The sequence below is a fragment of the Saccoglossus kowalevskii genome, chromosome 5 (genome assembly GCF_978046115.1).
Source record: "Saccoglossus kowalevskii chromosome 5, keSacKowa6.1, whole genome shotgun sequence".
NCBI lineage: Eukaryota > Metazoa > Hemichordata > Enteropneusta > Harrimaniidae > Saccoglossus > Saccoglossus kowalevskii.
The window spans coordinates 29754595-29826683 of NC_140645.1; the positions used below are offsets into that span (position 1 = coordinate 29754595).

Genomic DNA, 72089 nt, shown 5'->3' on the forward strand with positions numbered 1-72089 from the left:
CACATCGTATGAATATAAATTCAAAGTCGCCATCAAGCCAATAATGTGTATCACTTATTTGTTATGAGATCAACATTACCACCCAACACATAGTAAAGTAACAATACCAGTCTTAGTAGGCTAGATACGAACTGGGTGACCAATGGTCGGACATGATGTTGTGATCGAAAAATTATCACGTGAAATCTACAAACTGATTAATATCCCATGTACTGCTTCTCCGTTTCTAAAATCTATATCACCTTCACTACTATAAACTACTTAGGTTTTCCAGTTTATACTGTACATTACATAAACAATGTTTCAAAATATAATCAGGACCAATCAGACTACTAAGAATATGTTTTTGCTGTAAATACTGAGAATGTCGATGTAATTTGCATATACTGGGGCTACCATGCTCATTAGTGCACATTAATGGTATTTTTATTTCTTTTTATTCTTCATTCCGTCTATTTGGACAGTATTACAATTAAATAATTCATCAATACAAGACACGTGAGCTATAGAGTAACTAAATTATATAAATCGCGCTGCTACAGCACCTCAACTACTCACAACCTCCCATAGAAACATATACCAAGAACATTAAAGGGCGGTAGTCGTCGTGCTGCGCATGTTCGACATTTGTGTTGATAAACATTGATTTTCCCACAATCCAATGCGCTATTCAAATGAAATTCACAAGTATGAGGATTTGACCTGGGCGCGACTTGCACTGATTACTGCCGGTAACTCCTTCGATACCTTCCAATGACATGCAAATTACCTAATTAAAGCTTGGAAACGTGTCAGTTCGTACTCGTTGATCTGCCTAAACAGTCAAAGTCGCCATCTTTGTTTATATGAGACCCATATATCAAAATTATTTTCACTTATACACCTAATACATCAAGTAACTTCAATCCAGTTCCCATGCTGATACTCTATGCATTGACCAAGTATAAACAATGTTATTAAACAATGATTTCCTACAGGTTTTATGTCAGCTATTTTGAAGAAAGCATTCGTCAATTTCACTAATACCACAGTCTGTTCTCAGATAATACACTTTTATTGAATACACCACATCTACCTTAACAAGTTTTGTACAGAGTGTATTTTATTACGCTGTGCCCAGTTTATTGAACGATTTACGACTTGGTGTAAAATAGTGGAGCATTGCTGACATTTCTAAATGGAAGTTTAGCATCTATTGGCTTTGCTTTGGCTTATTCAAATGCCTTATTATTATTGATACTGTACTTTACATTTGAAATAATGTAATTTTGCCCAGAACTGCAAAGTATAATTTCACATAACGTCCCCTTACATAATTACAAATTATTATTCATGTAATTCAGAGCGGATAATCCAACAAAGTTGATTTTAATTTAATTTTCCAGAAAAGTATATACAGTTATTCCTTTTAAAGCTGTCATAACAGGTTATATTACTGTTCGGAGATCACTACAACCTAAGCGACTTTTGAAGACGAATGTGCAAACAAATGAAACACTATTCAGAATGTACATGCAACCAACACTAATTGAATGAAATATATTTACTGTATATTATGAGGTTATTACGAGAAAACAACAAAGTATGCACAAAGACGTATCGACTGACGCGCGGTGGAGGTCGATGCGACGGCGTACTGTCTGAGCGGGAATGCCGAAATCCAACAAGTTTAGAACAGAATCGGCGAACTTCTTTGTATGGAGTCCGGTCGAACCCTGGAAGTAGACATGTTTGTTTATATTATTAGAGGATGCTTACGCGCGTAATCATTTCCTTATATGGTAGGATGAAAATACCCCGTAAAACACCGCAAAATTACGGCACGTTGTAACCCATGGCGTTAATTTGACAGATGTATAATAATGTGTCTTATATAGAGGTAAGTTGTTCATCACAGTCATAGTAATTTAACTTATCTTAATCCTTTTTCTGGTGTTAATTATCATGTCATGTCTGAGAGTCTGGTATATTCGCGACTATCGTTGGCGTTATGTGATGATGATAAGGTGTGTTACATGATGCAAAAAAAAAAACGTTAGGGGTAGCGTATATGAACTTACAGTTATAGTGTTATACGATGTAGATATTACATTATTTGATGTTAGTATATCGGTATGATAATGATGCATATATCACATGTAATATTGACATTACATGGTGCGGATACATCATATATGATTTTATGTAAAGTGGAATTATGCCATGAACATAGTAGGGCACAGAGCCTGGAGCACAACACATGATATATTTACATGATATAATGACATATCAACATCAGATAATAAAGTTTCTACTTCACGTAATAGTATACCTAGATTATGTCATAACGGAAACATGACATAATGACAAAACTTCACATGATATAACAGAAAACTATGACACCACTCTGACGTTTGTAGGGAATTGTAGCTATCATCACGAGTGATGCTGTGTATCCTGCGATTGTATTCATAAATCCTACAGTTATATTCATACGATATGTGTAATTATTACTTTGGCATATTGCCTGAATCGGCATTATCTTAGCTACATAACTGTGTTATATTTTATAAACTGTCAGACTTGAACTTGGTCGCCATTCTAAATTATTGAAAAAAAGGAAGCCAAGCAAAGGAATGGGTTCACATTTAACGACTGAATTAGAAGATTGTTCGTGGTCTTTCTAGCACACGACACGACACATATACATATGTGCACATTGTTTAGTTTAAGTGTGAACATTACATAAATTAGACAGTATGTGTCTGTATGTTATTTTATTGAATTGAAACGCTAGAAAAATATGTACACTTTACAGCCCAGACAGCTTAACAACCGCTGCATACCATGGAATGCGCTACACAATACGTCAACACGAAGGTCAATTGTGTTTGACAACTTAGGTTCATGTCCTCAATATCTTTGATATACAAATTAGAATCCTACAATTCAGACACTGTGTGAGCAAAATGTTGAATACCACCACCACCACAGTGTGCTTGAGTTGTACGTATTAATTTTGCTTTTCACTACATTTCGTGACAACCGTCTTTCGCTGCTAGTATTTTTTTTTTTTTTCATTCACAATTTGTAGCGATAAAAGTCGATAAATCCAACATATCGGTATCTCATACATACAAAATTATGCGCAGGTTTTACTCGTAACTATAAATTGCTACCGTTTCAACGTGGAATTAACCACTTTAATTAATACGAGAATTAAATCTGAACTTTATTGTTATTAAGGTATAGCTAATAACTCAGTCCACACAATTATTTTAATTTAATTCAGTCAAGTTCATGTATATGTAAAACAAGTCACAAGATTTTATTATCTAAATTATTGACATGACAAAGGCATAGCTTAAACAGATGACATAATAAGATGACATTAACGAACTCATAAACATACGGTTAACAGTATGCCAGTCTGTTCGTTTTTGGTACACATGTAAGAAACACATAATACACATACACATAAATATTTGAAAAAAATGTCATAATGATATAAACATTTTCTGAACGTCTTTATTTTGAAAATAAGTGCTACTATACCTAGTGCACTAACAATTGTACAACAAACACTATGGAATGTGATATTTAATACAGGTCACAAAGGTCATCAATGCATGGAGTAGAGACTGGCAACCATTGTCAACGTCATCAATACCTTTGATATGTAAATTGTTGCAACAAATTAGTCCGCGTGAGCGAAATCTCCTATATCGCCCCATTGTGTGTAAACGATTGTTTTGAATTTGCATACAGGGGTAATTCCCTTTCCCTCCCCACACTTATTTATATTTAGACGCATTGTTAGCATGGGATCTACTTTCAATGGTTGTACTTTGACATCAATTCATAACAAGCGTCTTTAGCTGCAGGTAATTATGGTTGTTATAGATCTCAAGGTTGTTGTTTTCTACCCTTCAAATACAGTATGAATTCAAAATGGCGGCATACATTTGGCACTTCGATGATTGAATGTGTTAATGTCATTTCTGTTCTGAAACACACATTATGTACACGTGTCATTTCCTATTTAAACCCATTGTGTTATTTGTTGATTTGACTGCATTGATTTACTGTGATTACATATAAAATATCAAAACTATATAAGACAGTGATGATGTGATTAATCTGAAGTGGTGTTTGTGAAGAGATAACATTTGACTATACGTCATAATTCAGCTCCCTAATATAATAACCTTCTTGCAGTTTATAAATCACCTCGCAGTCTAGGCTCAGTGAATAAAATTGTTTTCGAATACAACTACAGCTACCAGTTATGATACGATCTATCATCTTATGTAAGAAACAACAGCCATTTTTAAACACCCTTATTATTGAAACCTTTCTCTGTATTTTGTTGAGCGTAATTAAGCATTTATTATATGTTATCGAGACATGACGCTGGAAACTCGACAACTCAACAAAAATGGTCCCCACTAAAGTCCCTTGATATTAACTGGCAGCCATGGTACTTGTTGTGACACCTTTTATATGTAAATTAGATTTATACAACTCAGATCCCTTGTGAGTAAAATCATCAATACCACCAAGTTAATATAATGCATTTTGGCGTAGAATATACTTAAAAACTGATTGAGTCGCGATTCGAGGAATTGGGGTTCTGTGTTTATACTATTACATGAATGTGAATGTATGTTAAACTTTTCACATGTCTTTATTTGCAGTCGTTTTCAACTCGAGTCATTGCTTTTATAAACAATTTGCATAGTGTTGTTTAAAAATCGGCGGACTTGCACATTGTTGGAAAACGGTGAAATATGTGAGAATAGAATTGAGACTATAATATACTTATAATAGTCAAACACGAGTCGACAAAAACTACAATTACTGTCGTTTATTCGGTAACATATGAGTATATAAATAAACTAGAACATTTCATTATAACTAATATTACAATAGTTGTACAACTGGCTCATGACTAATATATGTCCAGATAATGTAGCAAATATATAAACTTATTCGAATGCTAAAATAGAAATAGACTCTTTTAAAAGCAATACAGTTGGTATATTACGGGTTCATGTGAATATCCTGAGACTAGGCATTTTCAGAAGTGTCCTGTAAATTAAATAATGGGTTGGTCATTCATCGAAGTTATATTCACAGTGTATAAAGAATTAGTATGATACTACTTGATACAATATTTATATATATATTTATACCTTATTTGGACTTGGTAATGGAGTCTCGTATTCAGATTCTTTTTCTCTGGTAGCAGGGCGGAGTGATGTATAACCGTCATCTGTATCGACATCCTGTCAATATATTAGTAAATATATGACAGTATAAAGATGCCACTAATTGAATGCAAAAGCCTGTAGTACAATGTAATATTATACTCAATAGCCAATCAGATTCGTGCATATATTTACATATTACAGCGGACAAATACATCATACAGACGTTTATGATTGATCTATTCCCGGCGAATCACTCTTAGTGTGTAAGCTGTTCAACTCTTGATGGTAGTGGCAATAAACTAAATTACCTTTGTCCCTGGTATTTCGTATGTGTGGTCTTTTTCCTTTGTTATGACTGAGAGTCCTGTATACTCGCGATCATCTTCGACTTCCTGTTGAGAAAAATATGTTAATTATATTTGTCAGTAATAATGCTTCGAAGAAGAATGATTTTCAACGTTCGATATTGAAAACAAAAATCTATGTCACTCACTGATCGTCTTTTTTCATGGCTCCATCGACGTTTATGTAAAATATAACTAATCACAATAGCAGTTATAGTAGTTACCAGTAAAGTCGTGAGTATACTTACGATAATACCTACACTAGATGAGCCACAATCATAATCTGAAATATCAAATAGAAAGGGTAGCATGCGTTTTAACACTCATGTTGACTATTTCCAAGGAATTCCGATTCAGTCAAAGATGACGTCACAAGAGTGAGGAATACCAGATAATTAATTCTTATTATGTCAGTAAGATATGTTTGTTTTCTATCGAATTATTTTATGCCAGATAGGTACAATGAGAACAAATAAAGAGACACACAAATACAATAGGATATTTAAACTGGTATATGTATCTTTTTGTTGTATAACATTTTGTGCATTTTTAAAACATTTCCAACTTGTTTACAAGGACGGCAAATCTGACCGTGTAAAAGCCTAAATATACTTATGCAACAAATCCCACACATGTGCTAGTAAGACATTTATAGAAAGCACATCACCACAGTGTGACGTCACATATAGGTGATACAGTAGCTATGCATATTATTTTCTGCAACCAACACAGATTACAAATAATAGGAATAGTAATTTATTTCCTAAAGTAAGTTGTATGTAACCACGTAAAATTGTTCGTAATAATTCATATGACGTCATACGTACCGAAAAATTACGACAAGTTCACAATATCCGTCATTTATTGCGATGGCAGCGTAAATAATAAAACCCATATTTCTTTGCGCCTCATACGATCATTATTTAGAACGTATTTTTGTGTGGTAATAGTGAGGTTATCATATGAATTGTGATATAATATGGTGATATAAAATGTCGTGCTATGCTCATCCAGATAATAGTATTATACATAATCACAAAACAGTTATTTGTAATAATAAGGATCTTTTGGTATTATTTGGTCTTGTGTTCCAAACTCATTACACCAAAAACTGTTAATAGTTTAGTAAATAAATACTTTCATTATTAAAAAAAATTACTGAATGTTAGATTATGTGGTACAATTCGGTAAACTGAAATAACGGACGTATAATTTAGCTCAATTTTAATAAAATGTATTACCTTTACTGATACTCTTTCTTAACGCATTGAATTCTCGACTTTCACAAATCCCGTCTTCAGTGCAATATGTAATTCTGTAATCTCTATTTGTATTATTAACTTTGTATTCAAGTATATTTCTATCGATACATTTCACTATAACATCCCATGTGACATCCACGTGACGTGTTTCTATTTTCACACATGTATATGTCTCGTTCTCGTGACGTGTCCAGCTCAGTGTTGTAGTACCATGATTTAGTTCCACGATTGGCTCATCTAAAAATAGTAACAGTTGCTAATGTAACAATATCACTTTGATGTATATATAAGGCTTCTACATGAAATGCTATTACGTAACAGTCATATTATTATTTCTGTGGTCATGTTTAAGGCGTGGTTATTCAAACTATTTGCGTCATATTACTTCGGTCAGACAAAACAAATAACAGAAAATTAGGTAATTGCTTAAATACGAGTTGCACAACTCACGAAAAAAAAGTAATTAATGTATTAAACAATTCCTATTGTGGTAAGGCTGGTAGATAGTTATTTTTGATCAAAGGAAAAATAGAAATATACCAGTCTATCATTGTATGCACTGTTATGGTAATTTACATTATAGTCATTATAGTTATGTGATATTTAAGCAAGTTGATAAAATGAACACGTATTTGAAATCGAGTAAGAAACGTTTAGAAAAAAAAAATTAAATTAATATATTCTATCGAAAATTAGCCGTACCTGTGAAATGTTCAGGAAATGATATTTTTTTAAATCATGAATATCATATATATATATATGTCCGTAACCAAAAAACAAAGCAAAAAAAAACATAACTCGACCACACCATGAATTTTTGCTGCCGATTCGTGTATCACATATGAAGAAATGTTAGTTGGAGGGTCTGTTTCATTGTATTCCATGCGAATTTGTCGGTCATTTTCAAACGCCGATTTCCACACTTCAATGTTAGCATTACTTTATTCCAATAAAACTTACCCAATGTTCTGATCATGATACTATTACTGTATGGTCCTATACCAATTGCGTTGGCAGCGTATGCTCTACATTCATATGGTGCTGACGGCTCTAATTTTAGTATTTCTATTGTATTCCCTGTCTCTGAGTTAATAGTGTTCAATTCAATGAAAGATTTGTTTCTCCGGGTACGATATTGTATAAAATATGTTATATCTGCATCTCCGCCGTCATATCCGGGAATTATAGTGACCAACAGACTGTCATAGAATCGTGTAATTGGTACAATGGACTTTGGCGCATCTGGAACACCTATATGTGAATTGCGTTGTATATTTGTCAATTCAATTTATAAACAAACGTTAGATAATACATGCTGCTTGTTGTGTGGTTTAACATTAACACACATTTTATTAATCATTCACCTGCTGATTTCTGTTTATATATGCATAGAGTGGCGAGTATTCTTGGTCAAAATGAAAAATGACAATACTTACTTTTATCATTGAACGTGACAATAAATGTTGTGTTGCCAATATCGTTTTCTGCAAAACATAAATAACTACCATAGTCACTTAGCTTTGTATCCTGTATTGTCAATATGCTTTCATGTAAGGATCCACGTGGCACTGTTTCGATACTGACTCTGTTGTCAATATTTATTGGTTGATTATTCGGACCATACCATATTACCGATGAAAGTGGGTTGCTTTCAATCTCACATCGCAGTCCTGCTACAGTTCCTTGACTGGCAACCGATCGCTGATTGTTTGATACATTCACAACAAATGGTTTATCTGAAAAATAGTATACAACTATTGTTATAAGTTTCACTCAATTTTAATGACATCATGTGAACAGCTGAATAATATAAAGTATAGTAAACGTATTATCAATCTCCGTTAATACAACCAATCATCAGTAAGTAGCACTTAATAATAACGCACAAACCAAATTACTCGTAATTTTATAAAATTGTGATTTTGTTTCAGCTCCAATTACAGTGCAATTATTCAAAGCCAAAGCTAGTTATATAATTATTAGTCGCAAGAAGTACACTTAGCTCAATCTATTTTCCTCTTGATTAGCATAACGTACATTATCATTGTTTTTGATAACTGTTAAGTGTGGCTACCATATACACATTCTAGTATATAATCACGTGTAATATAATACTTAAGGCGGTTAGTTTGATTATCGACACATTATAGCGTTATATAAATGCTCTGAATTCTAAAATGCTAGTAAAATGACGCCTTTAAATAACAAAATTAAATGACCTGATATAAAAAGAAAAACATTTATCTATTTTTTTCCAATTTATTCAATATATTTAAAAAAATATTTTTTTTATTTGTAGTTACTGCAATGCAATGATTGTCACGATCAAAATATTGTTCCATGATTGCAAATAAAAAAAACCCACAATATTGTAAATGTAAGAACAATGACCATAATCACAGATTATGAGTAACTTTTTCTCTCGATAAATGTTATAAATTTGTAAATTACTTACAATATACAGTAAGGTCAATGACAGTAGAGGTCACGTGACCTTTGAAGTCAGTATGACTTGATTGGCATTGATATGATTTACTGTTATGTTCTGCTTGTATAGATATTGTCATCTGTTGTTCACTTATTTTACCATTATAATCTCCATCTCTTGTAACATCAGATGTAATAGATTCATATGTATTAGCAGTCCATACATTGTTATCTTTTAACCATGATATCTGAGATGCTGGATTACTGGTTGATGTAGTACAAGTCAGTATTTTAATTTCACCTTCCTTCACAGGATTGGTTATGCCAGATAATGTCACACTCTCTGCTGGAACTGTAAAAGAAAATATAAACGTAATGATTGGGTGCATTTAAGAAAATAAAAGATCATACACGAACAGGAAGTTGACATGTTAATGGTGTAGTTTGTACAACATAAGTAGCTTTACATCTATACATTACTTGATTATCATTTCTATTTAGATTTCATATATAAGATATACTTACAGTAGACATTGAATGTTCCAAGTTGACACGTTAATGGTGTAGTTTGTACAACATTAGTAGCTTTAAATTTATCCATAACATGATTATCATTTCTATTTAGATTCCATATATAAAATATACTTACAGTAGACATTGAATGGTCCAAGTTGACATGTTAATGGTGTAGTTTGTACAACATTAGTAGCATTACATGTATACATTACTTGATTATCATTTATATTTAGATTCTATATATAAGATATATGTAGTAGACAATGAATGGTTCAAGTTGACATGTTAATGTTGTAGTTTGTACAACATTAGTATTTTCACATGTATATATTACATGTATATATTACTTGATTATCATTTCTAGACAGATTCTGCATATAAAATATACTTACAGTAGACATTGAATGGTCCAAGTCGACACGTTAATGGTGTAGTTTGAACAATATTCGTTGCTTCACACATGTATGTTGCTCCATTATCATTTCTATTCAGATTCCATGTGTAATCCAGTGTAACTGTGTTACTATTTGTATATTGTGATAAACCTTGAAGCTGATTGTTATCACGATACCAGTGTAGGACTGCCAATGGATTACCGTCAGTTGATTGACATCTTATTCCCAATTCATCATTCAATAGATTAGATGTTATAGTCTGGTATGAACATACTGGATTACCTGGGGCATCTAAATATTAATATAAATTTGGGGACAGTTAACACTATTCTTCAATATTATTCATTTTCAATAGCAGTTAATGAGTGAAACATTAGCGTTTTAATAAGTACAGTTTGAGTGTAACTTATCATTTCTATTCAGCTTCCATAAAATATATGGCAAGACTTAACATATCATTAAATCCTCATATTTACTCACATCTTATATCGATTGTTATATCTTGCTCTTCACTTCCTTTAATATTAGACACGTGGCATGTAAATATTTTACCATTGTCATCTTTGTCACTAGGATCGATTGTTAATCTACTGTTGTCACTATTTAATTGATATTTATTTAATGCTGGTAGTTGCTGGTTATCTCTTTGCCAGGTATAACTTGGTGTAGGACTGCCACCAGACGTACATTGCAATCTGATTCTGTCACCTGCATTTGATGGATTATTACCATCAGTGATACTTATAGTAGGCTTAATTGGTGGAGTTGCCGCTGTGTGGAATAATGAAACATATTATGCATGATTTGTAACTGAGGATATAGTATAATATCAAAATATGCTTGTGTATATATCACTTAAGATACATGCTGTTAAAGCAATGGACAATGTTTTTCAGAATAGAAAAGAATTTAGAATCTTACAGCTGTACAACTAAATAATACTGGTTAGGCAGGCAGGATTTGTTATATTACTTGTTCCGCTGTCATTGTAGATCGTCCATCGTCATGTGTCAGCAATTGCATTTTCGATTGCTTCTTGAAGACTACCAGCAAGTAGGTTTGAGAAGATATGTTGTTTCTCTTCAAATACTGAATGGCTGGCGGGGCCATATTTAAGCCGAGAATAGCCTGAAAACAATTGTCAGTTGATTTTAACGAGATTATATGCAATATGGCTGATTAGCAGCCAATTTATTTGACGAGATTAAAAATGTTCACCTTTTTTGCAGAGTTTCACTTATATCCCAAATTCAAGCTTTTCAATTAGGTCGAAACTTAATTTACAAATAATTTTGCTCTAGCATATCAACAATGTTTGAGACAAAATACAATACAAGATGGTTGTCTGACAGCAGTAGGCCATATCGGAATTCCAAATAACAGTGTATTGTGGGACAGTTTGTGATCAAATCAAACACAACTCCGCCAATGTTTGTCTGCTGCCACAATCTGACAAATATTTTTTAGCAATACAAACTGATATGTTCAACTTCTTCTTTAAAACTACCAGCTATTGTTTGGGATACCTAAAATGTAGTCACCTCGGGCGGTTATCTGTCAAACTCATTCTATTACGATCATTAACAATTAGTTAATGAATAGTCGTGGATCTGTCTAATTCCCCTGAGTTCTGTTTCGTCACAGCTCAGAGTTTGTATAAATATATTTTATGATTTAATAAACAATAATAAAACACTGTTGTTTTCATTATTCATACATAAATATATGGATATTAAAAGAAATAATAATCTTCAAAATAAAAAAAAATCACAAGAAAAAAAATATGACTGGCTTCTAAAAAACCAAAAAAATGAAAAGCACGATTTAAAAAAAGAAATAGTAAACAAAGTAACAAAGTAAGCTTAATTTTACATATTGTTTAGAATTGCATATGTAGGGGTTCATATAATATTGGCATTGCCAGTCATTTTTGTAAGTGTAATAACATTTATGAATGAGAAAGACTTTATTCTCCATCAGCAAATAATTTATAACCCAGAGATTTATAATAATGTACTAGAAACACTGACCCATTTAGATTACAGTGACATGGAGACAATTCACGGTATATACCTCTTTGAGAACACTAATTAATCAAATTAACTTTTGAAAAATAATTAATCAACCAAATATATCATTATTGTTTGGTGGGTCGTTCGTGATATAATAAGCACAAATGAAATGTTAACATTTTATTTTGAAAATGAACAGCAAAAATAAATCACAAACTAATTTCAGGAAAGCCCTGTCGAAATATATGTCGGTCAATTGGCTGGGAACCAATTCGTTAACAGCCATTCTGGAACTAGGCGTAACTATTATTCAGGTCACTGAAAAAATACATGTGAATAAACTTCAAAAAGTGCAATTATGACATTAGGCCAACGAAGTTATCGGAAATTGTCTGATGCAAAAAAGAGTTATCGGGCGAGAATATTCAGTAACACAATAAAAACATACTCAGAAAACATTCTTTGCAAAAGAACATTCCATTTTGAATATCAAAGAAAGGTTAGAAAAAATAGACGCTTATTTAAAATTAATTCTAATTTAGTCTTTAAAAAAAGATATTAAGATGGACATAATGTGATCTAATTTATTGAAGTTTTTCAACATTAAATTAATCGCTCTTGTGGATTAGCACAGAGCATATATGTACAACATTTCAATGAACTGTGCCGAGTATGCATATTATGCAAATTCGGAAATCTTTACCATTGTCTATAGGTCTCATTGAAATGCAATAATAGTTGTTTAGTTATAGGGAGAAAATTAATATACAAATTAGATAATTAATATGTAAGTGTTTAAACGAAAAACTAATTATATATGTATATTATCTCGGGCGCTCAATTAATTTTCAAATTGGTTGAAAAGCAGAAAATTGAATTAGGTAATACTATTTGATATATTTAAATGCAAAACTAACTAGGTTGTTTACCTAAACCATAAATGCAACAAGATTCATTGAAATTTAAGATGAGTACTATTTGAGATATCAATGGAAAAGCTAAAAACCAATTATTATGCAATTAGATAATTAATATGAAAAGATTTTAACCCATTTGAAACATAGGTCATAGTTGACCCATACAATAGCCTATAAAAAACCATATACATGTGTATGACATTTCCAAGTTGTGTTCGTCGATTCTGTTCAAAATTAGTATGCCTGTTGGCATACTGAGTCCCATCCATTGAGTTCATTCAGATTTTAGTACAGAGGCAATATATAATTTCATAAAGTTGAAACTTGATTCCAAATAGGTAGAAATTATTATTTTCTCGCATACCAAAAACATTTTATTTGTGTTACAATCAAATGCAAAATGGTCAACTGTTTGATTATGAGAACTGACTTCTTAAATATTGTGTGCAACATACTTTCTTTGGCAATTCATATGATTAGAAAGCTTGTATTTTTTTTCATTATACAAGTACCTTGAAAGTAATTTCTGTAATACATATTGCATGTTTTACGGCTTTATTATTGACTCTTTCAGGTTTTCTGGTCAGTCATTGTGCAATGTGTCTAGTACCTAGTAATCACTGTATATTGTGGAATGTGTTGGGACAGAGCTCATAACTCTGCCCCGATGTACTACTGATGACAATGTTTATTTAACTTTAACATATGCTAAGCATGCTCCATTGGTAATTTTCTTGAATTAATATTATAATTACATAATATATTTTTCTGTTAATGATACTCAGATATATAATGTATATTTTCACGAGCAAATAATACAAACCTGTTACTGTCAATGAGATAGATTTCGCATCAATACCATCACCAGCAGCGTATACTTCACACCAATATGTGCCAGCATCACTCAACTGTGTGTCATTTATAACTAAACTAGATTGGTCTTGAATGTCATGTCTGGGAAATGCAGGCCGTGGAAAAACTTGTCCACCTCCAGCTTGTATAACTATAGTACCTGTAGCTACACTACTCCCTTTATACCATGTAATCTCTATACCACTACTAGTTGTAGTGAATGTACATTCCAGAACTGTCGTTGTAGTCTCAATCGTAGTTAGTGCAGCTGGAAGAGTAACAGTCAAGGCAACAGAACCTGAACACATGAATCACTAATAATTAGAACATAGTTAAACTACACATGGCTTACACTGTATATGTAAGGCTGGACTAATCATAGTATAGGGCGTGGATATCATTTGATATTAGTCACCTAATTACAAAATGACATAGAAGTTACTCACAATTACTTATTACTGAAACAATTAAGAGTAATTCAAAGGCAGATGCAATGTAGAGTGTACACCATGTACAACAACATGGTTACAAGTATGGAAATTATCCATGCTGGTAATTTAAGTTGAATAATATGGAACGTAATGATGAAATAACATTAATCAATATATAACAAATGAAATGTCTGCATTTACAAGCTGCTTGTTAATTAAGTGTCCATGTACCAGTTCTACACTTAACTCATGACCTGGACTGCCAGACAATTTAACATGTGTGGGTATATAATGTCTGTCTTGGTAAAATGTAAAGCATATACCAAAATTTCGAATTATAATGCATTGTGGGATAGTTATGTCAGAAAGCAGACATATTTCAAGATAGACAGATGTGTTTGATTCTGCCATCTGTCTCAGAATATACTATGATTTGGAATTGTCATATTGTCTATGATTGCAAGTCAGTTATCTTTTATTTTATTGCTAAAACACAATCATTGGTGAACCAGGTTTAACAAAAATTGGAGATAAAGTAAAAAAAGTGCAAACAATTGACAGTTGACCATATCCGATCGATAAGTAACACGAATCTACTGGTGTTTATTCGCGCCTGGCTCCATAATCCCGGGAATTGCACCAGTGCATGAGAATGAGAAATTTAGCTTACATGGTCTGCTCAGTTGTTTACTTAGTACGCAGCTATCATCATTGCAAGATGTGCATCAATTTAGGATCCTATATTTTCATTTGACATGCTTTAACATCTGAGAAAAGACTCAATCCCAGAAAAAAAACACTTACTATCAGTCGCAGAGTTTAGAACATATCACTTACACCATTAATACCATGCAAACAAACCTGGAGACTTAACAAATAGCCATGATTGACAGACATTCTGAATAATCATAACGACTGTTTGAAACGTGCAATCTTTTTAGTCGAAAGTTATGCTTAAATGTCAGCAAAATAACATGAACATTGCATCCTTTATACATTCACGGTTGTGTGCATTGAAAATACTTTTTCCCATGCATTCTGGTTCGCAGTGAGTGATTTCTTAGAGTACCACGAATCAATATATTACGAGTGTCATTTGTGTAACTAAACCTGGTTACCATCTTTCATTTTAAACACCCATAGCCGTGATTTATAAATGATATTGAAGAAGTATGTTGTGACATTTATATTAAGTGTGGTTTGGGTTTATGGGTTAAAATACATGTTTGGACGTAGTATTGGGTAAAAATAATATTTTGCCTGTTTGCGGTACCAATTTACCAATTCAAAAAACTTCATATATATAAAAAATAATTTTAAATCAATCAGCTGGATGATAAACAGAATACAGGCATTCACTAGAATGAAAATTAGTCTAATCAAAAAATGAATCAAACCAATCTGACAGTGATCAATCTACATATAGAATATCAAAACAATCGGGCTGATTTTCAAAAAGACGTTAGAAATCTTCTACCAAAATGAAAATCAAAGAAAGTGTGGAGAGTATTTGAGGCGTGTAAAAAACAATTCAGAGTTAAGATTAGTTTTTCAAACAAGAAGCTTGGCAACTAATATTTGTCTGCTATTTGAGATGCATATGAAAATAATGTAAAACACAGTATTGACATTTATAATACTTACAGAGCACCTCTACTATAAGTTCAATTTGAATCAGATTTCAGGCTTGGCTTATAATAATTTTAAAATCAATATGCAATGTCTTAGAGCATTATGATTTATTGTGATAAGTTTATTAGTACTTGATATATTGAATGAAAAGCGACCTAATGGTCGAATTAGCTTGACGGCCCCACCAGAACATTGTTGTAACCAAGTTAAGTAATGCACAAATATAAAACAATGCAGTTAATAAGAATTACCGATATCGTCACAAAAACAAACAAGTCTTAACGAGGCCAATCCAAGGTACCTACATACAACATATCAAAGCAAACTGGCTGACAGTTTTCAAGAAAAAGTCAAAAATATAATGTTATTACCCAAAATGACATAAATATTTGGTAAAAATACATAATAAATGATATTCTCCCGAAATCCAAAAAAATACATTGGCCCATTCAAAGTAATTTTCGTGAAGAAGTCGAAAATAACATGTGTTATTAAAAATGACAAACTTATTCGCTAAAATAGAAATTTCCATTGATACGCCGGAAATGAACACATCTGTAAACTGTTTAAAAAATCAATATCAGCGAAAGTGGTATGACGAGACGCGCTTACATTATAGTGAAGGTTTTTCTCCAGAATGGAAAGTATTGGTTCACAATGTGTGGCGGTGTGTTTGGCATAAACCGATTCAATCTATTTGTACATCGATGCACAGGTATGTGTTCTGAAAAATCACAAACCAAAAACATAGTCGCTAAACATTGACTATGTACGTTTTAGTGTTCTAAAATATGAAACATAATTCAATGCGACACAGATTAACTAAACTGATTGTATTTGTAACAGTAACCGGAAAATGCAATTTTGCCGACGAGGGCGCTGTAAACCACGCTAGGAAATTAAGGTTTAATGATTCAAAGAGTCAAATGGTATATTACATTATTTATAATGGCGAATTTCCTTACAATTGTGCATGTTCATGATCGGCTCGATGTATGTACACGATTTACATATTTATAGCACGTATTTATAACAAATGAATGTTTACTGAAGTACTGAATGTTAAAATTGGAATTATGCACATTTATATTGCAACTAGCACAGACTTATTATTACATTGTCAAACAATAATAAGTGAAACCAATCAATAATTATGTGTGGACTACTTATCATTAAAATCAGTGCAACATAAACTTGCCTGTTTGAAGTCATAGTTTACATACCCACATGAAGGCAATGAAATATGTACTTACTTGTAAAAACAGATAGTAGAACAAGACTTGTAGTAAACATTGTGATCTGACTTTGATGCTTATGCTGCTATTGCAATTTCCGGGTTCATGAACTTTGACATTCTTTCGCTGGCAGTTTAAATGAAAACATTAAAGTTGCCTACTACAGATATTTATTTGCACAATGTGACTGTCGTCTGCACAGATAGATTTATTTCTGTTCAATTATCACCTTATTGTTGTTGGGGGTGTTTGCGCGCTTCAGTGCCCTCAAGAGCTACGCTATCGAGAGTCTTGTACTCCTGTTAGGGTTACCCAAAGCGGAAAAGTTGACAGGTAGAAGCAAGACGTCCTCAAGGTTAGGGGTTGGGCTATGGGCTGATAACCCATTCGATAAAAAGTTATTATTGTTATCAGATGCGAACGGCAGGTTAGCTCACAGCGGAGAAGGTCATTGCTGAACGCAAAACACAAACTTCATGGGATAATTGGACACGATCTGAATGAATAAAAAGGAGATTGAAAGATCAATACAATGATGTAAACAGCCAGGTAAAAAGACATATTAGAACTGGCCAAAGGGACTCGACTGACAAAATAGCATCTGGCGCAGAAACAGCAGCTAATGAAAACAGTATACAGGCTCAAAAATATACTGTGTAAAAACCACCAAAACAAAGTTAGAAATTGAAGAGGAATTTAACACTATTACCAATCGTAAAGTCTTGAGCCGAGTCTCCATAGCCAGAATAAAGAACAGAGTTGATGAAAGTCTCAGAAAAGAACAGGTTGGATTTCGGGAGAGAGGGCAACAGAACAAATATACATTCTACGTTATACTATTGATCGAGTCACTATGCGTTAATTTCATTGACTTCGAAAAAGCATTCAATTCGAATTTGTGTACCTAGGTGCATCCTTAACAAAATCAGGAGGACTAATGGGAGACATGAAAAATAGAATTTCAGATGAGAAACATTCATAATAAAATATAGAACAGCAACAAAATCAAGAACAACAAACCTCAAATTATAGTATGGATTCCACTATGAAATGTATTATTTATATTGTTATCATATATGATTCGGAAATGTGTTGTTCTAAATATTCATTGATAATAATTAAAAATTAAGCATTGTATGTGTCCCTAGTATAAATGAGTTGAGAATTGTTCACTTTATTTTATTTTTGCACGTAATTCATCATGAAGCTTGTATTGGCTGTTGTATTGTATAGACAGTAAACTTTTGATAGTATATTTGTATCACCTGAGAAGTCATGTATCGTAATTTTACATATATAAAGCGAGATTCAAAATATATTTTCTGATATCAATTTACGAAAACTTTAATGTAACATATAGAATTGATAACATTAACATGGTGGTTTTTTATGTGTGTTTATTTCCTAGGTGTATAACTGAGTGAACTTTGACCTCTCCACCCACAACTCGTTACACAGCATAAAATACAAATTCCCAGTCACACGAAATGCATAAGAAATAACAGTAACGTACAAACTACACGTAACGTACAAACGCACGTAATAAAATTTCTATGCAAAAAATTCCTTACGCAAAATCTCAAGAAATCAACAATTTAAAGTACATATTCGATCGGACAAATTGATAAACAGTGACACTACACACAGGCAATAAATAATGTCATGTAAGTTACCTTCATAAATTTAACATAAATACACTGAAGAAGACCCGTCATGGATTTGCGATAAAGACAATGTAGGAACATTTTGACGGTTATTTCCATAGTTAAAACAACCAAATTGGTAACTATATTCTTTGTCTCATCAGATTTCCAATATAAAACACAGTGTATTGAGGCAAACAGCGTACAATTATCAACATTTAATACGACATGTGATATTTCTGCGGCCGTATTGATATGCAGAGTCTAATTTTCAACAATTATTTTCATATACCATGTGTAATTGCTCCGGTTAACTGTGGCATATATTGAAAACCTGCATTGTCTCAGCTACATAATTTCAAGCTCAAGCTTCTAATCACTGACTGAGTTCTCGTCGTTTTTTTAATACATATTCACGACACATATACATTAGCGTAGTTTTTATTTAATGAATGTTATCATTGAATGGAAACACTAGTCTACACCTTACAATCTAGACAGCTCAACAAACGTTGAATACCACGGAATGCGCTTTACAATACAGGTCAACACAGGGGTCAATTGTGTTTGAAGTAAAGACTGGCAACTTAGGTTCATGTCACCAATACCTTTGACATGCAGATTGGATTTCCATATTTCATACACTATGTGAGAACAATGAATACTCCCACCACGTGTTTGCGTTACCTGTACTTTTTTGCAGTTTAACCCTGGAACCCGTCTTACGCTGCTGATACCTAGGATTGTTATAAATATTTGACTCGTTTTTTATTACAACTTGCGCTAAATGTCTATGAATTCAATCGGTATCTCATGCATACAAAATTATATGACGGTTTCACTTGTTCGTATTTATTTGTACTTTTTCAAACATGGAATTATTCACTTTAATTTATACGAGAATTAAACATGTACTTTATTGTTATTTCAGTTTTGAAATGTACATAATCCATGATTATTACCTTAATTTAACCCTTGATGAAGAAAGTTCTTCTTTGGAATATATAATGAAGCAACATGTAACAACGCTTCCTTACATATGCAGTATTACTAGAACAAACACTGATTTGGTTAGATCCATGTTTATGTAAAACAAGTCATGGAATCCCCGAATAAAACAAATATACACAATGCGTCGCATGTCTGTGTCCCCAATATACGGATTTTTGCATCTGTAGTATTATATCAGGTACTTGCAGTACTCGTTAGATGATTTGTTTTTATTTATGTTTACTTATGACATGTAGGTGTGTGATTTATAGTGAACTGAAAGATCAAGTTAATGTCAGAGTGAGTTGAATCAAGTAAGGTGTTACATCATGTTATTCTCTAAAGCTTATTATTAAGCACAGTTTATTTCAAAGTCGCATTTGGTATATACGCCATCTTTTGATATTAATAATGTGCATCACTATACAACTGTCACCGTAACGTCATAAGGTACAGCGTGTCGTAATGTTGTAGTATTTTACGGGGTATTTTCATTCTACCATTATATTATTTTCAAGTAAATGTTATATTAGCATTAGATTGTATGCCGTGTTATATCCAACCGTAGGTTCGTAATCTATTCAACATAATCACAAAATAGTTCTAGTAATAATAACGAGTTATTGTTACTATTTGAACCTTTGTCACCACTGCACCAACAACGGTTATTGGAATTGTAAATAAAATCCACCATTAACTAAACTATGCTGAATGATACTTTTTGCATTAATAATTCCGTAATCATTCACTTTGTATTCAAGTATATTTCTGTTCATACATCACACTATAACATCCCTCGTACATGTCTCGTTCTCGTGACATATCCAGCTCAGTCTAGTAGTATTAAGGTGCAGTTCCAAGATTGGCTAACCTAAGAGTAATGGGAACAGTTGACCATAACGTAATGGTTTATCAACATCATATGATATAACAGAACGCCATGCCAACGGCCTAATGTGTGTGGGCTATTTAAGGCACCTTAATAAATGACGCACTGTACCATGCGGTCGTATTCATATGCGGAGTGTATTATCTGCAGTATGTTGTTTCATATGCTATGCGTAATTATTCCAGATAACTACACATATTGTGTAAACCGACATTGTGTTAGCTGCATAACTGTAGCATATTTCATAAACTGTCAATATAAATTAGACTTACACTTTGATCGTCATTCTAAATTGAAAAAAAAGGAAGCTACGCGAAGAACGGGATTAAAATTTACAACATCAACCACAGCAGCATTTAACGATTGTACTATAAGATTTTTCATGGTCTGTTTATAACACAACACACCACACCACACATATACAAATTTTAGTTTAATTGATAGCATTATATAAATAAAAGTCTGTGAGTCTTCTTTGAATTGAAACGCTAAAAAAATAATTATCTAGACCTACAATCTTGCCATCTCAACAACCATTAAATGCAATGCGGTACACAATACAGGTCAACACAAAGGTCAATTGTGTTTGAAGTAAAGACTGGCAACTAAGGTTCATGTTCTCAATACCTTTCATATGCAAATTAGATTTTCGCAATTCAGACACTGTGTGAGCGAAATCGTCAATCCCGCCACCACAGTGTGCTTGAGTTGTGTGTATTCTATTTGCCTTGAGCTCAATTCATGGCAACCGTTCTATGCTGCTGGTGTTTATAGTTGTTTTAAATATTTGACTTGTTGGTTTTTTCATAATTTGTATCTGTATAGGTCTATGAATCTAACATGGCGGTATCTCATACATAAACAACAGGTTTTACTCATTAATATACATTTTTGTTTTTCAAACGTGGAATTATCAAATTCTATTTTCACGAAATTTAAATAATGTACATATTCTACGGTTAATATTTTCGTATTTAACATCACGTGTTAATAATATGAAATTTTATGAGGAAGATACATCATTACGCGTTGTGTTGTACATCTGTCACCGTAACGTCATAAGTTACAGCCTGCCGTAATTTTGCGGTATTTTGCGGAGTATTTTCATCCTACCATATTAGAAAATGCGAATTCCAAATATGGAATGATTACGCGCATAAGCGTTCTCTAATAATAAAAACAGACATGGCTGCCTCAAGGGTTTTACCGTACTCAACTCAAAGAAGTTCGCTGATTCTGTCCTACACATTTTGAATTTCGGCACTCCCATGGTGTATCCTTGGAAGGTAAATATTCATAATAATAAGGTTATTGTGAGTATACGAGGATGAGGTATCCTTGTAATAACCTCATATTACGTGTTATGGATATGACATTATTCAAATGCTCACCCCATCAGAGGTAGGATATACAGTTTTAGCGACCAGAAAAGCTCATTTTCAACCACGGCGAAGATAAGTCTAGGATTTTGTGAAGATATCATATGATATTTAGTCACGCTTGCAGTGAGTTTTGCTAGTGGGCTCATCTACGCGCTTTGAGAATTCGATCCGTGGTTCATGGACTTTGTCGTAGCACGGCACCACTGTATATAATTGTGTTAGACATTATTCTGTGTTTTGTCAGTATATGTACATATTATGTATAGTGTATTTGTTGAAGGAATATTTTCTACACCAATATGTGTATGTCATTGGGCAATTAAATTATAAAGGTTGAAAAGTCCATCAAATTACACCAAGGTCAAAGGTTATGCAAGTTGTCGAATAAAAAAAAATAACTTATGTGGAGTTACATGAAAACACACACTTCCCTGTCGTGTGTCATGGCGTACTTGAAGTTAAAACATTCAAAATGAACAGGAGTGATTGATATATTTAAAACTAAAACATGGACAAATGTATTATTGTTTCAAATATTTGTGTGTGTCATATGGTGGAATACAGGTGACATGCTTGGTGATTTTAGCAGCAAGATATGTATGTTCATGGGAAATTACATTATAACAGTCAAAAAAAAAACATCTAATTAGACCAACGTAAAAATAAAATTGTTAGCCCTTGTTTGTTTTTACTGATGATAAATATATTTTAACAAAATAAACATATATCATTGTTTCAAATATGTGTGTGTCATATGGTGGACACGAACAAATACATTATAAAGATTTCAAACTCCATCTCTTTACACCATGAATGTAAGGACTGGATAACATTTTATATTACACAGCGGACTTCGACATTCTCATTATACCTATACACGTCATCATAATCAATACATGTCATATATTAGTTACGGACGTCTTTAATATGCAACTCGTCAAAGAGAACTGGGGTTAAATTTATAATTTGCGTACAATTGCGGACACAATATTATTTTAAAATCGTTGAATCGTTCAACCACCAATGCAACAGAGTACAAGCTATAAATTGCAATAAAATTAACCTCCTAGAATGCATAGATTGTACATCATGTCAGATTTATTCTTTTATGAAGGTTCGTATCTACACTCACACATTTTTTCCATCTGAATGGGAAAAACAAATAATTCATAGATGTGGAATCGAACATATTACTTCAAGCATAAGAAGGAAACGACAATTGCACTACACTGCGTTATTCAATTAGATAAAGAAATATTTATTGCTCGAGACCTACGGTCAATATATTTGATATTGTAGAATTAAAGATTAATCAGCCACTGAAGCGAATATATGTATAATGTCTGCGCCGTGAATACATTAGCAATACCGAAGTATACTTTTTCAATCGTATGTATTGTTTTCCTACTACTAAAAATCGGTAAAGCAAGACACTTGCGTTAGAAACAAAACTATTTTAATAACATTCTGGATATATAAAATGACACGGTTATATATAAAACGGTTTTGAGGTGATAAACTTGAAGTATATTCAATCACAACACCACTATTGCATAAACGAGGGATAAATGATTATAGCGGTATTCACTATCTTTACATTCGTTTCAGACTTCTTAACAGTAAATCAAATCGATCAACATGGAATATATGACAATTGTAATTAGAAATATGTGTCATGTCGGCATTTTTGACTATTTGTAAAATGAACAAACCACATATACATATACAAAATGATCAGATGAAATTTGATTTAGGCGGAAGTAAAAGAAGGAATACATATTTATAATGGATTGATTTATAACAGATATACACTTTTCAGACATATAACGCACATCTTGTTATAGCCGGTCTTCAATGCAAATTCGTCATGTTCATATATTTGCATATGGAGACACATTCACATTGAACGAGTTATCGAGTTCCTGTTTATTAAACAGAATATAACACAATAGTAAGTAATTGCCAATGCTGTATAGACAATTACAATAATTCTTGTTTAATTATTTATTGAATTTCAATGTATTTCAGTCTAATCTTACCTTGCTTTCGTTCAGCAGCGACCTTAATGACTTGACCAATTTGGTGAATGTCGGCCGATCTCGAGGATGACGATTCCAACACAATTTCATCAGTTGATACCTATTGAGATATTTGTGAAGTCTGTACCAATGATGCATAAATACTAAATATAACATATTTTAGTTTATCTTAAATTAAAACCTCCACAGTAGAACAAACTTGGAATACAATTGTGCGTTGATTAACAAACAATAACAAGTATATATGTTATACAGGATGCAAGTATTATTTTCCCCGAAATACGATCAGTGAAACGTATACATACATAGCAGCGCGACAATGAGTTGGTTTTGGTAATACTTTCCCATTAGTTACCATCACTTTTACATCTTCTTCTTTTGTACCGTGATAAGGTGTTGATCCTGTAGAAGTAGTATGTCGGTCATCATAATTTCAGCTTATAATAGAAATTACGAAAAAGTTTGCTAAATTTATTTACTATTTGTGTTAATTTATTACTTTTTTGTATATTTTAAAAATGCGTCCTTACCATACAATTAAATATATACTTAGTTAGTACAATTAATGGCATTCAACTTATTAATGAATATACACTGCCGATTATCTTTTCGTCACGTCCCCGTTAATAGGGCAATATAATTATATCCGTTTTACCTTGGGTAATAATTTCCCATATTACAATACCAAATGACCACACATCACTCTTGGGAGTAAATCGTCTGTTTAACAGCGTTTCAACTGACATCCATTGATACGGAAAATTACCCTGACAAAAATAGAAAGAATATTACAACCCAGAGCATAAACGCTGTGAGTTTACTCATATAGTAAATCACAAATATTTTTTTTATCTGCAACATGCGCAGTCAGAGAACATGACTAAAGACAGCGTTTAATTATTAATTTTACCTTTGTTTTCTCGAAGAACCGTGCGTCATCTATTACGTCACTAGCATAACCAAAATTAGAAATTTTACACTTCTTGTCATCACTAATCAACACATGCCCAGCAGTCAAATATCGATGCATTATCTGAAATACAAAATAATTGCAAAGTCACAGTGTTATGTGAGTGTTTTTTGGTATGACATTTGTAAAGCAGGCATTTTTTCATTCTACTAAAAACGATACTATCTTGGTTTACACACACATTAGTGATATCATCACAATACCTTTAAGCTAGACAGATACTCCATTCCATTGGCGATATCCATAACGAATAAAAACAAGTCTTTATACGGGGTTTTCATGGTTTCATGTGTGTGCTGCGATTGGAGAAATGTCTTCAAGTCGACATTTAAATGATCAAGTATTATGAAACTGGGACCTAAAAAAAAGATAAACATAATAGTCACTGAATTGAAATGCATGGAAAGTTAGCATGATGCATCACAATATTTCAAATGTTGTAATCTATCAGTCTACCTACCGTTTTCTGTACAACACCCAAGTATTCGAATTATATTACTATGCCCACGTGTTGATTGCAATAATTCTATTTCCTTCATAATTTCATTTTCTATCATTGGATCACCGTCTGAAAATGGATATTATGATTAACGTAATTTATATTTTGTCAGTGAAGCAGATATATAGAAGTCAATTGAATGTTTCACTAAATACTCACTACTACTTTTCTTAATCACTACATTGGAATTTCCAGAGACGCCATCAATATTCCATGCTTCTGCTTTACTGATTTCATACAACTTCCCAATCGAAATAATAATTTTGATACAAACACGATCTCTTGGAAATTCGATTGTCTTCTGTCCTGATTTCATATAAACAACTTCATTCTTGTCAAATGAAAGTTTAGCATACTCCTCTTCTGTTACTTCCTTCTGCAACAAATATCTTGTAGTTTAGTAAAATACAATATGGGTTTATGAAAAGCAAATCTTCAAAAAAGGTCACACAGTTATCATGTTTCCTGCTATATAACTTCAACCGAATTTACACTGATTAACAACAAAATAACAGTTACAAACAAGAATATAACTATACGATCACGTGTGGAAGTAAAGTTAATATTTTTGTACTCACTTTAGTGGAACCGATTGTCTCAATAGATTCATAAGCTACGTCTGCATTATTGTCAGATTCCAACTTATTTTCAATTTCTGAATAATCTGTCAATATTGTAAACATTACAGTTCTATGTAATTACCCCATTGATACAGGAATAAAAGTGTTATACCAAATAATTGTGACGTGACATAACAAATAATTTTGACGCGATCTGAATTAAGTTCATGCATATATTTTGTATATGTTGAATATATTGTACGGGATACAAATTGGGGACAACAATCAAACAGTGGAGTTATTGTTATAAACACAAAACAAGAATAATATCTTGAAATATATAGAAGAAGTATGTTAGAATATCTTAAATTGTGATTCTATAAATTAATGTTTGACATGCTCAGGACAAATGTATTTTTATTACACTCACCTACAGCCACATTTTCGTATTTTATATCATCTAAAACTGTTTCTTCTGCCGAGAAAAACACTTTTTGTAACAATGTATTGTTGTAAAGAATCATTTGAATATATACTTATTATAAATGAAATAATATATGTCATGGATTGAGTAAAACATAACAGGTCACTTATAGTATCAAGCTAATTCCAATTCGCCCACCTGTGTTTTCTTTATGTTGATTTCTTCTTTTCAAAAATATTATAACAGGTACAATCGTAATCGCCAACAAAATAAGGATAACACTTGGCATGATGTATACTGCAGCGTTAGTGTGTAGTGTAGATCTATGACCATCAACAATGCTTGCTGGCTGAGCTATAAAATACAGACATTTAACTGTTAAAATGGAAACACGTGTTTTGCATAATATTATAGGCAAACATTATACGCTTAATATTCCAGAATTTATCATGTGTTTGGTTACTGTTAACAGAGGGGAGTTTTTTTTTTTTATTTTCAACAACGATAAACATACATTATCGTAATTGCACTATAGTATAATTAAAAAACACACACATAAATGAAATGTTGTCGTGTGTATTCATGTGTTTCAATAGATAGTTGAAGAATTGCCTTTGTCTTTCATTACGTTGTGTTCCCAGCGATTTGTCCCAGCTGTACATATTAATGACGCGACATATGTTCGTATGACATTTTTTTATTTGAATTTGATTTTTAAAAATTTCCGAATATGAACAGTAAATGTTCGATATTCCATCTCATATGGCATACATAAAAATGAATATTATTTTGATGAGCAAATTTACATATTTGCACACAATTAGCATAACAATGACGTAATTCAACAAGTGTACACGTAGTTTGTGGATCTTCTAACCTTAGTCTGTACATACAATATTTCAATACAACATGTTCTACTTACAATTCTGAAGCTGCATTTTTACCCCACAACACCAACCAATTTGCATAAACCAAATACTACTGATATCACTGGTTGTGCTAATTTATGCCAGTGAAATATTTACCTCAACAATGAAAATACATAGTGGTTATTTGCCAAAATAATTATAATCTCACCTTCAGTAATAATCAACTGTGTTTGACTTCTACTTTCTCCAATTATATTTTTACTGATGACAATAATATTATATTCTGTCCATGGTAGCAATCCATCAATTGTTAGTTTGTTGCTTGTTGTTTCCTCTGTTAATTGCATTTCTTCATCTGATGATACCCAATATTCAATATAAAATGACTGTGATTCGCCTCCATTGAATCCAGGGATCCATGTCACATTTATAGTATTATGGGATGGGGATAACTCAATACCTGACACTGGATATGGACGACCTGTTGATGAGAATGAAATTAAATCAAATGATTAAACATAAGTATGGAGTTTAGTATTAACATCACATGTACATTGAACGTTAGTGTGAATTTCAGTTACATAATGTATGAAAAAATAAGTTTCCAGCTCTTGACTGTTCATACCATTGTAACTACCCGCTAAAATATGTTAGTGTTCAGATATTTTAAATATATCAAGAATACGTCAATACAATGTGTATTAGATTATTGCTATTTGGGGTTGCCATGTTTACGTCAATCATGAAAATATATAATAATCAATTGGTTGTATGTAAGCTGTAAAAAGGTAGACATATATAGATAGATATATACGGAAACCGGCACACACATACAGAATGGTGAAACAAATTTTAAAATGCGAATGGCAACTACTATATTTTGAAAACTGTCCGCATTCGTAATATCACTAAATAGAGAGTAGAAGCTAACTTATATGAATTATTAACAAAATAAAATATAAAATGTGGAATACACTATATAACAGCGCCTAATTTCGTCCGGTATTGTTGGATTTGTTGCCATCATATACCGAAGTATAATGTTCTATTTATTTCATAAAGATAATTTATTACTTGTTTTGTATCGTACAATGGTGTTGGAATAATTTGAGTTAACAAATGTCTTACCAACTTTAACTTTAATTACACAATGTAATTGTTATTGTCAAAGTATAATTACTCACCTTTTCCTTGGAATATTACAATAAATGTTGTATTTGCAAAGTAGTTTTCAGCAACACACATGTAGTCACCATAATCATCAGATTGTGTATTACTAATTGTAATTAAGCTTTCATGTAATGTTCCTTGTGTAGAGGTAGTAATTGTAATTCTGTCATTGATGGTGAGAACATTTCCATTTGGACCAAACCATTGTATTGTAGAGGTAGGGTTGCTGTTAATCTGACATCGTAGTTCTCCCGTGTCCCCCTCATTAGCTCTTGACTGTCCATTCCTTGTTTCATTCACTGCAATTGGTGTGTCTAGAAGGCAATAACTATGTTATTTTCTAACCATGGATTTCACAGCATTAAATATCTAGAATGATTTTAATTTATCTGATAGATATGTTTTAAACATGTTTTTATTCATGTCAAATCATTCTAGTGAACTCTGGAAGTTAAGTAAATTTATGGAAACCCACAAGACATAATGCAGTTCACCGTGACATGCCCAGCTAACTTCATCACCAAAATTGTTCAAATCTAATTGATATGAGATGAAATATTCTATGAGGGTACACTATATCCTCCATCAACCAAAATGGTATGCACTGCAAACAAATGGACAAATGGACAGATGTCCACTGAAGGTTACACCTAAATATAAAGATGCGTGCAATATCGATAATATAGCATGGGCTTTTATTATACATGTGATAACCAGCAACTATTGAATATGGTGCAATTTTTAAATTATATTATCAGCGATTCAGTTAAAAAATGTATGCTTTCAGCTTGAAATGAACATGCAAGACAATTTTAATTCACACATGTGTTGTTTCGGGATTCACCATGTCCAAAAAATCTAATTACTAAAACTGTTTTCAATATATTCATAAATTCATAATGTAACTAAGTGCACCGGAAAGAGATGGTTAGGGACATACAATTATAGATTACGTGCTAACCAATACAATTCATATTTACAATAAACATTCAATTTCACTGGCTCAGATGTGGACACGTGACTTCTATCAAACTCGTTATTCACAGCTACACAGTAAAATTCACTGTTGTGGTGACGATATGATAAGACTAGGCTCAATTCTTGTATTGACATCCGTCCATGATTGTGTACATCATTGGTATACGTCATTGGCTTGTCATTTGATATTGGTTGGTTGTCTTGGTACCATTCTAATACTGCATCTGGGTTACTACTGCATGATGTACATGTCAACATTAAATTGTCATCTTCCATCACATGGTCTATGTTACCAGGATAACCAGTGAGTTGGGTTGTACAAGAAGATGAATAACTAGGAGGAACTTAAATAAATAAACAAACAAACAAACAAACAAATAAATAAATAATCTACTGATATACTATTAACCTCAGTATTAACAGCTTTACATTGATATTGTACCATATTATTAGTTAACTCCAATACTGTATGTATGCATAATGTAGAATAATACTTACAAAATACAGTGATTTGTTGAGTGGTTGAATCTACTGATATACTATTAACCTCAGTAGTAACAGATTTACATTGATATTGTACCATATTATTAGTTAACTCTAATACTGTATGTATGTATAGTGTAGAATAATACTTACAATATACAGTGATTAGTTGAGTGGTTGAAACTACTGATATACTATTAACCTCAGTAGTAACAGCTTTACATTGATATTGTACCATATTATTAGTTAACTCTAATACTGTATGTATGTATAATGTAGAATAATACTTACAATATACAGTGATTTGTTGAGTGCTTGAATCTACTGATATACTATTAACTTCAGTAGTCATAGCTTTACATTGATATTGTACCATATTATTAGTTAACTCTAATACTGTATGTATGTATAGTGTAGAATAATACTTACAATATACAGAGATTTGTTGAGTGGTTGAATCTACTGATATACTATTAACCTCAGTAGTAACAGCTTTACATTGATATTGTACCATATTATGGGATGGTAGTAATCTTATTTCTAAATCTTGTTGTCTTATTCTACCACCATTATTTCCACTTCTCTCTGAATAATCTGATATTGTTTCATCTGAATTACCAGTGAACATATCACCATCTTTATACCATGATATAACAGCTGCAGGATTACTACTGTCAGTTTCACAGGTTAATGTCAACATATCACCACTCTTTACTGCAGTGCTGTATCCACTCAAACTCACTGATGGTGGTTTAACTAAAAACAAAATGTAAACATGCATGTTGTGGTTATTTCCCATCGCTCTGTAAACTGATGAGCAATGACAATTCACTAATATTCACAATTGAATAACATACTAAAAAGTACAGTAACGTCTAATCAATCTGCATAAAACTATCTTCACCAAGTGGCACTAGTATATATACTTCAGATACTCAATATGGTTTCATGATATTATGTACATATTGCTGCAGTGACAATTATTCTCAGGACAAATTGGTTTATACAAATAAGAAGAGTAATAAATGTTTTTGTATTGAAATTGTCATTAAGCAATAATGTGTGTTAATTTAACCACAACAAAATTATGCTACTATAATTAATGTTCAATTATATCCTTGCCAAAGGGAATTTGAATAACACAGTAAATCATTTTTAAATGTTTATAATAAATGTGCATAATAATCACAAATAGACAGGCCATTTGCTAGAAAAATTAGGCCTTTTTTCCTGTCAAAGTTTTCTCTTCGGATTTTATGCCAGGAAGCATGTTAGAATATATTAAAGCTTGGGGCATGTTGAAAATTGTCCAAAAATTCAAGATGGCGGACGTGTTTCAAAATGGCGGACTTTTTAATATATTTTCGCGATACTGTGGAGATATTATCACTATAATTATACTATTTTTTTCTACCAAAGTTTTCTCTTCGGATTTTATGCCAGGAAGCATGTTAGAATATATTAAAACGTGGGGCATGTTGAAAATTGTCCAAAAATTCAAGATAGCGGACGTGTTTCAAAATGGCGGACTTTTTAATATATTTTCGCGATACTGTGGAGATATTATCACTATAATTATACTATTTTTTTTTCTACCAAAGTTTTCTCTTCGGATTTTATGCCAGGAAGCATGTTAGAATATATTAAAACTTGGGGCATGTTGAAAATTGTCCAAAAATTCAAGATGGCGGACGTGTTTCAAAATGGCGGACTTTTTAATATATTTTCGCGATACTGTGGAGATATTATCACTATAATTATACTATTTTTTTTTCTACCAAAGTTTTCTCTTCGGATTTTATGCCAGGAAGCATGTTAGAATATATTAAGACTTGGGGCATGTTGAAAATTGTCCAAAAATTCAAGATGGCGGACCAGTTTCAAAATGGCGAACTTTTTAATATACTTTCGCTATAACTGTGGAGATATCATTTGAATTATACTATTTTTTTCTATCAAAGTTTTCTCTTCAGATTTTATGCTTGGAAGCTTGGGGCATGTTGAACATTTTCCAAAAAATCAAGATGGCGGACCAGTTTCAAAATGGCGGACTTTTTAATATATTTTCGCCATAACTGTGGAGATATTATCATTATAATTATACTATTTTTTTCTATCAAAGTTTTCTATTTAGATTTTATGCCAGAAAGCTTGTAAAACTATATTAGCACTTGGGGAATGTTGAAAATTCCCAAAAGTTCAAAATGGCGGCCTTTTTAATACATATTCACTATACTGTGGAGATAATGTCATTATAATTGTGCTATTCGGGAGGGGATATCATATTTTTCTTTTCAGATTTTATGCAAGGAAGCATCTTGGAATATATTGAGACTTGGGGCATGTTGAAAATGTTCAAAAAATTCAAGATGGCGGACCTTTTAAATGCATATTCGCTATACTGTGAAGATATTTTCGTTATTATTATTATAATTATTTTTTCTAGCAAAGGTTTCAGATTTTATCCCAGAAACCAAGTTACAATATGTTATGACTTGTTTAAATGACCCAACAATTTAAGATAGTTGAATAATTTAAAGATGGTGGACTTTCAACTTTTAAATGCAATTTTGGTATACTAGAGAGATATTATCATCACACCAATTTATTCAGAAAATTGTACATTTATATGAAATACATGTTTTAAAATGTCGCTGCTTGACATAGAAAATCACAATTACCGGTAGTTGAATAGCAAACCTCCCTGAAAAGAAATTTAAGATTCCCCCACACACACACACACGCACACGCACACGCACACGCACACGCACACGCACACGCACACACACACACACACACACACACACTTTATATATATATAACCAAAATTAAAAACTTTCATCAGAGTCATAAACAAAATCATAGTCACTGATATCTGTGCTATCTTCTTCCTCATTATCGTCGTTGCTTGAAAATACTTCATCATTATCACTGTTGTCAGGCTGGCTGTCACAAGGTGGAAATTGGTTACATGTGTACCATACCGGAACTATGCTGTCTTCTTCTTCTTTCCATCCCCATGTTTCATTGGGTGGTGGATAATTAATCATCTGCTCTGTGCACTGATGCCAAATATATGCCTGGAAGCAACTTCGCTATAAATGTTGGATTGCACTATTCTCATCTGGGATTATTCCTGAACTTGACTTGACTTTCTGTTTTTCATACATCCAAACTCTTGTGTCAACATAATACTCATCTGTTTTGCCTGCGTACATTACAGTTCGAAAGAATTCCTTGGCTTGTGACAATTCTTTTACTGAGGCCAAAGTGGAACCAATGTTGTTCAGCAGGCTGTAACAATTCAATTTGTTCATCTTTTTCCATGGCTTTAATTTCCCAATTCCAAATGGAAAGGAGGTGGTATCACATCCAGTGATGCTGTGATAGGCTGGTAAAATAGCACAAGCCTCAGAGCCGATATGTCCACAAATTGACTCAATATCCACGAATCTTTGGTCACCAACTTTCATTTGCCATTTCCGATTGAAATGGCGAGTTGGGAATTTATGAACCAGCAACACTAAGACATCAGTGTCTGTTGCATGAACAATCACGGGTGCATCAGACTTATTAGCCTCCAGTATCAAGCGAGTATCAGCTTCACAATGGTTACTCTCTTCAAGATCTGTTATATTTTCATTGGCGATCAGCCAGGTCTTTTCATTTTCTGTAATGCAGAGTCGTATTTTTGAACATGTCTTTGTGGTCTTTGGCATAATTTACCAGGAAACTTATCAGTTCTGTTTTATTCTCTGAGTTATGAAGGAAAATGTCCCAATCTTTTCGCTGTGGCATACTTTGCTCATGACTTGTAATTAAAACTCTCTTACCAGGGTTCCTTCTGCGACGCTGTGTAAATTGTTTTGTAGTCTCCTGTGTGTAGTTGTCAAATATCACACCAAGTGAGTATGCTCGATCCGCAGGTGCAGGTGTGCAGAATCTGAAGTATGCCTTTGGATACTCTCCCCATGTTAGCTTGGTTTTAATTGATCTAACTGCAGCCATGCCATCAATTAACCACGCTGCCTCTGACAAAGGAGTTTGCATCTCAGCATTTGATTCATCAATCAGGTAATTTCGTAGAGCTGATTTGCAACCTTGTCTGAGATCTCTATCAGGTGAGGCTAATGCGAGTGGAACACTAGTTAGAGGGTAGGAGTGTGCTTCCCTTGGACTTGCAGCTTTACCAACAAGAACGCCAAATGCTTGTCTGTCTTCTTTGAGAACACTCACTGCTTTTGGAACTTTTTTTGTTCGTTCCATACCAGTTTTTAGTTTAGGGTTCTTAATTGGTGCAAAAATGCTGACCCTGTTGTCTGTGGTTTTGAGTCGTTCATCAACAAACTCAATATACATGTCTTCTCCCATCGCAGAAGAATTCAATAGACCTTTGATTACAACTGACTCTATTTGTGCTCCAGTTTTGAAATGTCTAGCAGGACCCTGAAGAAATGGGTCAAAATATTTGCCCAGCTGCAGGACAAGACTTTCAATCATAGTCTCGTGCTTCATAATTGCTCCAACAGTTGTTTCCTTATGAACAGACTGTGTCAAAACTTTCAAACGTTCCTTTAGTTTAACTCGAACTGTAGCCATAGAGTGACTGGTTTTCACAAATGTATCTACAGCTCTTTCGTTTGTACTAAATCCTCCTTGCATAGGCCCTCCTCTACTTTTACTTCTCTGTTAATAGTTGTTTCAGTTTCAAGTCGCCATGGATGATTGAGAATGGCTTACCAGAGACTGAACCACCAAAACCATTAACTAGAAGATCATTCCATGCTACTGTTTGCTTACTTTTGATATATTGCAGCTTAACGTGTTGATATGTCAGATAACGGGCATAGTTTTGATGCCCGAATGCAAAGCACTTTGGTAACAATGCCCGCTCTGCTGCTAAGTGGCGCTCAATTGTTTTTTCTCTGACAGCACTGATGAAGCAAAGAACGGCTGAGACATCACGAATGTACTGTACCATCATTTGAGATTGAGTGTCAGATGTGTCTGTCAATTTCTTCACCATTTCTTTGAATCCTTCTGAATCAACTAAGGACTTCAAATTGTCTGTTGACTGCAAAATTCTCAAATTACAATTTTCTCTTTTAATTCATGGCTTATGTCATCATTCATCAAAATACTTTTCATTCGGTAACGAACGAGTGCCTCAAAAGCTTGCTTATGTAGTCTTATACTCCTATGACAGTGCTTCCCTTCCATTGCTTGACCAACAGAACCTTGAGCTATTACATCAGCATCCACCCACCATTCTTTTAATCCAAGACAAGAATATTTTTTCCGAGGATTTTTAGGTTGACCAAAATCGTATGGAATCCACCCAAAAAGGTAATGATTTGATCATACTTTCCTTGGTTTAACCATTGAATGATCAGAACTTTTGAATCGATGGCTTCATCTGCATGAAGAAAAATATGATCTGTTTCTAGTTGATCAATCAATTTTAAAACCATATCCATATACCATTTGACAACATTGTCTTTAGGAGAAAGTGGAATAACTGGGAGGTACTCTAATTTGCATACGAGCCATAATCTTTCTGTTCCTGGTGCAATAGATCACCATATGGTTGACATGACGTTAACCTCTTGTCGCCTGAAAAAGATGCCTGGAATATTGTTCCTGTAGTGTGATGTGTCGTTCGTGACCCTGTCAGAATTTGCTGTCGAACATCAGAGTTATCAAAGGTAATATGAACTGCCCTACCCTTCACAAACCCAGGTGGAAGCATCTGTGCATGCTCCATTGTGACTTTGTCTGCCCAAGTATTGCTTAGGAGCCTAATGTCATTGTAAGATATAGTGATAACACTTCTGTGCAACAATCTTGATGCCTCCTTACTTCCGGTCAATCTGTTGATTGTCAAGCCCATGGCGATATTTAAAGGTGATCTACCATGTGATTTCATTGCTTCCCATCCTTGATAAAGGCTGGAAATTTTGTGACTTAAGTCCAAGGGTGTATTGACAATTCCATTTTCATTGATCGGCCATTTGTCATTCAATGACCATGCTATAGCATTGAAGACACACTCTAGTGGAATATACGTTTCCAAAGACTTGCAGAGTTCATCATTTGTTGGGGGCCAGTCAAGTGGATGTCTATCTGCAAGTTTTCGTCTTACAAGTCTTGCAAAAGCTTTGGTTAGGTCAACCTCTCGTAAACCATGGCCTTTTAATGCAGCCCCAACATATGTAACAGGTCCGACTGAGCTGCAATGTAGGACTTGTTTCTTACGACCAACTTTAGAAAACGCGATCTCATCTTTAAAGGTTTCTTCAAGATGCGTCTTAAGATATTTTGTTTGTCTTATTGGTGCTTCATTGAGACTAAAATCAAAACTTATCTCTTCGATGTCTTTCAAGAGCTCAGTCATGAGAAAGGATTGTTTATCTAGGATTACTCTTCGTCTGATCATTTCATCAAAACACTATAGCTTTGCGTTATTGCTCTTTTTTGTTTGTTGACGTTTCTTTCTTGTTGTAGGTGTATGAAAATGCAGCATAGCATTTCTTGTGGTAATAGACATCAGCTGCAAACACATCGTATGATGCACCATTGAGTAGAATATCAATTCTCTTTGCAGCATCATAATGCCGATCATGCTCATCTAACAGCTTCTTTGCCACCAAGGCTTTTAGCTTAAAAGCAGCTTTTTCTTCTGAACAGCGTGCCAGTCCACCATCATTGTATGGTCATCACTTGAATTTTGGTTGCATATCGAGCATGATTTTTCAGTCCTTTTTTCTCTAATAATTTTGGTTCTATTTCTCCCACTGGCCAATAGTAGTGATTCCCCTTCACCACAACTATCATTTGCATCTTCATCAATATTTCCTTTCTCAAGCTTACTTGACTGCAGCACTTTTGTTGATAATCTACTTCTGAATGAAACTGTGCAAGATTTATGACTGTACAATGTCTCAGTGAAACTTTTGGGGAGCCTTGCTGCTGCTTCACGAAATGCCTTATAAGGTTGGTCTATACAAACACGTTTGTCGATTTTTGACCAAAGAATCATTTTCTGAATCATCTCAAATGCTACTGACTGGACTGGCTTTTTGTCTTTATCTTCAATAAACAAGTCACACAAAATGCATTGATAAGATCCAGGGCTGTTGGATTTCAGATAAGGAAGTGCTGACATAATTCTAGTGCTGAAAAAATAATTTTTAGATAGTAAAGGTGATTAAAAATATATTATTCAAATCTTGAAAAAAAAAACTACCCAAATAAAGTTTTAACAATTTGCTAACTTAACTTAAGTAAAAAACAACACAGTCAAGCTGATAATAAATATATTAAACAATTTAATTGATTACTTACATTTGGTTATTTTTGTTCTTCCTTTATTTCCAGATTCAATCGTTCCAGTTTGGCTAAAATTTCTGTTAAACCAGTAAGCTTAATGTCTGCCCATGCACTAATCAAAACAGCAGTGTAGTGAGATTCAATAAACCAAATTCACAAAGTACAAGAAAACCCTGAAGCTCTGATCCACATGTAATTACATCAGTAAAACAGAATAGATTCTATTTATGGTCATATAAACGATGAAATTTCAGTATAACAATAAAAGGTGTTAACAATGTTTCAGAGGGTACATTGTTGTGAATAGGATTTCAGGTGCATGCATTACGTTTTCAGATATTGTCATTTGCATCATTTTAATATTTCAACATGTCCCAAATCCTAATATATTCTAACATGCTTCCTTGCATAAAATCTGAAAAGAAAAATATGATAGCCCCCACAAATAGCACAATTATAATGACAGTATCTCAACACTATAGCAATTATGTATTTAAAAGGCCGCCATTTTAAAAACTGGGCCGCCATCTTGAATTTTTGGGAAATGTTCAACATGCCCCAAGTCTTAATATATTCTAACATGCTTCCTGGCATAAAATCCGAAGAGAAAACTTTGGTAGAAAAAAAATAGTATAATTCAAATGATATTATCTCCACAGTTATAGCGAAAATATATTAAAAAGTCCGCCATTTTGAAACTGGTCCGCCATCTTGAATTTGTTGAACAATTTTCAACATGCCTCAAGTCTTAATATATTCTAACATGCTTCCTGGCATAAAATCCGAATAGAAAACTTTGGTAGAAAAAAAATAGTATAATTATAGTGATAATATCTCCACAGTATCGCGAAAATATATTAAAAAGTCCGCCATTTTGAAACTGGTCCGCCATCTTGAATTTTTTGAACAATTTTCAACATGACTCAAGTCTTAATATATACTAACATGCTTCCTGGCATAAAATCCGAAGAGAAAACTTTGATAGAAAAAAAAATATTATAATTATAGTGATAATATCTCCACAGTATCGCGAAAATATATTAAAAAGTCCGCCATTTTGAAACAAGTCCGCCATCTTGAATTTTTGGACATTTTTCAACATGCCTCAAGTTTTAATATATTCTAACATGCTTCCTGGCATAAAATCCGAAGAGAAAACTTTGGTAGAAAAAAAAATAGTATAACTATAGTGATAATATCTCCACAGTATCGCGAAAATATATTAAAAAGTCTGCCATTTTGAAACAAGTCCGCCATCTTGAATTTTTGGACATTTTTCGACATGCCCCAAGTTTTAATATATTCTAACATGCTTCCTGGCATAAAATCCAAAGAGAAAACTTTGACAGGAAAAAAAGGCCTAATTTTTCTAGCAAATGGCCTGTCTAAAATATGTATTCGTGTTTATCAGCAACCGTAAAAATTAAATAATTTTTACTTTTGATAAACATTATATTTGAAATATACTTTTTTCGCTGTTAATTGTGTTCATATTCATTCTAGTTTACAATCTTGTGAAATTTTGTATTCTGTATTTTAAGCAACCAGTCAAATACAATGCAGTATAAACATATAGTTCAACAAGTATGTGATTCTTAAATATAGATACGATCAGTCATAAATTTACCAGTTAATAATGTTAGAAATGAATCAGTACAAATTTTGAATCTGATGCAAAGATGGAGGCATGCTTCCTACAATTATATCCTTGCCAAAGGGAATTTGAATAACAAAGTATATCATTATTAAATGTTTATAATAAATGTGCATGATAATCACAAATATGTATTTGTGTTTATCAGCAACAGTAAAAATTAAATTATTTTTACTTTTGATTAACATATATTTGAAATATACTTTTTTAGCTGTTAATTGTGTTCATATTCATTCTAGTTTACAGTCTTGTGAAATTTTGTATTCTGTATTTCAAACAACCAGTCAAATACAATGTAGTATAAACATATAGTTCAACAAGTATGTGATTCTTAAATATAGATGGGGTCAGTCATAAAATTACCAGTTAATTATGTCAGAAATGAATCAGTACAAATTTTGAATCTGACACAATTTATAGATTGATTGTATTTTAATATATAAATATATTTTAAGAATGAATTTTAACCACAAGTTTTAAATAAGCTTATAAATGTTATAGATGACATTTTAGGCTCATTTTGGTTCAACAATCTTGACAATTTATTTATCACAGAAATAAGAATGGTTTTAAGATAAGTTTGTGTTGATTGTTATTACTGTTCATCTTGAAAAATGAAAAGTTCAAATTGTCAAAGCATAATAATGAAGATGTGTACTATTTAACAAGTTTATTTTACAATAAATCGATATATTTTGTTTTTTAATTTAATCATGTGCAAGTAATTCGCCATTTTTTTCTTTAACCTCGATTATGTTTAACCAAATTCCGCCATGAGACAAGAATTACTTGTTCAATACTCCAACATAAACTCCATTTATTGCTGAAAGACTTTTTATTTTTAAGTATAGGTATTTATTTATAAGTGCATACTTCTGGTAGTTACAGAGTTGTAAAATGTCATAAAAGCACAAACGTTTCATAAATAGATACACAAAGTTGACTATAGACTACACCAGTACAAAACTTCAGAAGTGGAATGCAATATTATGGTGTCTTTCATGCTAAATTATTCACGGGATAACAGGCAGGAAGACAGAACAGAAAGTCAGGAAGGCAGGATAGAAAGTTTTCAATCGATTTCATTGCAAGTTGAAGCAGAGTAATTATGCATAACGTCTATAAACTCATTAGTCATTAAATTGGAACAAATCAAACCGTATTAATAAATTCTGTAAATATTCAGAAACTATAAAAATCAAAACTTATGGCTTACTAGTATTATGGTTTCAATGATAACCGCCATTTATTTATTTAATTCATGCATCAATAATATCTATCAAATTAAAAAGTTATCTATACCTAAAATAATAACGTTGATTTGTTTCTATTCTGTGTGATACATCAGGATGGGTCTAACCAGACACATAATAGTTGTCATCTAAGAATGTATTTGATTGTTTGTGCATTAGAACATGATAAACTGCTTTAGATTTTCAGACACTGTACAACTCTAATTACATTTTTTTTAAATACAGTTCACAGAAATGTTAATTCTGCATAAAGTAATTCCACATTTATTTAAATTTGGTTAGTGATCCGAATCAACCTCTACCCCCACATATGACCTATAAGCAATCTATTCTCAAGACTTTTAAACTCTATTGATTATCCTTAATGTAAAAATAACTAAAGGGTGAATATAACCCTTACTGTGAATACCACAATATAAATAAATATATAGTACTTACAGTGCACAGTGAGGTCAGTGACAGTAGATGTCACATGACCAGTAAAGAATGTATGACTTGATTGACATTGATATGATTTACTGTTATGTTCTGCTTGTATGGATACTGTCATCTGTTGTTCACTTATTTTACCATTATAATCTCCATCTCTTGTAACATCAGATGTAATAGATTCATATGTATTAGCAATCCATACATTGTTATCTTTTAACCATGATATCTGAGATGCTGGATTACTGGTTGATGTGGTACAAGTCAGTATTTTAGTTTCACCTTCCTTCACAGGATTGGTTATGTCAGATAATGTCACACTCTCTGCTGGAACTGTAAAATAAAATTTGGATTTAATTGTGCACATCTAACATTATAAAATATCATATATGATCAAGCCACCAACATTACAGGATTAAATACACTACTCTGGTATGTGTATTTAAATTATATATAAGATATACTTACAGTATACATTGACTGGACCAAGTTGACATGTTAATGGTGTAGTTTGTACAGCATTAGTAGCTTTACATGTATATATTACTTGATTATCATTTCTATTTAGATTCCATATATAAGATATACTTACAGTAGACATTGAATGGTCCAAGTTGACATGTTAATGGTGTAGTTTGTATAAAATTAGTAGCTTTACATGTATACATTACTTGATTATCATTTCTATTTAGATTCCATATATAAGATATACTTACAGTACACATTGAATGGTCCAAGTTGACATGTTAATGGTGTAGTTTGTACAACATTAGTAGCTTTACATGTATATATTTTCTCGTTATCATTCCTATGTAGGTTCCATGTGTAATCCTGTGTAACTGTGGCATCATTTGTAGGGGATGATAAACCTTGTATATGATTGTTACCACGATACCAATGTAGGGTTGCTAATGGATTACCATCAGTTGATTGACATCTTATTTTCATTTCATTATCGAGTAAATAAGATAACGATGGTGTAATCCGGTAATTACAGGCAGGATTACCTGGGGCATCTACAATTGAAATTATAGCAATATACAGTACAAATAATGCAAGTACTATACATATTCTCTGTTTCATCTAAAAATGTTTGTTACACATATGTCTTACATGTCAAGTTAAGTATGAGATTAAACCTTGTCAGTTGCAATTTGTAAGGTGTCAGGTCCAAATGAATTAGATGGGTGTGTGCAAAGTTATTAAGTTCCAATCTCGTTTATTTGCATACGTTCGTAATATGTCTGTAATTGATATTGCAAAGCCTGTGAAAAATTACTGACATTTTTGTCTATTATTGCAATTGAATATTTTTGCTGTAATTATTTGTTCATGTACTATGGGTTGCTAAGTGGACTTTTTTGGCAGAACATGAAGTAATTTAAGATTTTGCTAAGATGAATGGGACCTAAATTTGAAAGCTAATGCTAAAGAGAATTTAATTCTGTAATTGCATTGAACAAGCAAACTGAATCTAATTGTTGAATTCTGACCTGCTGTTGTTGTCATGAATGGATTCAATGTGACTCAGTTGCATACAAATTGCAGACTTAGAGGAAACAACAAGATATATGATGTCACCTAATTTGCCAATACTGTAAGTACCGGTATATTGCTTTTCAACCACTATCTAAAGAGAATGACTAGTATCTGTGATACTGTATACTAGGTTAGCAATCGTGATAATTCACTGAATAGTGTAAAATTTCAAGGCAATTAAAACAATTTAGATAATTAGCATCTTAATGAAATCAAATAGCAAATGTTACAAACAACATTAATTAATTCTCCCAGGTACAGGTATGATCAACGCACACTCCTTGATATAAATGTATACCACTACGCAAATACAATGACATCGTGTGAGTGTGCATATTTAGTTGAATATTCAATAGTATATGTACTCTACTTACATCTAATATTCAGAGTAATGGCTTCTGTTTTACTTCCTTTAGCATTTGATACTTGACATGTAAATGTTCTACCATTATCGTCTTTGTCACTTTTGTTGATAGTTAATACAGTCCCGGTGGGATTTAGTTGATATTGATCCAGTATTGGTAATGGTTGGTTATCTCTCAGCCAACTGAACGTAGGTGTAGGAACACCAGTTGATGCACAGGTCATAGTAATTACATCGCCTTCAGAGAATTGATTACTGCCAGTAAAACTTATACTAGGTTCAGACGGTTCTATTGCAGCTGAAAAGAATAACACAATATCATGTAGCTATTCTAGCACTGTCATTGCTATATAATATGAGGTTATTACGAGAATGCACAAAGACAGTACAGCTGGAGTATCGACCGACGAGCAGCGGGGGTCGATGCGTGGCGTACTGTCTGAGTGAATACTTTGAGGTATTCTCGGAATAACCTTATTATTATACATATTTTCTTTCCAAGGATACAACATGGGAATGCTGAAATCGAAACAGTTTAGAACAGAATCAGCAAGTGTGTCTGGAGTCCGGTCAAAGCATGATGGCAGCCATGTTTGTTATTATTAGAGGACACTTACGCACGTAATCATTCCATATTTCAAATTCGCATTTCCTATGGTAGGGCGGAAATATCGGTACCCCGTAAAATACCGCAAAATTACGGCTCACTGTAACTTATGGCGTTACGATGACAGATGTGTAATAAGATGTAAGACTAGTAGGTTCACGATAAGTGGTGTTCGTAGTGATTAGCTTTCACAGTGAGTAGGGCTTTGTCACAGTAACTGGTATTTTCATCGGAGTTGAGAGTTAATATTTTATGTGTCATTAACAAATGCAAGCAGCGAGTTTAAATAGACATGATCTGAAAAGTAAGTACGCTGGTTTAACACAAGCTTCCTTTGATTTTCCAGTGATCCACAGGATTCTCACAGTGTTTCTAACAACGTGAATTGGTAATGTAACATTTGAAAAGTCCCTTTCAGCAGTTGAGCTGGGAGCAAGCATGCACAGCAGGCTAGTACGTTGTCAATGTTTGGTGCATCACCCACCCAAATCCATAAGTGAGTTATTCAGAAAATGTATTGAACCTAAACCTCCCATATTGTAGTGTACGTTTTGTCTTTATTTAATGTCTCAAAACAATATAAATAGAAGAAAGCACTCGAACCTGTGTATTCCATATGTATATATTGTCATACCATTTTATCACCCATCCCAACCCTGGCAAACAAAAGTAGCTATGGTCCTGATGATTGAAATTCTTTGCTCAAAAACACAGGTGTAGGCATGCATGTAACTCTTGCTTAATGTAGCCATTATATACTGGGTAAGCCAATAAATATTAAATAAATTTTAGAAAATAGATATACCCGAAATGGATGTTGACATCCTCATTGACATTCAATGTATTTTGAATATCATTTTGCAATACATTTTGGTTTATTCACTCCAACCACAAAAACTACTAGATATATGTAACTTGTTATTCCCAAGGTACCAATATGCATGGAATTTGACCACATACAGGGTATAATGAACATATAGCTGATAAAGTATTCATAATTACCAGTTAAAATTCACCAAAAAAATAATACATTCATAATTCTGAAGCTCATCAGGTATCCACTTATATTTTTTCAAATGTTTATTCAGTTCAATCATATATACATAATAATATCATAGCTTGCTAAACCTAGGACCGAGTGATATGCGTGCAATTGATGCCGTGACTATGTGACTATGATAAGTACTCAAAAGCCTTTAATCAGGTATCCACCAACCTCTTTTTTAATCAAGATTAAAACTGTTTTGTATGTGTAAAATTTACTCGAAACATACTAAAGTTATGTCATTCCTTTTCAGGCTACAGACACGGTGGGCCATGGATAGTGAGAACACCACCGACAACATTCATGCTTTGAATTATTCACTTCAGCTAAAATTCACCTAGCAAAACATCTAAATGTGTTAGTTTGCTATCCCCAGGAGTAACTAATAACAATGGAATTGATCTTACCAGCCTTACCAACCATGATGATCATAAAGTAACTATTGTTGGGGTATCCACCATGATTAACCAGGTATCCGCCTGAGACCTAACTGTGTCATTCCAATTAAAATCCAGCAACCAAAACTGATGCATCTATGTTACACATAGTTTTGTTTTATTTCAGGCAGCAAACACTTATGAAGCAGCTGATCCAGTGTGCAACATTTGCAAGTCAAAGGGAAGTGATCCGCTGAAAGTATTTGTGGACAAGACATGAGGTACATTCAAGACAACAGCAGAACTTAGACTTTTATTAAAGTCAGATCGCTACATAGATATAACTACAGAGGTGAGTTTGAAGCAAGAAATTGACAATGCAAGGTAGTATTCGAAATGCACCAGATATTTCACTGCTGTGAAAAAGCCATCAACAGCTTCACAAAGTGGCCATCCTTCACCAAAAAGTGACTCAATGCAGAAGTTCAATGCCACCATCATATGCAAAGGGTTTATTGAGAGGCCCCTGTATATGTTGTCCTGTACAGTGGGAGACCATTAACAGGAAGGTTTTACCAAAGATGGATGTGATGCTATAATTGCAGCTGCCCCAAGAGGCAGAAATGAACGAGTATAGGCTTTAGTTATGAGTGGAGTTAACCTTACAGCAAAAAAGACCCAATACCACAAATCTTGCCATCGTGAATTCTTAAAAGAAGTCGAGGCTGTACCAAAGACTGTAGACCCATCTAATAGACGTCTACATGCAACAACCTTTGGAACAATATCAGATCTTTCGGTAATCGAGATGAAGGTAATTGACAATGGTAAGGCAATGATTTCCACCTCAATTCTCAAATTTTACAGGATCAAATTTATGGGTATGGAGAAATAAAAGAAAATATTGAAAGTTATACAGTGCAGACTTTGATGAAAAAGGACAAATTTGGAGAGAAAATCTCTATATCTATCTATGACCATCGGAGGGGTAATTGTGTGTATTGCTCCTGTATGTCTGAAAGTGATGCTGGAGCAAGTCTCCATGATGATGCTGAAAAGCACCTCCATGTGATACGAACTGCAGCACTTTATCTTTGAGGCGACGCCCAAATGGAAAACACTAACTCCAACATCTGTAGCAGCATACTTGGACTTGGACTTGCTTTTACATATCCTGAATCGTCTGGGAAACTCCCGGAGTTATGATGAGGTCAAGGTGTTAGAGACTGAATTTGTATATTCAGTTGAAGAAAATGATCAAGATACTCCTGGCAGTATGGAACTGATTCTTAACTAAAACACAGGACTTGCATGGGATAACTTTGACGTTAATATGGATACTATTGCATACTACAGCTGGGATCTGCTATCAAAACATGCAAGATGAGCCGATTGTTATTGGCATCCGCGATTGGAGATGCAGGCGACAGTTCTATGAAAAAAAAACGTAAAATTGTACCTTACTACAAACAGTTTAAGAAAGCTAAATTTAATTTGTCTATACTAAATGAAAATCAGGAACCAGGGATGGTGCCTACTCTACGTGTCATTGACTTTTACTGGCTGCTCCAGTCTGAAGTTGCAAAGCCATTACCACTATTTCCTGGCTTCTATTCAAAATACACCACAGATAATTTGCTGCAACAAAGAATCTGGTATATGGATACAATATCTGCCTCACCATCCAAAAATGAGGTTGTCCATAAAACCATAAAAAGGACAATGAATGTGGCTATGGAGACTGGCCAAAACTATGGTCACATATGGCCTGGCTGTAGCTCTGAAAGCATACTCTATCCAATCACTGGATGCACCTCTATGTCACAAACTTCTCATTATGCTTGGCAATTTCCATTTGGAGTTAGCCTTCTATGATGCCATTGGTACATTCATCAATGAGAGTGGTGCACAACACCTGCAGACAGAATCTGGGTCACTGATTGGTTTCATTTATGATAAATACTACAATATGTGTGTCCGGATCCATGATATCGTGGCTCATGCCATGGAGCACAAGATTTATGACAGCTTCAAGTCAACTCTTACACAGGAAAGACACGGATCTGCTTGCAGATTTTACCCGAAATGTTAATGCCCAGGAACAGTTCCTCCACGCACATCCACTTTTCCAAGACCATATGGAGCATTATGACCTCTTCAAAGACATGATGAATGGAAAACTTGGTCCAACTGCTCAATACTGGAGCATGTGTGTCTTCATGATTAATCATGTTCACAGAGACCTCATGCGTGCACTCCGCATGAACAATTATGATGACTACATCACCACACTGCCAGCTATAATTGACATATTCTATGGTTTAAATTGGTCCAACTATGCTCGTTGGGGTGTGCTCTTTCTCATTCAGCTCATGAATGCAGAACCACAGAGTACAATCAGCAATTGACTTGACGCTGAAACAGACCATAAATAGAGATTTGGCATTACCTATGATAGGAAATGTAGGATTCCATTATTCACATAATGCGATAGGAAGATGGTGCATCACATCAACTCATCGGCACATGTCTGTGACAGAGCTGCGAAGTATGGCAGGACTAGAGGCAGTGGAAAAGCATGCAACTCAGTTATGGGCCAGCAGAATTGAGAAGGACAGTCGCCATAGGGATGCCTTGATCAATGCAATCACAGAATCGTGTGACCCTTTCTCGTCACCAGCATCAACGTCAGCTTGCCTCCTGAACATAGCTACAGGCAAAGCAGCATCTAAAGAAATACAAAAGTATTTGATTGATAGCCTGGTTGCTGGTCATACAAGTTTTAAGAGGAATGTGCACCAGATGAGCAAAGATTCCCGATGTCCATCAAAAGACAAAAAGTGTCAAATTTTGCACAGGAAAACGTGAAGAATGGGTCTCCTATTGCCAAGGAAAAATCTCCAGCTGAGAGTCTGAGAGATGTCTTCATTCACACCATTTCAGAGAAGATGAACTTCAACCTCAGACACGTCATGACCTTTTCAATTACAGATTACCCACTGTATATCACACACTCGGATGGGTCAGGCCTTAAGACAGACAAGAGAAAGCTGCTCAGGAAACTAGAGGAGCTACAGGGCGGTTTCACGGAAACACCACAACCACCGATTGATGTTTGTACCAGCCACGGAAATGAGATTCATGTATTGTTAGATACCATGTCCCTAAAGGAGAGAAAACTATGTGGGTCAGATGATCATGAATTCGTCATTACTGGTCCAGAGCAAGCACAGAGCTGTTAGAATTTATTACAAAATGGGATTTTTAAAGATTAGTTGGCTATATTTGTTCTCAAAAACTGTCAAGAATGTCAAAAAGTCCAGTATGGACCAATCTCAGCCAAGAAGACTCTAATATTCTTATATGATGGCATCTGCGTCAGTTTTGCTTTCAATGAGCTTGATTTCAAGACAACAGCTGGGCATCCAGTCCATCTCCAAGGTTGTCATGAGGAAGCTAACACTCTCCTCGCCTTCCATGCAGCGAATGCTATTAGAAATGTAGTGGTCAGAGCCTCCGATACTGATGTAATTGTTATTCTCCTTGGAATGCTAGAAAGGCACCTGGGAAGTCACAGGGAAATATCATACAATCATAATATTATATATCGAACGTGGATCTGGAAATGACTATTGACATATTGATGTCAGCATTATTGCCACTGCCCTAGAGTAAATCCAGAATGAACTAACTGCAGCAATGCCAGGCCTTCGCGCATTTACAGGCTGCTACTCCATAGCATCATTCTAAAGAATGGGTAAAGCCACTAGAAGTCCTTCAGAAAGACACTACAGGAACGCTCACTCAATTCTTCAGCAAGCTGTCCTCTGAAGATGCACCAGACCAGCGTAAATCAGAAGAGTTCATTTGTTCTTTGTATGACCTGAAGGGTGATGTCAAGGATTTCAATGAAGCAAGATACGCAAAACTCCTTCAGATGACTGGTAACAAGAATCAGGTAACTGGTATCCTTGGGATAGGGGCTATTTATATTGTTGACTGGGTAGGGTCAATCAACATAACCACATACACTTATGCAGATGTGCTATTCAAAGCATGTTTTAGAGATGTAACTTCTTCCAGCACCAATTTGATAGATAGAGAAATTATCCATGACCAAGATCGAATAGCCAATCAGAACATAAATCAGGTCAGGATTGTTCTAGAGCATCTATGTTTCATTGAAATGTGATGATTAGTACCTGAGATATCAGTGGACAATCTGAATATTGACTAATCATTATGCAAATTAGGTTAATTATACTCATAGATTTTTATCCAAAAGTAATCACATCTGTGCATTAGTCCAGAGCATCTATGTACCAAGTTATATCAAAATCTAATGAATGGCTCTCTCAGTGGAACAGTCAAGGAACAGCTAAAAATTAGCTAATTTTCATGCAAATCAGGTAATTAATATGTAAGGATTTCAACCAAAACCTAACCAAATCTGCGCATTAGCCCAGAACATCTATACACCAAGTTTCATTAAAAACAAACATACGGTTCTTGAGATATCAGTGGAACGGACACGCAGACACACACACACACCCACACAGACAGGGTAATTGCAAAGTTTCCCATTGTGTTTTAAAATAGGGCAGAAGTGCGATTGTCATAGATTGTCTGGTTGAAGGAGCAAGAGAAAGGGAAAGGAGACAATGAAGTGATGATTTGAAGGAATGGAATGGGAGAAGTATGGATGAGTTGACGAGGATGACTGGTGAGACTGATTTATGGTGAAGAAAAGTGCATGAGTGTTTGCACCCAAAGCTGATAAGGCTAAGGAACTGATGATGATGATGGTGGTGGTGCAAGTATATTCTTGTACTGTGCATATTTAGAATATACTACAAATTCTTTCAACATCATGCAATTTGCATGATTTTCCTTGATCTGGGAATTAACTACATGTATTTCTGTTCGATTCACAATTATCCTTTTTAGCTAATACTGTTTATACTCTCCGCCTTACTTATAACTCCTTTAACATTTTTATCGTTATAAGAAGAGTTACGCTCATAGAAAAACAATGTTGTATTTCATATTGACAACAATGTAATTTTTTCAAATTTTTCTAACATTGATGAGATACTGAATACAATAAAACAAGTTTTTATTATCTTTAGCAGTAATATGATTTATAATATAAAACAAGTCATTGAAAATAACCCAGTCCACTTTAAATTTGTAAGTTCTATTTGTGCTCGTCATATTAAAGCGGAGAGGTTGTCGCGAGCATGTCCTTGAAACTTGAACAAATTCGAACACGTCTTTCGTGACGACCCCTCCGGTTTAAGACATAGCAAAAAGAAATATAGATCACAAGAGAAAGTAAAACAAATTGAGGTGCATGTCTATATTATTGCACTTGCTAAAATTGTTTAAAGTATGATTGAGAAAATGCAAGTCTGGGATCGGAATGGGGCACTAAAATTACATTACCATACATCTCATGATTATAAATGCTATTTGCCATGGTGTCCTACAATAAATCTTTACATGGGGATTACAATGGTAACATATGTGTAATGACCGAATTTGAGATTCTGGGATTGGGAATACAGCAATTGCAACTCGTTGTAATTGTATTGTTAGTTCTGGACTAAAACCTTGTGTTGAATAATATGGTGAAGGCAGTGTCCTCAAATTTGCGAATATCAGTTCAAAATAATGCGTTGAATACAATTTAATGTTTGTCATGCCTTTAATTTAAATTCACAAGGCAGGGGATGTCAAACAATGGTGATCTATCTGTGAACTAAACTTGTCCATCTATATCATAAAATGATACCCATAACCATATCTGAGAGGTGGAAAGCAATCTCAGATATGCGAATAGCGTTTGCTCGGTGTGAAAAAATGCATGTAATTGTAAATGAGACATGTAATTAGCGAATCAAATAGTAGCATCAATGTAAATCACCTTTGAGGGTGAATGGCAAGCAGATAAAGCATAGGTCAGAATAACTGGCATGTCAAAAAAAGTCACCAACATTAAGAGTAAGCTAGGCATAGGCCCGATTCAAAAATGTCCAAGCATGTCCAAGTTATCACATTTTAAACAAACAAGATGGCCGTCAGTCGGCCATATTTGATCAAATTGCAAATTGAATTGACATGTGTCCATTTATGACATGCTATATATCAATGAAAATTATACATGGGTGACAGAGATATATTAATATGGCTAAAAATAAAAACAGCAATTATTCGGCCATCTTTGATCTGATTATGAAACAAACGGTCATGTATGATGTATGTGACAAATACGAATAAAAATGATACATACATCTTTGAAGTATAGTAGGAAGGCCAAAAAATCAGATGGCTGTTAATCGGCCATCCTTGATCCGATTTTGAAATAAATTGTCATGGACATTTATCCTAACATGTATAAAGTATGTGCCAAATTTGAATGAAAACTGACCAAGCATGTCCAAGATACCACATTTAAAAAAAAACAAGATGGCTGACAGTCTGGCATTTTGAATCAAATCGCTAAACCACTGCTTGTGCATATGTCCCACATAAAGTACTAGGCACATGCCAAGAATGAACGAAATTGGGCCAAAGGATTCTGAAATATGACTCCGGATAGATGTGTGCACGGGCAGTTTGAGGACATGTATCCTAATATGTATAATATATGTACCAAGTTTGAATGAAAAACTGACAAAGCATGTCTAAAATATGACATTTTCAAAAAACAAGATGGCTGCCAGTCGGCCATTTTGAATCTAATCGTTAAACCACTGCTTGTGCATATGTCCCACATAAAGTACTAGGCACATGCCAAGAATGAACGAAATTGGGCCAAAGGATTCTGAAATATGACTCCGGATAGATGTGTGCACAGGCAGTTTGAGGACATGTATCCTAATATGTATAATCTATGTACCAAGTTTGAATGAAAAACTGACAAAGCATGTCTAAAATATGACATTTTCAAAAAACAAGATGGCTGCCAGTCGGCCATTTTGAATCTAATCGTTAAACCACTGCATGTGCATATATCCCACATAAAGTATTAGTCACATGCAAAGAATGAACGAAATTCGTCTGAACGGGGACTAATACTAATTTTCTGACAACATTCAGCACTTTTCGTTGATAGAAGGTTCATGATATATGTTGTATCTTCATATTACTTGTGAACATTTTCTGTAACATAAATTGTTAGTCTCAGTTGTCCTAGGTTCCTTTAGTTTTTTATGACAGCTCTGTATTTTCTATGAATAGTGCAAACTGAGTTTCTGTTGTTTATTTATTTAGGATTGAATACATTAGATAAATCTTGTGAATCTGAAATCAATAAATTCATGAATCTGAGTCTGAGTCTGGGTCTAATTGAATCAATGTATTCTGAGCTTGCGCAATTGTTCTATCAGTGTGCTTGGGATAGGTGATTTATGATGAAAATCATGAAAAAGACCCACATAGGATTCACAGTTTTGGAAAAAAAATAGAGCCTTTCTCCTAGATAATTATTCATCATATCTGCTGTAGAATTTCTGAAAACATTTTGAAGATGCACATGGACATTGGATGGAAGGATGAAAGTTACTCATGCATGAATGACTCTTTAACGAAACAAGTTAAAGGAATTAAAAAGCACGAGTAGAGTAGATTGTGCATCATGTACAGTAATATGGAAACAAATGTCGAAGTTATAATTAGATTAGTTAAATTGCTAGAAATCATGACTGCACATCCTTATTGTGCTGATTGGTTTAGCCGTAATTAATACAGCACTGTCCTTTAATGTGGTAAATCAAGAGAACTTTTCTAGAAAAAAAGCTGAAAAAAGGCAAAAAACACACATGAATACGATAGAATTCCTCACTCAAAAAAACAACATATTCCCATATGACCCATATTCAAATTTCAGAGTACACAAGTACAACCAAGCTATGTCTCATACATGTATACATGCTCAAGAAACTGCATTCATAAATCTGAGTAAATCTTGATGTACCTTTAAAAACAACTTCACTTCTTTGTTAATTCAAGTCTTTGTATATTACCAGGACCTGAGTTTGTTTCAGTATCACCACTATAATTCCCATCAAAATGTAGCCCTGACCCCCCTCTACAGTTTCTACTGAAATTTGAAAACTGAAGCTATAGTTAAACCACATGTGCCAATGTGCCTGGCCAAGATTTATAAATAGTAACTGCAAGGTGTTTTCACTGATCTTTAACTTTGTGACAAAGTATTTCAGTGATGGCTCTTTAGAATAAAATGCAATTTTTACAGTTAGAAGTAACAGTGCGTCACCGAAAATTTATAAAAAATAATAATATTGATGTACCAATAAATAATTTTGAGCAAGAAAATAGCAGCCATTTCACAGGCACTTTAAAGATTTTGATTTTAACTGGGCTCGCTATAACAATGCATAGAGAATTGAATACAAACCTGTTACTGTTAGCATGATTGATTTTGAATCTCTACCATCACCAAATGATCCTACTTCACACCAATACTCATCAGCATCACTCAACTGTGTGTCGTTTATAAGTAAACTAGCTTGGTCTTGTATACCATGTCTAGGGAATGCAGGACGTGGTATCACTGATCCATATTGTGCTTGTAAAATTATATTATCAGATTGCATAGTACCTCCTTTATACCATGCAATCAGTGGAATAATACCAGTTGTACTAAAAGTACATTCCAATACTGTTGTTGTGGTCTCAATCGCAGTTAGTGTTGAACCAGCTGGTAGAGTAACAGTCATCGCTGTGGAAGCTGAAAATGTAAAATAAATTTATGATGCACACAGCCGTAGCGATAATTTATTTATTTATTAACACTTACTCACTTCCCAGATAGAGTGGCAATGGTTACAGATTAATAGTAAAAGAATACAGTATTAAGGTAGAGATGCAGTTTACCTGACAGGTATTTTAATTAGTTAATTAGGAAACCAAGATGACCTCCCTTGTCCACAAAACTATATATTTTCGGAAAGCTTATTGTATGAATTTTAAAATTTTGTTAGTATTTTTTTTATTGACACTGTAGTTTGAAATATGCACAAAATTGTGCTTTTTTGGTCGAACGTAATTAAAAAAAATAGCTTCTAAACCATGCTTCTGTTTCCTTCTGTTTGGTTTAAGGGTACATCTCTTTACTATGAAGAAAGTGCCGTCTTGAAAACTGTCTACCAGTTGTCAATTTTGCAGGACAGCAGCTCAAATTTAACTATTTAAAGTTTATGCATACATTAACACCCATGCTAGTTGTCTGTATGATTGTTGTAACGCTGTTCAACCAAAAACAATGCCCCGATGGCGTTTTGAAGAAAAACACATTGTCAATCATTTGTGAAAATTTCAAAACAAAAGGTCAAAGCGCCTAGGAGCTATTTTTTTTAAAGTTCTGGGATGTGCACTAAAAAAAAGCTGAGATAATTGCTAATTTGCATAACAATTCACTCAGTAAGAAGTTTGCTACTGCTCATAATTAAAATGGCTGTAACAGTTCCAAAATTTTAAATGTATTATCATTTTGTTAAAAGGTAAATATAGTGCATAATATGGAGATCCCGTCATTTCTTTTTTTCACCATGTTTCTTTTTTTATTATTTATGTACAGCCTTGCTAAATCTTTTTTTTATTATACAATTAACAATACATGAAATGGAAACAGAACTAAAAGTACAACACAATCACAAATACAACAAATTATCAGAGTAAGGTAAAGTACATAAAATTCGACCTATTCGACTGGAAAATCACTCCATTTATTGACATGATGCTCCATAATATTTTTACGAGTTGCAATATATTTTTCAATTTTATAAATATTCAACACTAAATGTTTTGTAATAGTACTAAAATTTCCATCCCCAAGTAGTAATTGATGTTTATCTGGAAGACTGTTTAGATTTAAAAATTTGCCCCAGTTATGAAATACTTTACCCCAAAGCTCCTTTGAATATTGGCAGTCTACAAATAAATTTAGTAAAGTTTCATCTGTTTTTTTACAAAAAGTACACAGGGGGGATGATGCATAAGCTGGGGACATTTTAAATAAAATAAAATTAATATATAGAATATTTCTCAAAATTTTACAATAAAATGCACGTGACTTGGATTCTATTGTAACCTTGTACGGAAGTGCATACAATTTTTTCCAGTCTAAAGTTATAGTAGGAAACAAATTTTGGTAGTATATTTCGCTTTTCGGGGGGGGGGGGAATTTCCTTTTAACTAGTATTTGGGAAAATATTCTCGTAGACATTTTGCTAATAACTATAATTTTACCATCACTAGGAACACTTACCGGGAGAGTGGGTCTAACAACATAAGAACGTTTAATATGCCAAGTTTTCGGATTTGCATCCACAAGACCAAACCATTTTAAAAAAATTGTCGTGCCTTCCAAACGATTAACCAGTAGATCCCAAGACAGAATTTTACCATTCTTATCATATAAATCCGTAATATAAACTATACCTATGTTATACAATTCCCTATAAAAGATAGATTTTCCTTGAATAATAATATTTTGATTGTTCCAAATAATCTCACTTGCGATTTCTTGAAGATTTTCCGGGGGGTTATGTAAATTTACTGACGACCATGCATGAAGAACAGACTCATAAAAGGGTGGCAAGTTTATCGGTAACATTTCCCTATTAAAATTACACTGGAACAACAAATTTGCTCCACCTACCGAATTAAGATACCAATCAAAAACTTGTTTCCATGGATGGTAATTTTTATCAAAAAACTTTTTAACCCAATTTGCTTTTGCTCCAACACACATGCTCAATAAATCCGGCATAGCCAAACCCCCCTTTAACATATTACCAATCACAGTGTTTCTGGCGATCTTATCAGGACCGTTCCAGAGGAAATTATAAAACATCGAGTTGAGTTTAACTAATACTGATTTAGGAACGGAAATAAGGTTAAACGTATACAGTAATTTGGAAATAGCTAAGGATCTAATAACTTGTATTTTACCGAGTAAAGATAAATTACGACAAACCCAAAATTTTAAAAGCTTTCCAACTGACACAAGATATTTTTCACAATTCATTGAAGTCGCAAGATCATCGTTATATGAAAAATATATACCGACAATTTTAACACAATCTGAACACCATTTTAATTTTAAAGGTTCGTCTTTTCGATGTCTCCAGCTACCTATCCACATTGCTTCCGTTTTATCTGCATTTACCCTCAGCCCAGATACAGTACTAAAACAGTCCAATTTGCTAAATAGTTCCGTAGCAGAAGCCAAGTCTCTAACAAAAGTGGTGAGATCATCTACATAAGCAGTGTATTTCACTTGATTTGGACCAATCTGAATACCATTTATTTTATTATTTTCAGATGTAGCATTTAGTAAAGGTTCCAAACTTAAAATAAACAAAGCAGGAGATAAAGGGTCACCTTGTCTTACACCTCGATTCATGTTAAAATACCCAGTTGAAAAGCCTTTGTTCATTACACAACTTGAGATATCAGAGTAGAAACAATGAATCCAGTTAATAAATGACTCCCCAAAATTATATTTCTTTAGAACAGCAAAAATGTATTGCCATTCCAAAGAGTCAAATGCCTTTTCAAAATCAATGCAAAATTAAATTCCAGGTATATTCCTGTCTTTTGTGTAGTTCATAAGGTCATCTATCAGACGTGCACAGTCACCTATATATCTACCTTTAACAAAAGCAGACTGGAGTTCAGAAATAAGGGAGGGTAATACTTTCTCCACTCTCAAGGCAACACATTTAGCCGCAATCTTATAATCCAAATTTAACAGCGATATGGGGCGCCAATTTTTAATGTATCTGAGGTCCTTTCCTTCTTTAGGGAGTAATGATATCACTGCCTGTCTTTGTGTAATTGATAATTTACCCACCTCATACCCATAATTCAATGCTTTCACCACACAGGGTCCCACCAAAGCCCAAAATGTTTTATAAAATTCGGCACTAAGACCATCATTCCCCGGTGTTTTATTATTTGGAATCTTTTGCAGAGCCTCGTAAGCTTCCTTCAATGTAATTGGACCCTCACCCAAATTTTTGTCAGATTCTTTTAAATGGGGAAGTCTCAATGGGTTCAAAAATGTCTCAATGTTTGTATTATCAGTCACAACTTTTGATCGGAACAATTCTGAATAAAATTTCCCGATTTCTGATAAAATATTCTTTTCCCCATGTATTATATTTCCTGATATATCAATTAAATTATTTATCTGAATTTTAGTCTGGTTAGTCTTTTCTAGGCCTAAAAAATATTTTGAATTTTTTTCCCCAAATTCATAGCAATCTGCTCTCGACCTAATTATACACCCTTCCGTTATATAGTCATATTCTTCTTCTAGTGATTTTCTTTTGCCTTCAAGCCTATCCAACAACTGTTCCGATCGATCCGAATTATATTCCAATTCCAAGGCTAGTATTTCAACATTTAGTTTCTGAATCTTCTTTCTTTTTTCTGCAGCTCTTTTCTTTGAATAGGTAATTGTAAGACCCCTTATACGAAATTTCATTAAATCCCAAATTAGAAGGGGATTTCTCAGATTGTTATATTTTTTTAACCATAATGGAAAATTGTATGTGATTTGTTCGATATACACGCTATCATTCACTAAACTAGAGTTAAATTTCCAATATGAGGGCCCTCGTTTTGATGTTTTTATTGAAATGGAGAGAGTTATTGCCAAATGATCTGACTTCAATCCTGGTTTCATTGAAGAAGATAATACAGAAGATTGCAATGATTCACTAATCAAAAAATAATCGATTCTACTCTGTATGAGTTCAGGTCTGTAATGACTCCATGTAAAGCAACGAGAGTTTGGGTTTTGTATACGCCAGATATCAATGAGGCTAAATTTTTCCATTAGTTTATTATACCAATCTAATGATCGCCGCCATACTCTTGGATTCCCCCCTTTACGACCCAAAACAATATCCAATGCATAATTATGGTCACCTCCCCAAATTATTTGAGTATCAGGGGTAATATTCATTTTGTGTAGATTTTTGTTAACGATGTTTAAAAAATTAAAATGATCAAGTTCGTAATTCGGACCATATGTATTTATAATAAGAAAATTATTATCTTCAATGGTTATCCGAATAATTAGCAAACGACCCTCAGAATCCCTAATAACACTATTCACCTCGCATTCTATATTTCTAATAATTATTATGACAGCCCTTGATCCCCCCGTCCCATGAGAAAATATCACATTACCTTTAATCTGTGAGCACCACAAATGATCATTTTTTTCTAGACTATGCGTTTCTTGAAGCAGAATAATATTAGCTTTCGAGTTCCTAATCCAGCTGAAAATTTTCATTCGCTTTTTATATCCCTGCAATCCCCGTACATTGAATGAGATAAAATTCAATTCTGGCATAAGTCACAATGATTACAAATTTCATAAAAAAATACTCTGATAATAAAACACAGACACCCACGAAACAAAAACAAATAAAACAAAAAGAGAAAAACCCAAAGCATTAAAGAATAAAATGGGTTTAACTATCCATCCGCTAGGCAAAATTTAAACATAATACTGTAAAACAAACCAGCAGTGATAATAATTACACCCGTCCGGTAATTAATATAATAAAATCCATACAAAGCGAGGACTGTATTTTGTCCCCAAAATCAAATCAGCAGTGGTAACAATGCACAGATAACGATTCTTAATTTAATTATTTGTCACATACAGCTTACCGTTAATAAATAAGCGACCATTACTGAAGTATGGTTTCTGTCCCGTTTTATACGCATTTTCCATTATTGATCTCAACCCACGCTTTAATTTATAATCGGCTTGGCAGTAATCTTCCGTCACGAATATGTTACCACGGAGACACGTTTTCGCCTTTTTGAACACTTCCAAACGCTGAGGCCTACGCAAAAACTTGACAATAATATGGCGAGCAGGTCTATTCGGATCCGCATTCGTAGTTGCCCGTTTAACTGTGGGGACTCTGTGAGCGTTTTCCAGCATATCTTTAGCATTTTCAAAACCACACTGATCACATAATATGTTGGCAATAGTTTGTAAACAGTTTTCGTTTTCAGCTTCTTTCACCCCTCCGAAACGTAAATTATAACTCCTTGAATATCTTTGTTGCCGTATACCATCTTCTCTAATCTCTTTATTTTCGGTTTTAAGGTGACAAATTTCTTCTTCCATCCTTCTAACTTTCTCCTCCAATGCTATTTTATCCTTGTTGAACTGCACAACACTGTCGTGCAGAAATTCCACAGACTTTTCAACTTCGGACTGCTGTTTTTCAATCGTATCCACTCTGCTTGTAACACTAATCTGCTTATGTACGCCTTCTTCTATTTTTTTTTTCTAAACGTTCAAACGCATTTCTCACAAATGTTTGAAAATCTTCATTATTTCCGACCTCAGTATCGTTGCTAGAAGCAGTAGTACTCACGCTGGCTTTGTCTTCACCGGCAGCAGGTGGGGATGACCCACGTGGCACATTTACAGGACTGGTAATGAATGGCGTCAACGAACGTGCACCACTCAAATTTCGCAAATTTTTCCTTCTGCCTGGCATAATTCTTGCTAAAAGACAGCTTCGGGTATCTTCTGGTGTTATTCAGTGTCTATTGAAATACGCATTCGCGTACTGATATCACTGTTGGTACAGGTAAATGGTTAGCCAAACACGGAGGAGCACACTAAATCTTGCTAAATCTTGCCAAGCATTCAAAAGAGAGAATGTTTGCACCTGTTATCTATATATTAAAATCGTTTTTTGAGTATGTTCCACTATTCACAATTCTACACACATGTTAACAGTCTATAGCCACGACTGCTTGGATAATAAAAAGCAAAAAAAAAAACATTTCACTCCCAAGTGCCCACGAACCTGCATCTCTACCTTAATACACTAATAAGGAAGTAATACAAAAATAAACTAATCTACAGAAACAGAATATTAACGGGGAAAACAACTCCTTCAATTAAACCAAAATTTGTTGTCTAACTTCAAAGCACTTGTTGATATACTTTGCTACCTGGATGACAATACTATCATTATTTAACAGTGCAGTGAACTGTTCTTCAGGAGGCAGGTTGTGAAAGGAGTCAATCACATCAGCCACTGTATCAAACAGAACACTGCGTCTATTACTGTATTTGGGACAATCCACCATAAAATGAAATTCATTTTCGATGGTTACACATGTCACAAGCCATGTTATTGACTGAAGTACAATTGTGTCTGTCAGTCTCAATCTTGAGGGCATGGTCACTCAGACGGAACTTAGCCAGACTAGTTATTAAATCAATGTTTTTGATATTGATGAGATATGATTCCATACTGATATTGAATTTAGATGTTCTGTAAGTTCTGAGTTTGTTTTTCCCTCAGACTTTTCACGAATATCACTATGAATTTCTTCTTTCCAATGGGATGTAAATTTATGTTTGAGGTTGGAGGGGATATTTAAGTCTGTTGAAGATAATTTATCACTTTTATTAATTAAACATTCCTGTTTAATATTCTTCAGCAAGTCTGTAATTTCCAAATACCACTTAGTTTTTAGGCTTTTATTAACTGAAAAAGCTTCTTTAAGGAAAACATTGTTAGTATTCTTAATGCGGTTGTAATATCTTATTAATTGATTTTTAATAAATATATCCAAAGGGTATCTCCCTAACTCGCTGTAAATTCCCATAATTGGGGTTCATTGGGAAACTTGAAGGAGATATCGACAGTATTGAACATTATTGTCCTCAACTGGTGATTTGGATGGGAACTCGTCACCCCATACATCACTACCATAAACAAGAATTGGTCGTATTAGTTTGTCAAAAAGCTATAGTGACAAGGTGATGGACAAATTGTGTATTGCGCCTAATTTAGTTTTGAGAGAAAACAGTGCTTTTTGAGCCTTTCTCTTAAGGTGCTTTAGAGCTTCCTCAAATTGTCCATTTGCACTGATTATTAAGCCAAAATAATTAAAAGTTTTGACTGTCACAATTTCACTGCCCCCTAGAAAGAAAGTGTCACTGTTTAAACATACTTTTTAGTCCCCGTGCGGACAAAGTCCGAAAACGGGGACTTATAATTCGGTCTCCGTCCGTCCGTGTGTCCGTGCGTCCGTGCGTCCGTGCGTCTGTGCGTCCGTGCGTCCGTCCGGAGTCATATCTCAGAATCCCTTGGACCGATTCCGTCCATTCTTTGCATGAGCCTAGTACTTTATGTGGGACATATGCACATGCAGTGGTTTAGCGATTCGATTCAAAATGGCCGACTGGCAGCCATCTTGTTTTTTGAAAATGTTGTATTTTGGACATGCTTTGTCAGTTGTCATTCGAACTTGATACATAGATTATACATGTTAGGATACATGTCCATGACGATATATTTCGCAATTGGATCAAAGATGGTCGACTGGCAGGCATCTTGTTTTTGTTTTTTTATGCGGTATCTTGGATGTGCTCTGTCAGTTTTCATTCAAATTTGGCACATACATGTACTTTATACATGTTAGGATGCATGTCCATGACAATTTGTTTCAAAATCTGGTAAAGGATGGCCGTTTGACAGCCATCTGCCTTTTTGGCCTTACTACTATATTTCCACAATTTATGTACCATTTTCATTCGTATTTGGCACATACATCATACATATCTCTGTGTTTCATAATCAGATCAAAGATGGCTGAATAACGGCTGTTTTTATTTTGACAATATTACTATGACACGAAACACGTGTTTTCATGTAAATAAACAATCTGTTGTATACGCCACTTGGAACTCAAGTTTCAAGGACACGCTTGCGACAACCCCTCCGCTTTAATATGACAAGCACAAAGAGAACTTAACGGGGACTGTGTCATTTTCAATGACTTGTTTTTTCTGGGTTTAATAGCCATTTATTAACATATTCTGACAAGTTATCCAGACATGATTGTAGTCCATGCTTTGTTCTAAAGAGAAGGGCCAGATCATCTGCATAAAGTAGGCAGTTGACAGGCGAATTTTCAAGAATTGGAGGATCACAATCAGAATTGAAACTGTTGGGAAGGTCATTCAGAAAAAGGTTAAATAGAGTTGGACTGAGATTACAGCCTTGATTGACACCAACATTGGAGTTAAATGGTTCTGTTAGTCCTTCTTTACATTTAACTTTATACTTAATTTTACTATACATGTTTTTAATAATTTTATACATGTGGCCAGTAATACCGTTATTAAGAAGTTTAAGAAAAAGGCCATTATGCCAAACACTATCAAAAGCCTTTCGAAGATCAATAAAGCAGGCATACAATTTATTGCCCTTTTTATTGTTATGGTAAATATATTTGTTGATAAGCGTTTTTAAGATGAAAATGTTGTCTGTCGTCCTACATTCACGCCTAAATCCAAATTGATTATTTGAAAGAATGTTTTTTTTGTTCTAAGAAAGAAGTCAACCTATTATTCAGAATACTATTGAATAATTTTCCCAGACAGCTAGAGATAGCTATTCCCCTGTAATTCGACGGGGAGCACTTAGATCCTGATTCATGCATGGGTACTAGAAGGCTCGTACTCTAAGACTGAGGGTAGGTATTTGTGTTATAGATAATATTGAAAAGCTTATGTAATGCATCTACAAAATAATGTTGGCCATATTTCAACGTTTCGTTACAAATTTCATCCTCGGCAGTGGATTTATTATTTTTAAGTAAGTTAATGGCTTTCCTAATTTCATTTTTAACAATTGGCGAGTCTAACACTGTGTTGTACTGGGCTTTCTCTTCTTCTTTTTTCAGATCAGTGTTAATAAGGGATGTTGGCAAATTATTATTATTATTATTTAGTAAGTGTTTGAAGTAATCTAACCAATCTAATGTTCATGCTAGTTTCATATAGTAGTTACAGGGAACATTTTTTTCAGTGACGTCATGACCTTGATATGAATCAGTGACAGAAATGGAACACAGTCAGGTTTCTGTTTGGTTTTATGATAAATTAATGCTGAGAAAATGTGGTAAGAAATGTTGGTATATAGTATATCTTTAAACTATAAAAATTGAATCTATTATTAAGTGCCATCACACAATTGTTCTTGAGCATCATTGTACCAAGTTTCATTGAAATGGAATAATTAGTACATGTGAGATCAGTGTAAAAGCTGTAAATTTGCTAATTATGCAAATTACGTAATTAATATGCACTGATTTTAACACCAAACTAAACAGGTCTGTGAATTGTCATAGAACATCTATGTACCAAGATTCATTGAAATGGGATAATTAGTACTTGCGATATCAGTGTAAAAGCCAAAAAATAACCAATAGTTGAATAATATTAACACATTTTAAATAATTAATCAGGTCTTTGGATTGTTCTAGAAGCATCTATGTACCAAATGTCATTGAAAATTAATGAAGTAATAGTACTTGAAATATCAAAAGCTAAACATTAATTAATTATGCAAATTGGGTAATTAATATTTCACATATCTGTCTGTGCATCGTCCTATTTATCTATGTAAGTTTCATTGAAATGTGATGACTAGTACCTAAGATATCAGTGAAAAAGCTGAAAATTTACTAATCATTATGCAAATTAGGTTAATTATAAGCATGGATTTTTACCCAAAACTAATCACATCTGTGCATTAGTCCAGAGCATCTATGTACCAAGTTTTATCAAAATCTAATGAATGGCTCTTTAGATATCAGTGGAACAGTCAAGGAACAGCTAAAAATTTGCAATTATCATGCAAATCAGGTAATTGATATGTATGGATTTCAACCAAAACCTGATCAAATCTGCGCATTAGCCAAGAGCATCTATACACCAATTTCCATTAAAAACCAACGTACGGTTCAGTGCGAACGGACAGACACACACACAAACACACAAACACACACATACATACAGACAGGGTAGCTGCAAAGACTCCCTTTGTGTGCTTCGCACACAGGAGTCTCAAATATAATCATAAAAATTAGGGAACTGAAGATATCATCACAAAATGAACAAATCTGATAGAAGTCCACTTTGTGTACCTATATATATAGTTTTAAAGTAATCTGACTGTCCACATTTTACAAGTCGAAAATATCACTTTTTACCAAAAATGACCAAAATATTCATCAACATTGGAGAATTGAAGATATAATCACAAAATTAACTAATCTAATAGAGGCCTACTCAAGGTACATATACCAAAAGTTATCAAAACAATTGTACCTGGTAGATTTGAGAATGTTTATAAATGTGTGTAATGTGAACCTAGCAATATATTTATATAAATATATAAATAGTATATGTCACCGAGAGACAATATCGCTTGACATTAAAATTAAAATACATCAAAACCTAACTGTTTTGGTAAATTAAGAATATATTTAGCAATTTAGTGATGTGTAAGTGTTGCTCTCTCTCTCTCTCTCGTTCTCTCTCTTTCTCTCTATTCCTATATGTTACTCTCTAGAATTCTAAAAAATTCCGTAGAATTCCACAGAACATCTATAGATATTGAGTGTTACATATTTTTTCAATATTTTGTTTAAAAGGGTGAATTTTTATCAATTCCATGCAGTTTTTTTAGTCTGTACATCATTACAGAAATATACAGGAATTATTAAAATTAATGTCACCAGTTGTATAACTAATGAGAGAAAAAAGTGTGAAGTAGATAGTCATGTGCTGTACATGATGATTCTACACAATTCTATAACTTTAAAAATTGTACAAATTTTCTATGGAATTTTAATAGAATTTATTTTAAAGAAAAAAAATCCACAGATAATCTATAGAATTCTATAGAAGTTTTTCGTAAGGGTCATCTTCACCTGCTCAGAAGGAGGCACTTTCTCAGGGCTATCGGTGTACACCCGGTAATTTTGACTGTTGGGCGTCGGAAACAAATAAAAGGGGCACTCGTTGGATAAAATTCAGTTCTCCCAGTTCTCTGGGGTTATGCTGGCATACTTCCTAGCGAAAGACAGCCTCTTCCCATTCTGGATCTCTGTCAGTCGTGGTATTTTGGGCCTCTTGTATGGAATGGAATGGAATGGAATGGAATGGAATGGAATGGAATAGAATAGAATAGAATAGAATAGAATAGAATAGAATAGAATAGAATAGAATAGAATAGAATAGAATAGAATAGAATAGAATAGAATAGAACCTACTGTCCTTCCAGAGTTGAAAGCAAGCATGACCTGTCAATCACCTTTATGACAGTTATCACAATGCACACCGTTTCTTCCCATGATTCCATGCACACTTCCATTTGCAGGGTTTGAGGTGATATGACAAAAACATGAAATAACGGAGGCTGACAGCAATCATGAATACAACTGACTATATATATGAAAGCCTTCGTCAACTAAACAACGAGCAATACTATAATAAAATTAGTGGTAAAAATACCATAGTTACAACTAATTTGGTCCATGAGCTCGTTACAGAAATGTACATTCTGGAATTAATCTATTACGACCACGTATACATGGTATTTACTGCCTAAAGTACACAAACCAACACCCGAGGGCAGTATATTCGTCGGTGGTTGCTCTGCTGCGACAGAGAAAATATCAAAATGGATTGACCACTTTTTAATTCCAATCGTTAAAAGGCAACATACATACATCAAAGATATACTACTGATTTTATTAACAAAATCGAAAAAATACAAGTATCTGAAAATAACGTCTTAGTAACCATGGATGTCGTATTAATGTATACTAAAACTGTTCACGAAGAAGTGATCCGAGCAACTGCTAATGCAATGCAATCAAATTACCATCACTGTGATAGTTCTTTGAAACCACTACTTTTGAGATATATAATTAAACTCCTTGAAATAATTCTAAAAAAAAAATATTTGAGTTTGAGAATGAATATTTTACCCAAACATGGGGAGTAAGCATGGGATCACCATCTTCACCTGAGATTGCTGACATTACATTCCACCTACTGGAAAATCGAATTTTACTACTTGGTGCTCGATATATTAAAACTTGGTATCCTTTTCGAGATGGCATCTTCATGCTATTCAAAGGTACCTTAACTGAATTACACAAATTTGTTCAGGAAGCTAATATGCTTCATAACAAATACGGACTCAAAACACCAAGACGCAAGTCACGTACCTTGACCTATATAAAAGACAACGCTTCCATGATCTGAATATATTAGACATTAAAACGCACACCAAGACAACGGCACAACATTTTTACAAATTCTCCCCTTATTACATTTCGTAGAAATACTAACTTGAAAGATAAACTTACAAGTTCTACTCTACGTACTGATAAACCCGCGAAAAACGACGCACCAAACGACGAAGAATTACTTTCCATTTTAACTGAATTGTACAATGAAAGTAATAACGACGAACATTCTGAAAGCTAAATAAATCGAACGATTCGGTCAAGTATTGTTCCGACTTATGAAGGGTTCAACAAAGAACCCGAAGCAGCAAGATCACACTAGTGAATAAACAATTACGGATAAATTTGAGTGCAGTGTCGACATAGACTTTCTTTGTATTCAGTATCGTTCACTTGGGATCACACCTGAAATATTTTTAACAAGGAATAATTCATATGTTACGTATTTAGTTAGCTAATGCAATACTGTCCTCAGTCAGTGAGATGTTCGTCAATCCACCACCCTCATCGATAATAAATGCATTGTTAGAGACAGTTTATACAGAAATACACTGGAAAGATATTGTGAAAGAACTGTTAAACAACATATTGTTTAAATTGTTGAAGGAAAAGATCAATAAAAATCAATCTTAAGAATTTTATTTTTTGTCCTGTCTTGTCTTTTTTTTTTCAGGGGGTCTGAAAGTTTCATATTTTTTCACATGCATATAGTGTAGGATTTTTTTTGTCAAGCATTGTCATAGAATTTTTTTTTTCACAAAATCTTCCTGACCCCCCCCCCCCCCTCCCAGGATATCAAATGGTGCGCTCCTTTACTTCCTTTAGGCAAAAGAGTTTGACGTAGACATGAATTCCCGATAGAGGGTGTTTACTGTTTATGCAACTGTTTATCCCACTGTGCGGGTTCACACACACTTTTGTTTAGAATTTAGGTCTGAGCTCGGACTCTGGTCAAAAAGTTTACGCCGGTGTAAAATCCGCCGTTTTTACACCGGCGTAAACTGGTCACACGGTAAAAATAACACCGTCGTTAAATTTACGCTACAACCGCGTAAATGTTACGTGTGAATCAGGTATGAGACGGGGTATGACACGAACTCCGAAAAGTTCGATACGCGTTACAATCCCTTGCTACATGCCAAAGCATTAGATTGTACAATAAATGACTAACTTTATAAACTTACTAGAACTTTTTGTGTTCTATGGCTGTTAGACGCGGAAAATCGAACCCGTTCAAGCCAGAAATGGTATTGGAATATTCACCAGAATACAAGATGAACGGAAATGTTAAGAAACCTCTTTCAGTGAAATTACTGTTTAATGTTTCTTACCCAACTATAAACATAGTCCGCGATAAAATGGTTGATATTTACTTTTTTATTAAAGTTTAACATAATAGTTCCAATGTCACGTACGTTTTTTCCAATTTTTGTAATACTTTTTCAGATGTAACAACTACAGGAAAATGGCCGTGCGTAGTGAGGTGATTGACCACAAAATTGAAGGCTGCCTGTGGCAGAGGTACTATTGCGTAAAGCGCAAAGACCTATGGGTAGGAGATTGGGTATGACACAGAACATTCCATTTTCGGACACACCAAGTACCAGACTTCTCGTTCGCGAACATTATTTATGGTGTTCATAGTTGACGATCGAACACCAAATAACCAAATCCTCATTATTTTAGCGTCATATAGTACGTAACTTTTTATGTGATGGTTTTGAAAAATCTTTATGAATACAGAAATAAACCCCATTTTTCATGAACATATTGAAACTTTTGCTTGATCGAGCCTATTTTTTGAGTTTCGCACACTCACGCCGGCTGTACAAATATTGTTCAAAGTCAGAGTCACCCGGGAAGTTGGTTGTTAAAAACGCACCAATAACTGCAGTAGTGCGAGGATATATTGTTGTTTTATTTCCCGTCATCGAACTAACACATATGCACAGAACGGCAGCTACGCATCTAGTAACAGCGACACATCATGAGTGACCGCACAATAGCTATGTTAAAATTTCTGCATTTCACAGCAAACATTCGATATTCGAGGCCAGATTAGTGAGTTATGATAGTTTAATGATTGAACATGGTGTGTACCTTCTTTCATAAAAGGCAGACATGCACAATAAGCATAAGACCTATGAGAAGAAGATTTACCCCGTCTATTTATTATGAAAAGCGGGTTTAGTGTATCACGTGCGATTCGTGTATTATCTTGCATAACATATCCGCGATAAAATGGTTCGTATTTACGTGAAGTCTGACATTAATAAATAGTTCGGATGTCACATACGTTTTTTTTCAACTTTTTGTAATACGTTTTCAGATGTAACAACTGCAATCGAACCCCCTACAAGAACATATTAAAACAAACAGTATTAATTAAAATAATTATCATTGTTTAAGGTAGCAAGACTATTATATGCATACTTATTTTCATCTTCTAATTGTGACTAAATGACTGAAAGTATATATTTTTAAAATCGCCAGACTTCAAGCTTTTCAAAAGTATGTTTTTCATGCCCGTATCTGCATTCTATGACGCGTTACTCAATCAAAGGTAAAAAATTACTTTTTCTGTAAAAAAAATATTTACACATTTATGCTGGTAATAAGAAGTTTTTTTTTCACTTTTTCTTGTTGTTCAATAGTCTGGTAAATTGAATGTGCCTTGTCAGTTTTATTCAAGCAATGCGTTTTAAAATGTAGTGTGCTGAATTTGAATTTCCGTTTTAGTCGCATTGCCCCCAACTCAAATCACAATACGTTGGTAAATAACCCACGAAATAGTTCGTCTGGACACATTGAAGTTCCTCTCATTGTCACCTTAAAGCTGTGAAAATTTGGTGTTAATCCGACGACAATAATTATACGTTATTTTTTGATAAAGACCTTGTATTTTGAAAAAAATAAACTCCTAGAAAACGTCTATGAAGTCACAGCAAATATTTTCAAGCTTGTTTATCGGCAAGGTCTGTTTTAACATATGTAGGGGCATCAAAATGTGTAAGGCTATTGAAAAACCAAATAAATAAAAGAATGGGATAGCTATAATTCGATAAGATCGGAAGATGAGAACACCAAAATCAATGATTTTTTTTTCAGTGGCTGTGTGACCTTGTGTCTGATACATTCATATGCAGATGGCTAATCTGTGAAACAAACAAGGGTGGAGACAACCCGCTCAAGTGTTTGGAAACACTCATTGTGTGTCAGAAAGCTACTGATAACACATCCTAAGATTGCTTTGTCTTGAGTTTATCTTTGAAACATATGGGCACACAGATTAAACCTGTGTTGTTGATTTTGGAAAACACTACTGAGGCTGCATTTTAGCCAACTTACATGACATTCTATGTTATGTTGACTTTATCATATGAAAGTTTATAGTGCATTTCATCAATTAATAAATAAATGTGGAAATCGTAATTTTCAACACAAATAATAGTCTCGCTACCTTGACTCAAATCACTTGACTCAGTGAGGTAACTATCAGACTCAGCCGGAATTGCATAGTAATAAGCATTTTAATGGCCACGAGCGTGACGTTACGCCGTCTCAGCTCAACAGCAGCCAAGCAATAAATGAGCAAGCTTTTATTCGCGATGGTGTAATGAAGATCGCGTTCAAGCAGCTGATGCCAACTATTAAAACAGATAAGCATATTTATACAACATTTAAATAATAATCACTCTCTGAAGGATGTGGTGGTACTGAAAAGAACTGTTTGTCTTGTGCGACTGTTCGCGCAGTTAGTATAGTGTGGGGATCGAACGGGAATGATCGGTCCCGTAATTTTCCCAGCACAACACGACATTGTACTTTCCAAGTTTAGTCCATTAGTTTTATATTCTTCAAGTTAATGGTGGCATATACACTGTCTTTTTCTAAGTGTATCAGCCAAATGTAGTCAATTTATTGTATTAGTACGTGTAGCCTGTGTTATTGAGCAATAGTATACAGCTACGGGTTGAACAGATCATTCAAAAAAAGACTTTATCATCACGAGTATGCTTACGACATTGTCTGGTTTGAACAACAAGTTGGGTAACTGCAAATTGCTTATTTACTCGAAAAATAAAAGATTGTTGTCAGCAAGAATGTCATGCTTCAATTTCACAATTATCTTACGTATTACAAAAATACCGTTAGATCAATACATTTTTAGGTTTTGCAGGAATACGTTTGAATAGTTTTTATATGTCCATTTTATAATGATCTAAGGGCTGATCTGTTTCCAATAACACTATGCAATTATGCAAATACTGAAAGTCTGGGCTCACTTCACAAACTGCCACGCCCTGTATATTCTATCATTTTTCAAGCGACGATATGAATATGAATCCAGCTTAATCTAGTACCATACGTTTCATAGATGTTGTATTGTTTTTAAAAAAATGTTATGTACTTTTCTATCCATTACATAAAACTAAAATGAATAATTGTAGACAAATTTCTACATGAAATCGTTTCACTGCGCTAACATCTGCGAAGAGCGAAAAAACTCGTGAGTAGAATTCTACCTTAAATGCTTAGACAATAATGCTAAGGAACGTACAATATTGTCTTTTTGGTGTACAACAATTTGCCGTAGTAAATCTAGGGTGTGCGTGTGTTTGTCTGTGGGTGTAGGATGGCTCAGGAACCCATTCTCTAAAATGGTAAAATAGTTCAAAAATGTTATGTGAAATAACTGAACAACGCAACACAAAGTAAAACCAATTGAATTTAAAACCGAGAATATCAAAATGTCTGTAAGAGAGCTCTAAAATGTTTTGAACCCCCTATTCAAAAGTGATGGCTAGGACCTGATATTTACTTTATTGTAATCAATTCGATACCCTAAAGAGGGTACAATGTCAATAAAGTTTACTTTCCTTTACTCACATGCATTCCGCTCTACAAGCGTGACCTGGAAAACTTACAAGTTTGAGTGCAACATCCCAACAGCGGTGAACATACAGTTTTAGAGACCCTCAGAGCCCATTTGTATAATGTTGAACACTACGATAAAGACTTTCCGTCTTCGACATTGTGCAATTCTTTGTTTTTTTAGGTGATAAAAAACTGATTTTGACAAGATAATTCTAAAATTTATATTAAGAATAATTCATAACGAAATGTATTCCCTATGCACCCATATATCATTTTCATAATTACTGCTTACGCAAGAATGTTACAGAAAAAAAAGATAATTTGCTATATTACCGTGTTCTATTTATTCCCAACGCGCGTGCCTTTTATTTGTCTTGAATTATGACTGAAAGGAGCTGGGTTAAATTACAAACTACAGCCACAAAAAGTCAGCTTGGACTTTTAGCTGCCAGTGATAGATTTCGAGAACAAAAAAAACACACAAAATAAACGCAATCAAAGGCGCCGACCACGCGCTTGTTTGACTAACAACACACACGGCAAGAAAAACTAGTAACTCAACTCGAACGCAACATTGATCACTGTAAAAGTGGATAAATTCGAACCAGTCATCAAATTCAAAATTCAAACGATTAATGTCAATCAAAATGTCAATCAATAGGTGTTTAGAAAGACAAAAAAACTAACAACATATAAATATTACAAACAAGGGTGCAATAAAAGTCAGCAGCAAAGTACGAGAATTTGCATCTGGGAAAGCGATGAATAACGACTTACGAGAACTCTAATTCGCTATATACCCCCGCGGAGTACTCGCTAAAAGATCGGGAAAGTTTGCCATTTCAAAGGGCATTCTTACAAATAATTGTCTGCGATTATGTGAACATGATGACGTGCAAAACCCCCGGGGGCAATACATAGAACTTGCCTAATAGGGACGTGCCCCTGAAATTGGTCTCGTTTTTTGGATTTTAAGTATAAGTATCGGTCTTATTTCTGGTCAAGATAGGTATAAATTTCGGTAATATTTTTCCGATTTGGTATAAATAACCTGAACATTGTGTTAATAACATGCTCCTATGTAAGTAACAGAGGTGTTTCTATGGTCAAAATACATATTTTAATAAATCAATATACAATGAAACTGTTGGCTTACATGTGCTTCTATTGGAGATGCTCTTCTAATAGAGCAAATACGGTAATTGTTTTATTTGGAATAAACAGTGATGACAGAAATGGTACTTTGGTATAAATATGGGTATAGATTTTGCCACTATCCAGGTATAAAAATGGTCACATTTTTGAGGACTCAGGGGCACCTCCCTACCCAGCTATTTTTCAATGCAAACAAGGAACATAACTCGT

The 72089-nt window shown here is 33.9% G+C and overlaps 2 protein-coding genes across 4 annotated transcripts; both read right to left on the reverse strand.

The window, feature by feature from the left end:
• Window positions 1-4833: 4833 nt before the first annotated feature.
• On the reverse strand, window positions 4834-11499 carry LOC144352133 (contactin-like). The gene is made up of 11 exons (XM_085498886.1): window positions 11487-11499; window positions 10617-10907; window positions 10134-10427; window positions 9335-9577; window positions 8235-8534; window positions 7759-8049; window positions 6778-7035; window positions 5686-5819; window positions 5501-5584; window positions 5175-5267; window positions 4834-5070 (listed from the first exon to the last, which is right to left on the reverse strand). Exons 1-11 carry the CDS (start codon window positions 11497-11499, stop codon window positions 5050-5052), a joined length of 2022 nt encoding a protein of 673 aa, XP_085355012.1. The 3' UTR covers window positions 4834-5049.
• A 2594-nt stretch (window positions 11500-14093) lies between these two features.
• On the reverse strand, window positions 14094-28987 carry LOC102810042 (tyrosine kinase receptor Cad96Ca-like). Of its 3 annotated transcripts, none has more exons than XM_085499301.1 (13): window positions 28665-28987; window positions 27689-27961; window positions 26810-26965; window positions 26618-26662; window positions 26206-26291; window positions 25787-26003; window positions 25589-25696; window positions 25332-25486; window positions 25069-25191; window positions 24814-24925; window positions 24464-24560; window positions 24159-24258; window positions 14094-14215 (listed from the first exon to the last, which is right to left on the reverse strand). In XM_085499301.1, the coding sequence occupies exons 1-13, from the start codon at window positions 28723-28725 to the stop codon at window positions 14201-14203; spliced, it is 1548 nt and encodes a 515-aa protein (XP_085355427.1). In that variant the 5' UTR covers window positions 28726-28987; the 3' UTR covers window positions 14094-14200. The 3 variants fall into 3 exon arrangements, with proteins under 3 accessions (XP_085355427.1, XP_085355426.1, XP_085355425.1); XM_085499300.1 differs by lacking the exon at window positions 14094-14215 and adding an exon at window positions 23559-24041 and having other exon boundaries at window positions 25787-26000; XM_085499299.1 differs by lacking the exon at window positions 14094-14215 and adding an exon at window positions 23559-24041.
• Between the last annotated feature and the right edge of the window lie 43102 nt (window positions 28988-72089).

Excerpts from the sequence above, each read along its gene's own strand:
- LOC144352133 (XM_085498886.1), bottom strand. Across the intron at positions 9,578-10,133 it reads TGGACCATTCAATGTCTACT|TTCCAGCAGAGAGTGTGACA; the intron begins GTAAGTATATTT and ends TTTCTTTTACAG. Across the intron at positions 5,071-5,174 it reads CATTACCAAGTCCAAATAAG|GACACTTCTGAAAATGCCTA; the intron begins GTATAAATATAT and ends TTTAATTTACAG.
- LOC102810042 (XM_085499299.1), bottom strand. The coding sequence starts at position 28,725 with ATGTGTGTTGCTGAAAACTACTTTGCAAATACAACATTTATTGTAATA. Across the intron at positions 26,004-26,205 it reads AGACAATCGGTTCCACTAAA|AAGGAAGTAACAGAAGAGGA; the intron begins GTGAGTACAAAA and ends TATTTGTTGCAG. Across the intron at positions 24,926-25,068 it reads GGTTCTTCGAGAAAACAAAG|GGTAATTTTCCGTATCAATG; the intron begins GTAAAATTAATA and ends TATTTTTGTCAG.